The sequence below is a fragment of the Musca autumnalis genome, unplaced genomic scaffold, assembly GCF_047663935.1.
Source record: "Musca autumnalis isolate F117 unplaced genomic scaffold, ASM4766393v1 scaffold_4, whole genome shotgun sequence".
Taxonomy (NCBI): Eukaryota; Metazoa; Arthropoda; class Insecta; order Diptera; family Muscidae; genus Musca; species Musca autumnalis.
Window position 1 is genome coordinate 21,095,552 of NW_027411977.1, and position 72,089 is coordinate 21,167,640.

Here is a 72,089-nt window from a genome sequence, read left to right on the forward strand (position 1 = left end):
TCCATTCCATTTTTAATTTTATTAAAGCAATTCTTTTTGCAAATTCGCGTATGTATACGTAAACAAAAATCAGCTGACTGGCATCTTATATCAATTTAGACTAGTCTAAACAACTAGGATTTGAAAGTTGGATTTAGAAATCGAGTCGATTTAAAATGACTAGTCTAAACGGGCTATACGTTTACATTTACGAAATCAAACTCAAACGTCAAATGAAATCTCATCTGGATTTCATTTGGCATTTAACCTATGGATTTGACAGTTGAAATCGAGTGGATTTCGTAAATGTAAACCAAGCATAATGTTAGGAATATCGAGGGTTTGCCAGCTCTACTCTCAGCTGTCCATCAGTTTTTCACAGACAGCCGGGTTGACAAATTTTTGGCATTTTTGTGAAAAAGAAGTGAGATGATAATTCAAATGTGCTGAAAACAAAAGAATATGTACAAAACAAAATATGTGAACGGAAAACAAAAAGAAATCGGTGATTTTCATTCATAATTTTACAACTGTTTTTGCAGTTTTCTGGACGCCTACGTCACACAGGCAAGCTGTCCTGTCATGTGTATACACAGGGTAAGACCAATACTCGTCGTACGTTGCGACTTGAAATTGCACGCATTTTCGATAAGTTATCGAAGCTATAATCGAATATGTGAACACTTTTTCCGTGTTTTCCGTTTTCAATCTATAGAACACTAAGTGGTATAATCCCAAATCGTCGGTTATTGTGTGTATTTTGGACGAGAATTACCATCATTTTATTCTTCTTATTTTGTTTATAACATTAAAAATGTTTTATTGCAAATAGTTAGGCTAGTTTATTTCCCACATACATTTTTAGTGTATACAATTGAATTGATAATGCCTAGAAGGTGAAATCAAGGAATACGAGAAAATAAAAATAAAGTACATACTATGTACAAAGCGTTTACGTCCCTCATTATTGCAGAATACATACGCGAAACAACAACATAAAACAAAAACTAATGTTAAGAGCAAAAAAATCGTATCAGAAAATCTTAAAATCTTCCAATAACTGTAAGTAGAGGAGTTGCAAATATTCTAATGAGATGAGTTAAATACTCTACAATTTTTACTTTTTCTCCCTCACTGATTCATTATTATTACGGTTATTAAGATTTTGCACAAAACAAATTGTTTATATTAGTTTCTTGATTAAACTGTTATCGGAAATGATTTGATGGTGATGATGATGTGAATGATATTTGCTTGTATTAGTGTGTTTTGTTCTTTTTATAATTGTGCTTGAAATAAAATGTGTTTTTTCTTGTTTTTAATACGACGTTTGCAGAGAAAAGTAAACTCATACCGTACCGTTTGCATTAAATGTTGCATTTTTAATTGTCAAACAACAACAACGTAATGTCTGCACGTTCTGCCAATAACACAGCAACAGACAATGCTCCCCGGCCTCCACCGCGTCGTCGGGCTGCCTCTGTTGCGGGTCAACAAAGACGCTTTTCATCACAATCAAGTCAAGAGTTCAGTGGCAGTGGACACACGCCAAGACGATCGTTAGCTACAGTGGTAAGTAAAAAACAAAGTGTTTTAAATTATGTACTTGTACATCCCTTCCAATAATCATAAACAACCTAGTTAACATTGTTAAGGCTTTTATTTATTGTTATATACGAAAACACCAAGTAACAAAAGAAGAATAAGAAGAATAAACAATATGTTAAGATGTCAAATGTACTAGTTGGGTTTTTCTGTTTTCCTTTTTGTTATTGCACAAGTGAATTTGTAGATGAGTCTGTGTGTACATGTTTGTGTGGCAAAACAGCTGTTCGCTTCAAATATTAGTACCCACCAAATAACAATGAACAACGTACAAGGGGCATTATTTAATTTTGGGTGGTAACCGCAGCAAAAAGTAGAGTGAAATTGCTCTCTTTCCCAGGGATGGAAAGTCAGTTGTATTTTTCTAGTTCAACGTTATTTATTTTGGTATTTTCAAAACTTGTTACCAGGCTTATGTGCCCATTAATTTAGGTTACAAGCAAACTGCATTGTTTTTAAAGACATGCAAACACAATAGAATTTAAATCACTTGAAAACATAAAACTAAAAATATAATTAAAAAAATATGGTAATTAGGGTGGGGCGATTTGTGTGGAAGGAAAAAAACCTTAATGAGCCCTTCGCGATTTTGATTCCTGGTATTGAACTGAGCAAAAAAGTCCTCTGGACCATATATCTACCGTGAAAATCGAGCCTCCCCATTTTAACTTTAAGTTTTTTATTGACGTTTTTTGGATATTTTGGCCTATAACAGCCAAACCATTGAGATTTTCGATTCAACACAAAGACAAAAATTGCAGCCAAGACAGTAGTTGAAAACTCTCTTATACATCGCAAAAGCATTGGAACGCTCCTTCAGGCAGTTTTGGGCTTAAGAATGTGCAAACTTTTCGGAAAATGTCGATAAATGACATTGTGCTACAAAATTTTACCAGAAAATTATTCAAGCATTCTGATGCAAAATTCCATCGTGTTGGGATCCATGGACAACGACAATGCCTTTAGATCGTTTGGATCACTTCGTTTTATTTTTGTATAACAGTAAAAGTAGTGCAAATCTGAGTTTCTTATATTTTCAAATTTAAACGGGATTATCTTATTTTTTCCACAACGGATTTCTTTTAATCCTTCTTCCTTTTAAAGGGGTGAATAATGTCTTTTGAATAAGCTATTATTGTTTTAAATCGGTTAACAAATGGCTAAGTTATAGTGGTTTATGTCTGAAAACCCCCACAAAAAAACTATAACTGAATTTCTCATAATTTTCAAAAATATAATGTTTTTTTGTTTTGTTCAATATTTATTTTGAAAATTGTGAGAAATTCAGTTATATTTTTTTTTGGGGTTTTCAGACATAAACCACTATAACTTAGCCATTTGTTAACCGATTTAAAACAATAATAGCTTATTCAAAAGACATTATTCACCCCTTTAAAAGGAAGAAGGATCAAAAGAAATCCGTTGTGGAAAAAATAAGATATGCCCGTTTAAATTTGAAAATATAAGAAACTCAGATTTTCACTACTTTTACTGTTATACAAAAATAAAACGAAGTGACCCAAACGATCTAAAGGCATTGTCGTTGTCCATGGATCCCAACACGATATAATTTTGCATCAGAACACTTAAATATTTTTCTGGTCAAATTTTGTAGCACAATGTCATTTATCGACATTTTCCGAAAAGTTTGCACATTCTTAAGGCCAAAACTGCCTGAAAGAGCGTTCCAATGCTTTTGCGATGTATAAGAGAGTTTTCAACTACTGTCTTGGCTAAAATTTTTGTCTTTGTGTAGGATAGAAAATCTCAATGGTTTGGCTGTTATATGCAAAATATCAAAAAAAGTCAATAAAAAACTTAAAGTTAAAATCGGGAGGCTCGATTTTCACGGTAGATATATGGTCCAGAGGACTTTTTTGCTCAGTTCAATCCCAGGAATCAGAAACGCGAAGGGCTCATTAAGGTTTTCAATTCGCCCCGGCCTAATGGTAATGCTTGCTACCCGTTTACTAAAGTCCTTTGGGGGGAAACTCCATATTTCACGAAATATTTCATTTGAAATTCGAATTTTTCATTTGTAATTTGAATTTTTATATTTGTAAATCGAAGTTTTTCATTTGGAATTTCAAAAGAAAAAAATTGAAATTACAACTAGAAAAATTCGAATTACAAATAAAAAAATCGAATTACAAACATTTATGGACGCAATTCTCTAACACATTTTTTAAGTTACCGACAAAAATCGGTAAAATTTAAACGCAAAATTGTGAATGAAAATTTCAATAAAAGTTGACAACACTCTTACTATCGGTAGAACTTTACGACTCCTTTTTATTCGTCGCTAACTTACCGAAAAATATCGGTAATTAGCGAAATTATGAGCATTTTAATTTTACCGACAATTGTCGGTAACTCAAAAATTGAGTTAGAAAATCGCACTACAGGTTGCAGAATTCTTGAGTCTGGATACAGAGGAACTTGATAACTGAAATAATACACGAACGAACATATATGCGTTGCTACAACAACAACAACTAAAAAATGTACAAAAACAGCATTTTTGTTATTGATAATTGTCAAATAAAATATTGAATAATAGGGTCATTCCAACATTTTTTTAGGGCAATTTTTTAGGAAATACATAAATACATTTTGAAAATCCCTAAAAATAGAACAAATTTGAACCAAAATATAAATGTAAGTCATTCAGAAGTCTCGTAGGTAATTTTTATTACACGTCTAGGATGAAAAGCAGTATTTTATGGTAGCAAATTCCGAAGTTTCAAATTTCATGAGTACATCCTATTACATTTTGAAAACTAAAGGTCTGTTCCAGAACTAAAAAGTTTTTACAATTTTTACCACTTTTACACATTTTGCGTTCGCGTACACAAAATTTATGACTTTTACAACTTTTAGGTCTTTTACCACTTTATAAAGTACGGGAACAGGCCATACATTTACATAAAAAGTAAGAATACAGCTGATTGTCACTTCTACCTTGTATAAATGTTCCTTGGCTCAAACAATACACTTTTGTTTAAATTGTATATTTTATTAAGCCAAGCCTATAACTCTGCGCGTTGCGTTCATAAATACAAAAAAAAAAAAATACACAAAATGAAATACATGTATTTTGTTTTTGTATTTTTGAACGCAACACGAAGAGTTATATGGTTGGCCTTTAAAGAAAGTTGACAAAGTCACCATAATAGTCGACACTTGACCGCAGGCTTCCTACAGGGTCTCGAAGGGAGTATCCGAATTGGTCATAAGTTTGCAAATGGTAATATTACTTCCAGGCATATATCAGGTTTAAATATGGACTCAATCGGTACACTCCTTCCCACATACAATTTTAACGGCTCTTCCCGGATCGCTTTGAAATTTTTTGAAACAAGTTCTTCATGTAGATCCTGTTATGACGGCATAATTTTTTCCGGGGGCAAGTCCATACTTCCTGAGGTAATGACCTAAAATCTCCAAAAACGGCTGCCGGTACCAACTAAAGTGTTAAATTTAAAGTAACCCTAGACGGGAGAAACCGATTTGGTCCAAACGTTCTACATTGTATTATATCTTACAGCCTCGAATTATGACTGAATATTGACTACATCGGACTACACTTTCGATTACCTCCCACACGATGTTTGGAAAGAGTGCAGTTTAAGGACTCGTCTGGAATCATTTTTAATTTTTTGGAAACATGTTGTGTATGCGGCTCTAGTTCACACAAGCCCCCAATAGACGTCAGAAGCAATGTGTTTACTTCTGAGGGTATATCTCTGCCGGTACAGCAGACTTATACTTTCTTAATGGTTTCACTTAAGCGAGCTAAATTCTCATTATTAATTATATCCCTTAAATTTCATCATCATCAAAAATTTACCATTGGGTAAAGTCCCTTTGTTAAAAGAGGAAAAAATATTAACGATAACACTTTTATTACTTTCTCAAAGTAAAAGTGAGCTGGATTAAACAAACACACCTATTACAAATTTTTTATTGATATCTGAAAAAGATTATTTCATGGATTAACAATCAGTAAATGATATAAAATGTAAACTAAAATTCCCCAACTCTGGCGGCTCTCCCCCATTTCTTTCACTCATTAACCAAGAGCAGCAAACGTGCAGTGCTAGCCCCCCAATTGTAGGCTCCCTCATATACAGCAATGAGAGCAACAGCTCACATGACAGATGACATTTGGCGAGGCGATGTTGTGTAGTATTTTTTCTGGTCTCCTCGTTTAGTTTAGTTAAGTTCACGAGAGAGTAATAACGTTTTTCTGAACAATTAGTGTATTGTTCCCAAGACTGCGCGTGTATTTGTGTGAGGTTTTGTCGTCGGGCGGTCGGTAGTAAAAGAAGAAAAGAAATAATTGTTACAAAAATGTTAATAATTTAATGAAGAAATTGTTGTGATTTTTAATTTCCCTTTTTGCGTTAATCCATGAAAGTTATTTCACAATATTTGCAAAGTAGGGTTTTGCCAAAGAAAAAAAATAAGTGGAATTATTTTGGTATGATTAGATGAGTGTGTGTTCGTTCGTGTGTGTTTTGTCAAAAGCAGGCAGAACTGACTGCTCTTCAAGATTAAACCAAAAAACACGAAATAATATAAAAAAGGGAAAACGAAATAAATTGTTTTTATTAAATTTAATTTAAAAAAAAGTCCCTATTAATTAAATTGTCTACGTGTTGTGAGTGCGGTGTTTAGCTGCTGCCGTCCAAAATATCTGCAGAACTTATGGGAATTTGAAAACGAAAAATTAGTCATCCAACTGGTATCTAATGAGGGGATTTGTAAAAGAAGTAATGCCATCATCGTGTCATTGTCATTGTAATGGCAGTTTTTCGCTCGCATTGAAATATTAATTAAATTATGAAATTAATTTTGGATAATAAAATCCAAAGTTCATAGCTGCCAGAGTGACAGCAGAGCTAGAAACGTAACTCTGTGTGACATTTTTAGTGCAAAAAATCTCAAAGAAGTGTTCTGTGTGTTTTTTTTTCTATTAAAATTGATCGATTGATTGATTGTTTGGGTGGTGGTTCGTCGTCGACCAACAAAACAAAAAGTCATCCCCAAAGTGTGTGTCTGATTAGAACCTACTATTTTACATTAACAAAAATACAACAAACAAGCCGAATCGCGAACGAAACCCCGAAAGAATTGACAAAAGTCATTAGCAAAGACGACTGAAAAATAACACATTCCAATGAAAAGAGAGGGAGATTTTAAAATAATTTGTAGTTCCCCCCTTTGTCCTACATTGCTTATTATTGTTGATCGTCGACAACATTGCCGCCAACGTCAGTGACAGCGCCACTGTTTTGAACAGCAACAGCAGCATTCATAGCCGCCATTCGTGCCATATAAACCAGTTTTATTATTTTCCCCCACAACCACCATCACCTCACCAGACCCAGGCGTATTTACCAGGCAAGGTAGTAGTAGGCAGCCAGTCAACCATCCAGCCAGCGAGCCAGCTTTTTGAAGTACCTACTACTACTTACACTTCTTACTACGTTCGTTGTTGCCGTTTATATTACGACGTTTTATGAATGCGTTTTTAATTCTTAATTCCGATAATAAGAGAGCAACGAACGCGACACACCGCGTACAATCATCATAACGTGAAGGTGGTTTCCCCTCCCATGAAAGAGAACTAACAAACAAAAAATTATAATAAAAAAAACAGCAGCAACAGAGAGCAACAAGAAGAAGATCAAGAAGCAAAAATTCACAACAAATACAAAATTTAAATTTTATTTTATCCAAGTTTCAAGGAAACTTATTTGCAAATTGACTGAATATGGCTGAAGCTTTAGCCGAAGGACAAGTTCATGGTTACAGTGATGTAAGTAAAATAAAACAACAACAATATCCACATAGATATCCTTGACCAACTTCATATAATATATACATAAATATCTGCCATGTAAAAAACTATTGTTTCTTTCGCATAGCTAGCTTAGCTGCTGGTGGGGAAATGTGACAGAATTTTTTTTTGTGACTGGTGGTTTATTAAAAATTTAAAACTAATTGTCAACAACACCCGTGCATTCGCACTATGTCCACTGCTATAGCCATCATCATGAATACCAACAGCAACAACGTCAATATTACATTACATTATTGAGTCAATAGCTAGATATTGGCATTTAATTACCCTGTTTGGTTGAAAATTATTTTCTTTTACCCTCTTTCATGCTATAAACAATGAAATTGCAAATGACCTTATAGGATGAATGATGGGTGGTTGGAGACATGCATTTTTCTAAGGAATTTTTTGCACGCACTGCTGTATAATATAAAATTTCACATTTCTACTTGTCGTTCGTGAATCCAACAAATGTTGGGGGATTAATAAATTATTCAATTAATACTAAGGAGAGTTTTCTACATACAGTGTGGGCCCTTCCGAAACGATATGAACTATAGTATATACTTAAAATAGATAATCTCTCCTGTACTGATCACGATCCTAATGAGGTATGGACCTCAAAAATTTCGAAAATGTTTTAAACTGGGCTTACGCCTTCAGAACTTCCATCTACCTGTGATAAAAATTTTACAGCTATTCAAATCGAATCATTAAACTTAAGCCTTTATTCCAAATTAGGGCTCGGATAATGTTAATTGTATGTACCACATATCGACACCTCCAAATAATAGTATGCTAAGTCTAAAAAGTGAGTTTTGCAGGAGAAGCTCTCAAAGTGTGGACATTTTTTTGAAGTTCAGTACTATGCTAAGTCAATATTTGTTTGAGCGATCATTAAAAAAATTTGACAGAATTTAAGTTAAAGGACGTTCAACACCTCCAAATAATAGTTTGCTAATTCTGAACAGTGAGTTTTGGAGAACAAGCTCTAAAAGTTTGGAAATTTCTTTGACCTTCAGTACTATGCTAAGTAAATATTTGTTTATAACTTCTGTTCGGATTGTCCGATTATTACCAAAATTTGACAGAATTTAAGTTAAAGGACGTTAAATATAAAAATGTAAAGAACTTGAATACATGCTAAGTCGACTTAGCATACTATTGTTTGGAGGCGTCGATATAGTCCTTGGAGTCCTGAGTATAAGGACACAAATTTTGTCTCGCACAAGTTCGTACTTCCCGAGCTATGGGCCCTCAAAATTCCGTAAATACCAATGACATTTCTTATATTTTTCAGTCGACCAAGGCAATATTGGTATCATTATAAAGCAGGGATAGGCGATGTGCGCTTACTGAGAGCAAGTGAGGATACATTTCAATGCATTTTACATTGAAGTAAGCGCACATCGCCTATCCCTGTTGTAAAACTCTGGAGGTCTTTACAAATAGCGGGAAGATATAACCGCGTAGCCGGTGTTGAAGCCTGTCCATAGGTGAAACCATTAAATTTCCGGTCACCGTCAAAAACTTTTAAACACTTTTAGTTCTTAATGGGAGTTTTAGCCGCGTTCTTCCGCTTTTGGACCTTGTACAGGTTTTAAAGGAATTTTAACGGATCTTTACAATTTTCCTTCTTCGGCTGTTAAAATATAGAGACAAATATGAGTATTTACGAAACTATGAATGCCCATATCTCGGGAGCAAGACAACAATTATATTGGCATACTCAGGACCGCAAGGGCTACCTGTGGTATATATATATCAACATGATTCGGGACCGAGTCCTAAACACGACTTGTTCCAAATTCAATAAATAAAAAGACCGATGATTTTGACTACCCTTGTCTTTAACCCTTAGCCTTTAGGATAACTACGGTATAGGTCAGGCCTGCTCAGACACATACAAACACATTTTGTAATTGTGTTGGTTTTGAAATACACAAATTTCAATTTTCCTTTGTCTCTCTGTATACTGTGAGAAATATCGTAACAGTTTTTTTTTTTTATTTTATATTTCAAAATATAGAGTAAAATAATTATTTTATTTTGACCATATGTGACTGTTGATGTTATAATTTGTTGCAAATCAAGTTCGTGACAAACCAAAGTGCGTTGACAAACCAAACACTCTAATTTGCCGTAAAAATTTTAGGCAAATAAAAATTCGTATTCAGTATCTTCATTCATTTTTTCAGTGTACGCATATAAATTCATAGACAAATTCGAAAACAGAACCTTCCTCATTGAATGTTCAATAGAGACTGATTTTTAATTTTGAAAATATTCAAAACAAAAACAAAAGCTCTCTTTTTAAATTGTGTGTGTGAGAAAATTGACACACACCGACAGCTCAGGTGCGCACCTTGAGCAGGCCTGGTATAGGTACAAGGTAATATTCAAACAAGTTTTACAATCGACGAATCCCAGTTTTACCCTTCATTTCATAGGACTATGCCCAAAAAAGAATCAAAGCATATTCCATGGGCAACATTATATTGATACATAATATATCACTGGATCTACCTAAAATTGATACTGACATTTGGAAGCCCGAATTGCGATTTTTTTTTTAATTTTTTCTAAACCGAAGGCTCGCTTGGGATAATATTTAAAACTGACTATAGGATTACAGAACTGTGATTTTACGTCGTTTGATGGATATCTCATGAGTGTACGGAGCACAGCATCCTAATAATTGGAGTCCAGAGTCAAAAATGTTGATCCGTGAATTTTGTTAAGGGGTGACCCATCACTTGTAAATTTCAGAAAATCGAATAATTTTTTGTTGGCTTATTTTAAAGTAAAAGTAGCATAAAATATGTGGTGAAATTTCAAGTCGATCTGAACAATATTGACTGAGATATGAGTTTTGGAAGAGAACAATTTATTGTGTTTTGTATGTAACATGGAAACTAAAAACGTGTTTTTCTAGAAATCGGTGCGAAAAAATTTAGTCCTTCCTTCATCGATCGATTTTGTATTTAATTTTTTTTAGCCAAAATTTGGAATTTTCACTTTTTGGTCCACCATTCCTGTAAAATCTAATATTTTTCAAAAAGGACGAACTAGATCTTTATGTTCTAAATAAGCCCACAACAATATATGAAAATCGGTTAATTAGTTTTCGAAAACAAAACACAAAACGCTTTTTCCCAAAAATGGTTTCGTGGACGACCATTTGCTACAAAACCACATAATATTTTTCAATAAAAAATAATTCAGAAGCTAGATTAAGATCTGCACTTTCAGATGAAAAAATTGACCAAAAAGATTTGGTAGTTTTTATGGAAAAAATCATGAAAAATTACATTTTTTTGGCCTTTACAAGTGGGGCCACCACTTCAAAACCTTTTTTTTACCCTCATCCTTTAGGCTAACGAGCGTATATAGATTTTCACACGGCCAAAATGTGTCTAATCGAAATAATTTGGAGTCGAAGTAGCCATGTCCGTGCGTCTGTCTGGATGGAGCGCACGATAACTCTCGAACGGATCAACCCATTCGGTCCAAAAGTTGGCACTCCTAATATAAAAGTTAGTTTAAGTTCGAAGATGGACAATATAGGTCCATTCCCTGCCCCACAAAAGTTCAATAATCCCACGGCGGGTCCAGCGGGTCATTTCGTACCGGACTGACCTGAAACCATAGTGTTTAGGTCGTCGACTTCCAACTCAACATCAAACCTATGCTATTACGTATGTTTTTATGCTGCTACAACAACAACAACAAATGTTAATTCTTTGTCCTAAAATGGTGCGCCGGATTACTCTTGAGGGAGTAACCGATATGGTCCATATTTTGCATATATAGGTTCACTGCTTCGGATACCTCCCTCTCGAATCATTTTAATTTTCGTTGAGAAACTTGTACTCGGGACCCCTATTACGACGGTACAATTTTTTATGGACAAGGCCATATTCCTGTAGAAAATATCCCCCAAACTTTAAAAAATCCCTAGGGGTGTGTAGCGTAGTGGCTGATGCGTATCCCAATATTTCTGCGAATTTTAGATAATGTTAAAAGATTTTAATTATCGATCCACTATTTCTGGTACCTCCCCACAAAATTTCATAAATATTAGTGATATCTCTTATGCGGAGCAATTGATTTGGTTCAAATAGTTTGTCCAAACTTCGTTTAAGTTCGAAAATGGGTCATATCGGTCCACTACTTACGGTACCTCCCACACAAAATGTCGCTTTGATTTTTTTGCAACCACTTGTATTTGCGGTCCCCATTACGAAGGCACAAGTTTTTTTCAGGGCAAGTCCATACTTCCTGAGAAAATGGACCGAAAGGTGTAAAATACGCCTACGTCCACCATGTACAGTGAACAATTACTCTCGAACGGATAAGACGACTTGATCTAAAATTTGAGCTTCAACATGTTTTGTCCAAATTTAGTTTATGTTCGTAGATGAGCAATACAGGTCCACACCTTCCAATACCTCTACCAAAAGTTACAAAAATGTCAATAAAATGGTATGCGCTATATCTGTTGAACGGGGCAACCGATTTGGTACAACAAACTTTTCCTAAAATTTTGTCCAACTTTAGTTCAACTTCGAAAATAGTCCACATCGGTCTTCTCCTTAGGGGGTACCTCTTCCACAAACGCTCAGTTCAGGATCAGTTCGAAAATTCTTTGAGAAATTATACCGATGCACTCCTTGTGGTTCTGTTTACAGCGATATAATGTTTTTCGTGGACAAGGGTATGTACCTCCTCCGAAACACTTGAGTTTTAATCCAAATATATGTATATTTTTGTCGTTAAGTTTATATTCCCAAAAATGGGCACAAATCTGAAAACCTCTTAAATACATAACTATTGGGGATAAGGATTTTGGTTGTATAGCCAGTATTCAATTCTATGTTTATATCTGAAATTTTCAATTCAGAAAGGCTGAGGGGTATATATCTGTCGGCAAAGCAGAATGATATTTTTTACTTGTCAGTCACCATTTATACCCGAATAGATATAAAATACTTAAAACTTCCTGTACAGGAGTAACATATGGCCAACCCAGCCCGACAGACGGACTTGACAATATGCCTAGGTTAGGTGGAGAAAAGGGGCAATACGCCACATGTCGTACATTTAAGTCAGAGTCAGAGTGCGAAGAATGTGTGCTCCGCGTCATCTACGGTATCTTCTTCTTCTTCTTCTCCGTAGAGACAGAAGGGGGAGTTGCATTTTCCTTGTCTAAACAAGTACTTCCGGAAATACCCATGTCCGGTGAGCATCTGCGTCAAATAGTAGTTGACATCCCCATGTTTTCTATCCACCCAGGTTTTGATATTTGGGATAAGCTTCGCCGTCCATCTGCTGCAAGTCTCTCTGTTCCACATTGTTTGCCGTTTTATAAACGTTTCATATTTTATTTGGGAAATTTCTGCTCCTGTTGCGTGTTGGGAACGCTTCATTTCATATAATTTCATCCGTTCTTCCGCCATTAAATCTATAGGTATCATACCTGCTATGATTTGTACAGCTGGTCCCGAAACTGTGCGGTATGCAGATGCAACTCGCATTGCCGCCATTCTTTGTACTGCTAACAATTTTTCGCTCTGCATTTAGTAGAAATGCTCGGAGACAAGACTTCACACCCATAAAGCAAAATGCTATTGCAGGTTTCCATTAATGGATGTTGGCCATCAATGTTGTTGTTGTTGTTGTAGCAGCACGAAACCTACGTTGAAGCATAGGTTTGATGCTGGGTTGGCTGCCGCTGGCCGAAACACTATGGTTTCGGGTCAATCCGGTACGTTGGCCATCAATCTACTCAGTTGCCTTGTGATTGCAGAAGCTTTTTCGCATGCCCGGTTTATCTGCGGCGTGAACGTCAGTTTTGTATCGCGTTGTATCCCAAGATAGGTAACAAATTTCTGCGTGCGGATAATGAAATTGTTTACCAGCATATCGATTTCTGCTGGGATTTGCTTTCTGGACAAGCATCTGAGCATCTTCCGTATTTCTGGTCTGAATTACAGCTGCTACGTCATCTGCGTACCCCACTAAGAACGTGTTATCGGGAACATCTATTTCCAGAATTTCATTGTAGCTAATGTTCCAGAGGTCAGGACCTAGGATGGAATTCTGTGCGGCACCTGATGTGATATGTTTCTGCTTTGTACCTTGGCTTGTATTATACATCAGTACCCTTTCGCTTACATAACTACTGACTATCTTCTTCATGGCTATGACTATGGTCTTCATGGCATGTAGCACGTCTGTCCACCTTAGGCTGTTGAATGCATGCTTTACGTCGAGCGTGGCAAGTAGAATTACCGGTCTGCTAAAGTTGTTTCTCTGTTGAGCGGCGGAGAACACATCGACAACCTCTCCTATAGCCCCAACTGTCGATTTTCCAGGTCTAAAACCATATTGCCTTTTCGATAGGCCACATTTCGAGCGTATGACATGTTCTATTCTTGGCTTTAGAAGTCTCTCGTAAAGTTTTCCGGCTGTGTTGAGCATACACAATGGTCTGTATTAGAGTTGTGCCAAAGGAACTATATGGAACTATCTAGTTCACTTCGCAGTTCCAATGGCCCACATTTTTTCTTTGAACACACTGCGTATACTTACTATCACACGTTATATTTTATGATGTTACTCATACGTTTTGGAACTAGTACAAGGAACTAGGAACTAGATTACCCAACTCTAGTCTGTATGATGAGGGAGCAGTTGGATCTCCCTTACCTTTGCTAATAAGAACCAGTTGTTGCTCTTTCCACGATGATTGACTGTATTGGCTTTTATTACTATTTTACTATCCGTTAGGACTTCTGGTCCCTAGTCGATATAAAACCAGTACATACACTCTGTAGTCGCTCGGAACTCCGTTTAAATGACTGTTTTATGATCCCTCAAACGAAGACGTGGCATTCGGTTCATCAATAAGGGGTAGTTTACACTATATGTAAATGTCATATGACATGAGATTTTCCATCGTTATATATTCGATAATATGTGTAATATTGGAGATTTTCCTTACGCCATTTACCCTGTGCGTCCACACCAGCAAAAATGTAAAAAAAACTACGTCCCCACATTGCCTCCGTGGATAAATATGGAATGTTTTTATTTCGTGTCATATGACATTGATAGATAGTGTAAACTACCTCTAAGGAGTGCCCATCCAACTTCTCGACCAATATGTACACACAGCTGTTACCAGCAGGTATTTGTGCTAGGCATCCATAAATCCACATGTCTCCGGTGTGAAACAAAATATAGACCGTAATACATTTCCATCCAAACAACCATTGTTTTGATTCTTATGGCTGATTATACAACCCCAGCAAACCAATCGTAACGAAATCGGTACGAAATTCGCTACGCCCGATGCGAAATCGTAACGATATTTGTATGAAGTGGTTGAAATAATTTCGGAACGAAATGTCGGAGGGAAATCGGATAGATTTCAGTACTAATTTGGAACAAAATCCTTGGGAAATTTGGAAGGCGAATTTTTATTATGAAAAAACATCAATAACATATATTTTGTGACCGCAGATAACGAAAAAGTGAATAAAAGCGGTAGAATATGGTCCTAAATCATAAAGTGTGTTTTTTAAGCCCGATAGAACTTGAAACTGTAAAAAATAACACAAAAAATTAAATTGTAATCAAAAAATTTTTTTTATTCGAAAGATCAATACGTGACATTAACATTTGAAAATGATTTCGGGCATATGGGCTCCGCGGCTGTTCTTGACGAAGTGCATTCTGGACGTCCAATTTTTGGCCACTTTTTCGAGCACTGCTGGCCGTATGTCACGAATAACACGAACAATGCTGGCCTCCAAGGCATCAATTGTTGCTGGTTTATCAGCATAAACCAGTGACTTCACGTAACACCACAGGAAATAATCGAGAGGTGTCAATCGCACGACCTTGGAGGCCAATTGACAGGTCCACTTCTCGAAATCAACTTATCGCCAAATTTTGATTTCAATAAGTCGATTGTTGCGTTCGCCGTATGGCACGTAGCGCCATCCTGTTGAAACCACATCTCCTCCGGATCAATGTCATCCATATTTTCAAATAAAAAATCATTGATCATGGTGCGGTAACGATCTCCATTGACCGTAACGCGAGCTCCGGCCTCATTTTTGAAGAAATAAGGTCCGATGATGCCACCAGCGTGAAAACCGCACCATACGGTGCATTTTTCTGGATGTAATGGAGTCTGTAGGGTCTCTTGTGGATTGGTCTCACTCCATATGCGGCAATTTTGCTTATTAACAAACCCGTTAAGCCAAAAATGCGCCTCATCGCTGAACACAATTTTGCGATAAAACAACGGGTCGAATCGACGACTGATTTTCAAAGTAAATTTGGATAATTTCGTAGCGTTGTTCAAGCGTGAGTCTATTCATGATGATTTGTCAGAGTATACTGAAACAAATAAAAAAAGTTTCATCAAAATTTAATTTTTTGTGTTACTTTTTACAATTTAAAGTTCTATCTAGCTTAAAAAAACACCCTTTATATAAAAAGCGAAAGGATCTGGAGATGTTAAATATTATAGCAACAAATTTCTTTTGTTCAGAGACTCATAATGAAATTTGATTTGGAACATTTATTCTTTTGACACAACCCCCAAAAAGTGAGTTATTTTAGGAGATTTTGGCTCAGTATGGAATAAATTTTAATTAAGAGTCATACCCCCATTATTATAAGTCTTCTTTTGTAATAGTTTGGATTTACCGAACAGATAGATTTATAGCGTTCCGGTTAACTTAAAGTTAAAAGTGATGATTGAATTTCAAGGAGGAGCTTCTTCGCATTAACTTTCAATGTAAAAAACATATTTTTAATGCCTCCAAATTGGTTTATTTTGCGTTTTCAAATCCATCAGATAGTAAAAGAACACATATAATAATGGCCCTAAAAGTTTAACAAATAATTTCTACCTATAATATCTAATTTTTTAACGTCAATTTCTTAACAAAGTATTTTACTCAGACACTTTGTTAGATCTAGGACTTACAATAAAATTTTTAGGAGAATATTTCTTCTTTTAACATCTTTCGTCTAGAGCTAAATTTCATGTTACTTTCATGGATCAACTCGAAAAAAGAACAAAACAAATTTATTCAAAAAATATTTGGGTGCTTTGTTGGCAAAATTGATGTATATATTTTCTTGATATATATTGTAAATACATGTTTCATTTATTCGGCGACTTATATTGAAATTTGATGGAGAATATTTTTGTCTTTGACGTCTTCTATCTAGAATGAAGTTTTGTGGGACAAAACTTAATAAACTCAGATACAGATTCAAAGGAAGATTCCTGACGTTAAGGTACGATTTAGAGTTTTGGTGTATTCGGGGACCTGTAGCAAAATTTTATGACACATAATTTTGTGGGATATTTTGAAAAAAGGGACCAAAAAGACCCCTTTAGTGACTCGCATGAGGGTTAATTTTTTCATAAAAAGATACCCCGCATTGTTGTCAGCAATATTGCCAAAGACACTTTATACCTAAAATGCAAGGATTCCAAGGTATCTGATGTCGAATATTTCAAAACCTGTAGAAATGGGCGGAACTTGCCACGCCTATTTAGGTTACTTCCCGACGTAAACTTTCAAAACGCCGATACACGTGTCCTCTTTAATAATCTGGTTGAATTATCTTGTAATTATTTTTTGTGTTGTACAGTGTTATTGTGCGGAGTCAAATTTGTTTCCGAAATTTCGCTCCGAAATCGGAAGAAAAACATTGGTATATTCGAAGGGAAATTTACTTCCGACATACGCACCGAATTCGGAACGAATTCCCCTACGAAAAATCGTATAGAAATCGAAACGAAATCTGAACGATTTGCTTTCGAAATTGTTCAGATGTGTCGGACATCCAACATTTGGATGACCTTTTATTTTAATAAGCCTGGCTTATATGTGTGGATATGGAGTCGAATTATTTTGTGGTACTGTTGAAAAAGACCGTGACAAAGGTCAAAAGTTAAACAAAAATAATTATGTGCAGTTTAATTCAATTTTTAGTATGCCTGAGATAATGACCGAAAAAACTCTAGAAAACGGCTGATGTGGACGATAAGCCATGGATTTAGCGTCCAATTTAGTTCAAACTTTGCAAATCGTAATATTTCATTTAAATTTTCAGCAAAGAACTATATCGGTCCACTTTTAAAGTTTTGGAATGAGCACAGTTTAAGGCCTGTTCGGGAATAGCTATGAAATTTTTACTGGTCCAGATTATAACGACATGATTTTGTTCGTGTACAACTTTGTACAAGTTCGATCAGACCACTCCATTCCCAAAAAATATCTTCTTCAAATCAGGCAGGGAATGCCATACTTCTTGAGATGTAGGCCATAAACTGTATGAGATTTAATTCAAGTTGTCGAATATTTAAAGCCGCTCCCTCTGAAACATTACGCACAAAGTTCAAAATTGTTGTACTTATGTGATGTTTAAAAACAAATCTCGCATAGTTTTAAAATGTTTGCAGATTTTTGTAATTTTCAAACTAGAATTGGGTATCCCATTTAAATGCTAGCAAGTTTCATGAAAGCATACGCAAACGATTGTTTCTCAGTTTGTTTAGAAATTGTTTTTTTTTTTTCTTTTTTGTGTTTACATTAGAAAATCAATATAAACCCAGGTCAGGCAATGTGCGCTTGCTGAGAGCAAGTGAGCATACATTTCGATGCATTTTACACTGAAGTTTTCGCTCACTTGCTCTCAGCAAGCGCACATTGCCTGACCTGGATATAAACTCCTCCACCACGTGAAAACCGACACCTCATATTCACCACCTAATAATAAATTATGTTAATTATATTAGGAAATAATCTAAACAAATAAACACACGATACTGTGGGTATTATGTTTGGCCTCCCTCGCATCATTTCGCACATTCCTAAATTTGTTGAGAAATTTGAGAAAAATTATTGACCCGCCACCTATCAATTAACTAAAACTTTAGAGGTGATTACAAATTGTTTCTACATTTTTAAACAAGAGCATGTTTTTTATTGTGGATATGACATTGGTTGCTTCCAGTGGAAAGCTAAATGTTTTCGTACTTTGAAATTGTAAAAGAATTTATTAGATTTTTAAATAATTATATCATTTTGTATTGTTTACAATTAAGTTAGTTTAATGTGTTTGACCTTAAAAATCATAAAAATATTTATTTTTTGTGTTATAACTTATGTAAAAAAACTGTTTCCCAAGAACATCCCTTAAAGGACAAGTCACTGACTATTACATTTATCCTGAAAGTATATAAGAAAATGGATTAGAAAGATAGATTGTTGGGGAAGTGTGTGAAAAATAGTGTCGATTAATAGGGAAAGAAAACGAACTTTCATATTTTTTTGGTACTGACCTCTTATATGGCGGCATATCAATTATTAAACTTGGCCAACTCTCATGGCAGTGCGTTTTTCGACACCGGATTGACGCGGAACTACACACAAACATATGTTTGTATTTATATCGTTTTTCTGTTTTGAGAGCAGCACAGAATGCCTGCTCTGGATTCTTTTGGTCCGTGCAGGGACGAAGAAAAGCCCGGCACCAATATGGATGTGTTCTGTTTGTCACATCCGCATACACCTCACTTCAGTGAGATTCAAAGATGTAGAGAGCGGGGGTATCTCAAGGGTTTCTGTGTACTCGACTTTGCAAGGCACTACGATAGGGACTATGTTGCGGTATTTCTCTCAGGTCAGTACATTGCCCCATAATTGTCTTCATCATCTAATCTAATCTAATTAGCCTAGTTTCAGAGAGTTCAATAATCACCGCTTCTGATGTTCGGGTATCGCTATACACCCATAAGTGACAGGGCGAAGAGAAGACAACTACGTCGCATTAAATCTTTTCCTATTGAGGTGGAACCATAACGTTTTATTGTGGATGATGTTGCGAATACCATCAGGAACACTAAATAATCCAATGCGTTGGGCCCTGATGGAATCTCCATGGAAATGCTGAAACATTTGGATCTGCCGGGAGTTGAGTATCTCACCAAAGTTCCCAACCTGTTGCTAGCCGCTAGTACGCTAGTGTGGTCTGCAAAGGTGCAATATTTACCGAAGGTAGTCCTTGCTATGTTTATTCTTAGAGATAATGGCCTTAAAGCTGTAAAAACCATACCTACCCAAATTAAAATGGCTTAGGCGCAAGATAACTTCGGAACGGAGTAACGAACATTGTCCAAACCTCCCATATTTTGATCATAACCGATGATGGTCCATACTGAGGAGCAAGTCCATTTTAACGCCCCCTTTCCGATCTCTTTCTCATGTCTACCTTTGGCATCAATGATATATATTTCTGTCCACACTACCCGAGACATGGGCTTGAACAAATTTGTGATCACCCTTGATTTTATCTCAGCCTTTTGGAAGACAATCAAATGACACGTTAACTGTCGAGAGGAATAAGCTAGGTGCTTAAAATTTTGCATGTAGTAATATGTCTTCGGAACCTAGAAGGTGGACTATATCGGTTCACTCCTTGATCACAAAATTTTTGAGCTTTAATTCAGTTAATGATCAATTCTGGGATCGTGTTGTTTTGACAGCATATGATACGATTGTACATTCGTTTCCCTGCTTAATCGTGTTCTGGCTCTATCTCTAGGTCTAGGAATGTTGTTGCTTCTATTGGCTGTAACCACAAAGCTACTGGAGTTAGTCTAGTATGTTTGGCATAGCAGTTAAATCGCATCGTGTTTTGTTTACAGCAGGAAGCATTTGTCTTTCTTATTACTTACTTACTTAGCTGGCATCTCAATACGTTTAACTATATTGATGTCGTTGTATAGCAGATACAGCTTGTGGTTCATACGACGTCGATATTCACCGTCAACGCAGATTGGGCCGTAGATCTTTCGAAGAATTTTTCTCTCAAACACGCCAAGCACTGCCTTATCTGCTTGCCCAAGTACCCAGGCTTCGGAACCATACATCAGCACGGGCAGTATCAGTGTTTTGTAAAGCGATATTTTTGTTTGACGAGTTGTGGCTTTGTTTGAAAGTGCTTACTTAAGCCAAAGTAGCATCTGTTGGCCAATACAATTCTGCTTTTTATTTCACAACTCATGTCGTTTGTTGTGTTTACGGCGGTGCCGAGGTATACGAAGTATTTTACTATCTCTCCGATCTCAGGACGCATTGCGCGTCGACACCATCAGCTTGTCCCTTTCTTAAAGAAAGGGTGCTTCTATAGTCCCTTTCTTAAAGAAAGGGTGCTTCTACAGTCCCCTCCTGAAAGAAAGGGTGCTTCAATGTCCCTTTCTGAAAGAAAGGGTGCTTCTATAGTCCCTTTCTGAAAGAAAGAGTGCATCTGTAGTCCCTTTCTGGAAGAAAGGGTGCTTCTATAGTCCCATTCTGAAAGAAAGTGTCTTTCTTTAGACCCTTCCTTAAAGAAAGGTCTTCTCGCCGTTTTCAGACCCACTTTAGCAGATTCTCCTTCGACCTTCATAAAGGTATCCGTTACTTCTTTTACTGATCGTCCCATGGTGTCTATATCATCAGCATGAGCAAGTAACATGTGGCTATTGGTGTAGATTGTGCCACTTATTTTGACGTTTGCCTCTCGTATAACCTTTTCTAGCAGGATGTTGAAAAGATCACACGAAAGGCTGTCTCCTTGTCTGAAACCTCTTTTGGTACAAAACTCTTCGGAGAGGTTGTTTCCTACTTTCACTGAAGATCTTGTGTCAGTTAGAGTCATTTCACAAAGCCGAATGAGCTTTGCGGGGATACTAAATTCAGACAATGCTTGGAATACCTTTGAACGTAGCAGGCTGTCGAAGGCTGCTTTATAATCGACAAAAAGGTGGTAGGTGTCGATCTGCATCTCTTGGGTCTACTCCAGGATTTGCCGCAGGGTAAATATCTGGTCAATGGTGGACTTGCCAGGTCTAAAGCCGCATTGGTATGGTCCAATTATATCGTTGACCATAGACTTTAATCGTTCGCACAATATCCCTGACACTATCTTGTAGGCAATAGGGAGAAGACTTATGTCCCTATAGTTGGAGCAAGTCTTATCTCCTTTCTTATGGACGGGACACAGGATGCTCAGGTTCCAATCGTCGGGTACGCGGTCCTCCTGCCAGATGGAGCTAACTAGCTGATGCATACACCTTATCAGCGTGTCGCCATCGGTTTTAAACATTTCGGCTGGTAGGCCATCAGCTCCTGCTGCCTTATTATTCTTCAGCCGGTTTATTGCTGTCTTTACCTCATCTTGGCCGGGTGGTATACATTCAATCCATCAACCATCGTCATCTTCGCTGCTATTGGATACCAACAATTTTGAAAAATGTTCTTTCCATATCCTGAGCACACTATCTGTATCAGTTACAAAATTACTTTACTGGTCTCTACAGGAGGATGTGCATGTACCAAAGCCATCAGTTTGATGCTTGACTCTTTTGTAGAATTTTCGGACTTCATTCTGGTTCCTGTACATCTCGATTTTTTCACACTCCCGCTTTTCCATTTCCCTCTTTTTCCTGCGGAAAAGACGTTTCTCCTCTCTCCTTTTCTCCCGATATCTTTCTCGTGCGCTACGCGTTGCTACGGATTGTAAAGTAGCCCTATATGCCGCATTTTTCTCTTCTGTAGCAACACGACACTCCTGGTCATACCATGGATTTCTTGGTGGAGGTCTCTGTATCCAAGTACTGATTTTGCGGCTGTTTGCATGGAGTGGGCAATGTTTTGCCATTGTCCTGATATGTTATCGGGACGAGGAGTGCTTTGATTAAGCAGTTGGGCCAGTTGAGTGTAATATGCTGTGGCTATCTGTTGTGATTGCAGCTTACCGATGTCCAACTTCCGTGTTGTGTCTGTTCGCACTTTGTTCGCTACGTTTAATCTTGTATGTACCTTTGCTGCAACAAGGTAGTGGTCCGAGTCATGTTTGCACCTCGGAACGATCGTACATCCAACACGCTTGATGCATGTCTTCCATCTGTCACAACGTGATGAATTTGATTTCTTGTTCTTTGATCTGGCGACAGCCATGTGCCCTTATCAATATCAAGATGCTTAAATCTGGTGTTAGCAGTACCAGATTTAAGCATATCGATATTGATAAGGGCACCTGGCTGTCGTCAGATCAAAGAACAAGAAATCAAGAAACCATGTTTCTTGCAGCTGCAAAGTCTATCAGCCTCATAACATTGTCAGATGTTTCACTGTGGAGACTGAATTTCCTTTCCAATTTTGGCATTAAAATCGCCTAGTATAATTTTAATGTCATGGGCAGAGCAACGGTCATAAGTTTCTTCTAAGCGCTCGTAAAATATATCTTTGGTCTGTTCGTCCTTGTCTTCAGTGGGAGCATGAAGAATTTTGCTTTTAATCAAATTGCAGCGAGTCTTTCATTCACTGGGGTGAAGCTGGAGACCAGATGTTTTAACCTCCGACCAACTACAAATCCGCAAGCAAACTCATGCTTTGTGTCATGGCAGCTATAATACAGTGCGTCACCTTTAGGTGTTGTTGTGACGCCTTTCCCGTTCCATCGTATTTCCTGTATGGCAGTAATGTCGGTCTTGTACTTTTCAAGTACATCTCCAATGCGTAAACTGCACCTTCTCTATAAAGAGTGCGAACATTCCAGGTGCAGATTCACAGATCATGGTCCTTAAAACGTTTGCGGGTCGTCAACTTTTGAGGGATTCGTTTTTCTTTTCTTTCGTTGTTTCATATCAGGCTGTTTTTTCTTGGGGAGGGTTACTAACCCGTCGCCCAAACCCAAGTTTTTAACGTTATTATGGGTGAACGCGCGGCACATGTTATCTCACTACGTTTAACGGGTGTTAAAGGCAGTTCCCCAGGTGACACCACGGGGAGGTCAGTGTTCACTTGAGATGAAAGAGGGACCAAGATAAATCCTGGGCTTTGCCATGTTAAAGCCGGTCAGGACCTTGGTATCTTCCATCTCCTACGTCACCCAGTCTTTCTTATTACAACGTTATAACTTCTATCCTTGGAAAGTCAAAAAAAAAAAAAAAAAAAAAAAATTAAAATAAAATAAAAACATACAAAACTTCCGTTTATTGGTATAAAAAATAGGGATATAGGTTTTGATTTCCGTATCCACTGTTGAATATTTAAAGCTGCTTCTTCTGAAATCTTCCGCACAAAGTAGCAAACATTTTATGCTTAAGTCTAATTAGAGTCTTTTGGTTACGGGACAGAACTAGTAGGATTTAAACACAAAATTATGTGAATGGAACGTTAAAATAAAAGTTGACAGCACTGTTGCTATTGGAAGGGCTTCACGATTGCTTTATGTTGATCAAATGAAGAATCCACTGCGGATCTCAAATCGTTTTAAACGTTTTACCACCAACTACTTCTTGCAGCCCCTATTACAACGGCATTCATTCATTCTTGTGATTATCCCATGATAATGGTACAAATGGATAAAGGATTTTGTTGATGCATACGATGTTAGATATTGATATAAGTTATTGTAAAAAGCCCCGAAAGAAAATTTTTATTGTCACCAAAGAAAATGCTATACCATAAGTCCACTTCTCTTGATATTTGTTTGTTCTTTCATAGTCGGCAAATCCGACTGATTCATATTTTTTACATTTTCTTCTGCATCATTAAATTGTATTAATTTGCATCACATATATTTTATATTCTTTGCAGAATGACACTACTGATACATGCCACTTACGTATAGTTATAATAAATGGACAGTCACTGGCCAAAAAGGATATATTTGGAGCAAGGTATACAATATAATTGCTTATGAAATATGCAACAAATTAATATTTTAACATGTTCGTTTTGTAATTTTTTAGTGATCCCTATGTCAGAATAGATTTGAACACCATTAATGGTGACATTAACATAGATTCAGTTTTGACCAAAACTAAAAAGAAGGTAAGAAAGGTAAAGAAAGATATTCACACTCGAACATATTTGTAATCTAACATTATTGATATTATTTATATTTATCTATGTATATAGACTCTAAATCCAACATGGAATGAAGAATTTGTATTTCGGGTAAGTTGAGCGAGACTTCTTTAAAAAAATGTTCAACTGTATTTAATATATATTTTCTCTTCTTCTCCTTTCAATATTTCCAGGTAAAACCCACAGAACATAAGTTAGTCTTTCAAGTATTCGATGAAAATCGTCTGACAAGAGACGATTTTCTGGGCATGGTAGAACTTACATTGGTTAATCTGCCAACAGAACAAGAGGGTCGCACGATAGCACCCCAAAGTTATCCTTTGAGGCCTAGAAGGTCAGTAGGGTATGTTTATTTTGGATTTTTTATCATTTAATTTTTGTTTTTCTTTTTTCCTTTGATTTGACTGAGCGTAAAACCAAAAATGAACCCTTGCCAAAAATAAATGGCTCCAAGTCAAGTGCTTGAAATTTTTAATTTACAAATAATTATTTAAAAAACCGATAGTATTTAGTTAATTAAGTACGTTTTGTTTGTCTCAAATTCATTTATTAACTATTTTCCATTCATTGGTATTTTTATATATACATTAATTATTATTTTTAAGTATGTTTTCATTTGTTTCTTTGTTTGATTGATGTACATATTTAGTTAAGTAATGTCATAGTTTTGGTGTCCCTGGTTTCAAGAAATTCACAAGATTTCCTACATTGGATTTGTGGGTTTGAAAACACAATATTGAAAGTGAATTTCGGGCTAACCCAGGACAAATAATAGTCGTTCGAAATAGTTTTGTCTCATTAAAAAACTAATTGATTTTTATGTAATTATTTACAAACACGAAAACAATAGCGCCAAATCACGTATCAAAGGAACATTGGAAATCTATCATGCATTTATAAATGAACAAAGGGAACCGGTTGAACCGGATACCAGTACAGGTGATTGGGAACATGTGGAAAATGTTTCTGTGACAGGAGCAGCACCGGCGGTAAGTATTAGGTTGTTGCTTAATTAATTAATGTTGATTAATTTTTTGTATTTTGTTTTGCAGAATGCTTTTGTTGCCAATGGCGGTCATCATGATCCGTTGCCACCCGGTTGGGAAGAAAGACAAGATGCCAATGGTCGAACGTATTATGTAAATCACACTGCTCGTACAACACAATGGGAGAGGCCAACAACGTATGTAAAATCTTCAATTTTTTAATTATTTCTTAATTTTTCAAACTCTATAAGGAACGAATTTAGGGAAAATTTAAACTACAACTTTAGGTGTACAGGATTTTAGGAAGATATTTAGGAAACTATAAACATATTTAAGAGTTTTGGCGTCTGAATCTTACAACGATGAGTGTAAAACAAATTTATATCACACCCGTCCAGTCCATTCTAAAATTAAACCGACTATTCTCCAAAATTTTAAAGTAATCCGCATTTATAGTGTTTTATTATCCCTCTTAAAAATTGAGTTTTTTATTTCTCTCCAAAACAACTTAACAATTTAACCACAACCCCCTTAGGTTAGGTTTAAGGATGTGCAGCCATCTAGTTGTTGTTGTTGTAACAGTGTTTTTATTATGTTTATATGTTCGTTCCTCTGTTCAATCTGGCTCTGGGTCTATCTCCAGTTCCAGAAAAATGGCTGATTCGATAGGATGTAGCCACAGATCCACTGGAGTTAGATAAGTAGGTTTGGCGGGGCAGTTAAAAAGGTGTTGTGTGTCGTGCGGGCCCATGCCGCATACTAGGCATATGTCTTGCACGGCGCGATCGATTTCCGCCCAATAAAAATTTAGGCGACTGCAATTTCCCGAGCGTAGTTGAGCCAAAACTACTCTGGTTTGTCATGGCAACTGACGCTCCTCAGCTGCGATAGATGGGGGATGTACTCCGAGTACTTTATTCACACTACAATTGCTTAAGGCCTTGGCAACTGCGTCCGTGTGAATGCTATTCAATCCTGCTTGATATGCTTGTTGATCTAGGGGTTCTCTCCTGTATCGTTGGACCTCTACCTCTTGAGCATGGATATCCTTCCTGATCTCCCTGAATGGGCCGGGCCTACCCACAAGATGGTGATTGGGATGGCCCACACGATAACATCTAAGCAGGTACTGCAACGAAAGCATTTCATTGTGTTGCTGTACTGGATGGATTCTCATGTAGATGGACCACTGAAGATTTGAGGAGGCACCCTGTCGCTGTTCTCAGGGCGGCATTCTGGCAAGTTTGAATCTTTTTTTAGTTCGTATCACACAATCTCGGGGACCAGACTGGAGCCGCATAGCTTACCACAGACCGACCTATCGCGTTATACGTGGCCAACAAGGTTTCTTTATCTGCACCCCAAGGGCTGCCGGCCAGGGACTTGAGGACCTTGTTCCTACTTTTCAACTTGTCGCATATAGCTGTGGCGTGTGCGTACGACGTGAATGTAGTGTCGAATGTGGCTGTAGATTCTATGGCGGAAATCTGCATATTCCTCGAATGGAAAAAGGTGGTAAGATCGGTTAAATAGTTGTTCAGTCTCTCACAGATGTCAACAGGATAGGTACCCAACGCCAGGATCGTGCACTCATCCGCATACGTCACGATCTCAATGCCGTCTGGAGGGGGTGGAATACAGGAGAGGTAGAGGTTAAACAGTTCCGGAGATATCACCCCACCTTGGGGAAGTCCCTGTTTAACTCTACGGGGTTTGGACTTCTTATTCCTGAATTCCACGTACGACTGGCGTCCACACATATAGTTGACTATCCAACGTTTCAAGCTTGGTCTGCTCAATGTCCTCAAACAGCGTGAAGGATCGGAAGCGGAAGGATCGGTCTCTGAAGCGGTGGTTGGTGAACTCTCTGAAACTCGGCCAATCAGCTTTTTTATGATTGACGAACGTGCGGCGTTCAGAGGTGATGAAGTCGGGTGGTCTGCTAATGGAGACAATTATGGGGAGGATGTGGGTGAAGATGCGGATGTGACAAACTGAACACAGATATATTGGTCCTGGGTTTTCCTCCGTCCCGGCTCGGACCAATAGAATTCGGAGCAGGCATTCCGGGATATGCTGCTCCCAATACAGAAAAACGAAACAAATACAAACATGTACACACTGAGGTGGCAGCCGCTGGCCGGAACATTGGTTTTGTGTTGTTCCGGGTCAATCCGGTACGAAAGAAGCCGCTGCAGTGGGATTGAACCATCTAGTAGAATAGGTGACTGCTTCACTCGGAGACCGTTGTGTTCATCCTGTGTAGGCTGTTGTTGAAGATTTAAAGATGATAGAGATCTGAGGATGTTTTTGCAGATGAGGATGATAGGGTAGAGATGATAAGATGATGGTGAAATGTAGGAGATGATGAGTTGATGGTGCAGCGCAGATAGGATGGAGATGTAAAGTTTAATGCCAAGGTATGGATGAGAATGTGCTGGAAAAGTAGAAAAAGTCTGATTAGTATTAGTTGCTAAAGACCTTTGCCAAGCCATGATAGATGTTTGGCAAAGTTGAGTAGGACGGTGGGATCTATGTTAGACACGAAGGTCAGAGTGCCAATCTCATATCTATCTAGTGTTCGATATCTCCTTGTTTGCAACAAGGGGCACCTACAAAGTAGATGTTCGACAGTCTCTATATCCTCCGCATCTTCACATAGTCTGCAGTAGTCAATGTCACTGTCGTCCCATTATGAAGTTAGAGATCTCACTCTGCAGTGACCTGTTTCATCCCTAACTTATCAAGTGAGAGGAGGGAAGCCGTTCTTCGACGAGAAACCACAGGCCAGATCGCCTTGGAAACTCTACAACCAGGTTCCAATAGCGATCTTTGATGTGCTCTCTCATTGAAGATCTCCCGAAGTTTGCCGATGTAGTGGCACATCGGTGGCCGAACGGTTTCATCAACTGATAAGTTGATAGACTTAGAGACACCTCGAGTTTCTCATAATGTTGCTGTGACCCGGAACCCACCATAGCTTTACGATATCGTGTATATCCTGCAGAGCTCTCCTACAATCAAGAATAGCTCTTGAATTGATGGTCTATGACTTGAGAGCCTTGAGGGCCGCTGGACTATCGACATATATAGTCACCGGTCCTGTAAGGCTGCCTTCAAGCCCTTGCACCAGTTCAGCTGCTTTGCTGATAACAAGAACCTCCGCCTGAAAAGCACAACAATTATCGTAGAGCTTGTATGAGTTTTTAATTAGTGGATTCTCGCAGTAGACGCCAGCGCCAGTACCTTCTTCCAACGGATAGAACGCCTGTGACAACGTAGACTTCTTCGCAGAAGGAGGTTGTTTCTCAGACGACCTCATCCTCTTCACAACCACTGGTTGTGATTTTGGATCGGTCGACCGAGGTCCGTTATCCTTTGAGGAAGTAAATGCCGTCACCGACCCATCAATGTTCCGCCCGCTCGTGTTCCCACTTGTGTCGGATGGTATCTTCTTTTTCATTAGCTGACTCACCTCTATCACCCTTTGTTGGGGTTTAGAAGTTGGGCCAGCTGCAGAATCAGTCGAAACCTTCTGAGAGGATTTGGATAGCTTCTTTTTATACCCTCAGCATTTATGCTAACGAGGGTATATACACTTTCATACGGGCAAAATGTGCCTCATCGAAATAATGGTTTTAGATAACTTTTGAACGGAGTAACCGATTTGGTCCATACTTTGCCCATCGTATAATGTGTACCAGACATAGATAATGTTTCAATATAGACTCAATCGGCCCACTCCTTCGGGTACCTCCCACACAAAATTTCGGAAAACTTCATATTAGGGCCATCTTAGGCCATCGCTCTGATTTTTTAGCAACTTGTATTCACTGCCCTCTATACGACGGTACAATTTTCATTAGGGCAAGTCCATACTTCCTGAGAAAATAGCCTGAAAGTTGCAAAAAACCCCTATGACACCGTGTTAGGTGGTTGGAGCGCAAGATAACTTTAGAACAGATCTGCCGATTCGGTCCAAAATTTGGCCTTAGTAATATTTTGTCCAAACATAGTTTAAGTTTAAAGATAAGCCATATCGGTCCACTCCATCAGGTACCTCCCCCACAAAAGTTCAAAAATGTTCGGCAAATTCGGCAATTTGTTCATACGGTAACTCTTGAAGGGAGTGGCCGAATTGGTCCATACTTTACACATGCTAATATATCTACTAGATATAGATCAGGTTCAAATATGGAATATATTTGTCCACTCCATCCGGTACCTCTCACACAAAATTTCGGATAAGTTCACTTGAAGACCTGCTATAGGATCACTTTTATTTTTGTTGAAGCAACTTGCGTTCGCTGCCTCAATGACGATGGTAAACATTTTTCAGGGGCAAGTCCATACTTCTTTAGCAAACATCCCGAAGGGTGTAAAAACCCCCTGTGGCTCCATATGTAGTGGCTGGAGATCCACTTCCTCCGCAAAACTTTTGATCTCTAATCCTAATGAACATTTTTGTCGGTTCAAATTCCCAAAATTTTTAAAAACCCCTAAATACATAAGTTTTTTGGGAAAAAATTGTTTCAATATATACAGACTGAGGGTATATCTCTGTCGGCAAAGCCGACTGATACTTTTTTACTTGTTCCTTTTTGGCTTCGTCTCAGCCTTCATTGAGGGCAGCGACGTTGCCGCATTCGATAAAGGGGTGTCCTTATCAGAGCTGAAGTCTCCTCCCTTCATCACCTTCTCTTGACGTAGGGATTTCACTGACACGTACTTCCCTCTTTGTTACTTGAGGATATTCTCTTTCGAATCTCCTCACAAGGTATCATTTGAAACTCCCTTACGCTGATGGTGTTTGGGTCTTTAATAGCATACCGATTGCAATAGTTAGTTCGGTATAATTTTGTGCTCTTGCTTCGCTGGCTTTGGCATAATTGAAGGTCTGTGGATTCAGCGAATCATCCATCTTATCGATAGGTCCTTCGCTCGTGCCACTCCCCTCCTCTACTGCTTTTTGCCTTAGAAGTAGAGGTTTGTCGGGATTGTCCGACACCAAAACATCACCGGATGGGGGATAATTAACGAGACAAGAGGTAGGGACATGGATCACTGTCGCGTTCGTATCTTCCTCCTCCTCAGTCAGCGATAATGTATCCCAAATTTCATCAGGGATGCTTTCCTCCTTGAGTGTCAAAGGGACACTTTCCTCAATTATATGGTCCAGTTGCGGAGGGTCGTCCCCGCCCATTTTTTTAGTCCGCTCATTTGCAGCAGAGTTAGAGCTGCTGGCAGCGTTGTCAATGTCCATATTTGTGATTGTCAGGGATAATGAAGAGGTTGCACTTGTGAGTGTAAAGACTGAGAGTGCCAAGGCATCCACACCTACATCAGTCGAAGATTCATTTTGAGGGTTTTGTGTTTTTGTTTTTTTGTTAAAAGTTCGAATGTCCATGGGATATTGAGCTATGGAGGAGCTGAGGTCTACCGTGGTATAGCCTCCTTACCACGGCAAGGGCATGACAATTACTACAACCCCCTTAAAACCTCTTTCAAATTATAAAACAACAAGAAGCAAGTGAGCAAAAGTTATATTGGCACGAGGCCGACTATGTGATACCCTACACCACTAACCCTTTTGATAGAAATACTGAAGTTATCTGCCACCCTGACCTTTTCTTACCGGATGACTTAGGACTAACTGAACCAAAATAGTTACAGTACTCTCGAAATCAAGGTATTTTCACATGGTAGAACAATATAAGGTAACAGCTGACTGAACTGGGCTGTAATGTTATTATCAAATTCCATACGACATTTTATATTTTTATACCCTATACCACAATGTGGAAAAGGGTATAATAAGTTTGTTTTCCCAAAAATTCATGTAACGCCGCGAAATATTCGTCGTAGACCCCTCATGTGGTATACCAAACTTCATATCTCGACGAGATAAAGCGATTTAGCTATGTGTGTCCGTCCGTCCGTCTGTCCGTCCATTAAAAATTGTAATCAAGCTACAGGCCGCAATTATGGACCGATTGTCACGAAATTTAGTATGAAGGTCGGGGTTGTACCAGAATAGAACTGATTAGTTTTTGGCGATGATCGTGAAATATTAAAGGGATGAAATGGACCAAAAACAAAATTTTTGGTCGATTTTGTAGCCGCTCTGTAGGTCGCAATAATAGTTCGATCGCCGCGAAATTTTACACAAAAGTTAAGTTTATGATGGAGAAGGCGTGTGAAAAGCAACATGAATATCGGATAATATTTAGCGGGTTAAATGGACCAAAACTTTTGTGTGAAAATTGGTAAAATTTGTAATGTACAGGTTATATTTATCCATGGAGGAAAGATATTGCAAATCTATAGTGGTATAGGGTATCACATGGTCGGCCCTGTCCGACTAAAGCCTGCTCTTACTTGTTACTATTATAATTTTGTTTTCCTTTTTTCAGAATGAATACCAATCATGCTAATATAAATATGGAAGCAGCCGCTTCAGATTTCCAAAGACGATTTCACATTAGTGTGGATGATTCAGAGACAAATCGGACAAACGTAAGTATAAAATATGAAATTGTATTTTTTAGTACTAAGAGAGATAATTGAATATAAAATGAGTTTTACATAGTGTAAGGAACCTCTGAACTTTGATTTTTTAAATGCTTATTTCTGTATTACTGGTGTTTAATTGGGTTAAGATCAAGTATAGGGAAAGCATTTATTCGAGAACAATTTTATTGTGATAGGCCGTAATGTTAAAGGCAATCAAATACATTCACTTTGGAAATGAGAAATGATGTTATTATGGGCAACACAATATTCAGAAGGAGACTTTGAATGCCAGGGAAACGTTCAGGCATTTATATGTAAATCTTAATAAAATGTTAGCAATTCTTATTAATTCTTCAGATTGATTATAAGTCGCCATTGGGTAAATAAGTCTGTAAATGCCAATATAACGCATGTATGTATGTAAATACCAATAAGTCATTTGATGTATTAATGTGTATTATATAAACTCGGTTTATCTTAGCTTCCTTTGTTCGTAGTTTCAAGTTATAATATTGAATTGTAGAACTTGTCTTCTATGGTAAAAACTGTTTACATTATAAATATACAGCCTGATTATGAATGTAAACTCCGCGTGAGTTTTGTCTCTCTGCTGCTTCAACTTAAACCAGCAAATGAGAAAACTCTCGGGGAGTTAATATTCGTGATCGGGCTGATAATTTTGATGTGAAAATTGACAAATAGAAAGTATTAATTATTTAAAATGAGAATTTTTAATTTTTGTTTTAAAATCGCCTTTTATATTTCATCACATCAGTTCAGCACCGATGTTAGTATTGGTAACCTCAGTCATGGCAGTATTTCCAATACAAATGTACGACGTTTTAGTACATTTTTATGTAGTTCTTTAAGCACCGACAGCAGTACCACGAGTAATGAAAGTGGAGAAAGTGATGCTGCCGCAGCTAGTGGCAAAGATCATAATGATGATGATGATGACGAAATCTGTTGTGAATGTGGTACTGTACATTATAGTTCCGACGATGATGGTCTAGATTCGGATAATAATAACGATAAACGAAGAAATTCAATGATTCAATGCCCACACAATCACAATCTGCAACAGCAGCAACAACGACATAGTCGCATTCGTAGGGCATCAACAACTGATATTCTTGATAAAAATTTACATCTGGATCGTATCTTTGTATGTTGTGATGAATTCTATTGTTAAGATTATATTCTCCCTGCATCTTTGGAAGATAGTTTTTAAGATATTGTGTGTGTGTATTGCTATTTTATTCACGAATACAAATTGTTGTTGTTGTTTTATAGGATACTTTAAGTCAAAATAGTAGTACAAATACAACAACATCAACTAGTAGTACACCATTAAGTTTGCCCAGCACCAATGAATCCATCACCTCTCCCAACACCACCACCACCAATAGTCAGAGCAACAATAACAATGATGATGCAAATGGGAATGAAACTCTCGATGATTCAGCGACGGAAGATCATCATATCAGGTTGTTGAACACCCATATTTACACTATTCACATATAAACTATTCACAACGCTAATGGTGTTTATGTTATAAAAGAACACATTACCCAAAGACGTAACCCTTAACGTAACCTTTTTAGGGTTAAATCTTTGGGCTTTTCCGATGACGATATGTATGTATATAATTTTTTCCCAAGAACATCCCAAAGCGATTAAAGCACAATTTTTTCCCGTTAGACCAACGCGTTGTGAATGGTGGATTTAAAAAAAATATTTAATTTTTTAATTAACGGAAAATATAAAAAATTTCAATTTCGTAGATTTATATACAATTCTCTGCGACATCCAACGAGTCGGCTCGAAATTTCTGCTACATCTTTACTCAATGATTTAAGGCCTGTACGCCAAACAAGTGATGTTAACAATACCATGGATCGTATCAGGTTCGACGTTTTAGCCCAAAAGCTTTCTTCTAACATATAATTGTTAACAACTAATTCGTTACAAATCGGATGGAAAAGGCTATTTGCACTATCAGGACAATCATGAACTTTTCGGCAAAAAAAAAAAAAAAAAATGAAAAATTTTCTTCCCGATTAATTTACTTAAAAGGAATAATAAATTGAAATAAATTGTGGTGAAAATAGTGGGACGAAATTCCAAATTCAACACTGATTTCTTAACCCTGATTGGCCTGAATGAATTCGAAAATCTTCAAATCAAATTTTCTTCTTTTTTTTCAAAAAAATCTAAATCAAAGTCCTTTCCAATTTATCCGTTACAAATCTAATATTAACAATTTAGTTTTTTGAATAGGTTTTGTGTGAATGGTGTAAATATCTCCATTGTTTTTTTTTTCAAGTTTCATAGTTTCGATTTTTGTTTTTAATTAGATTATGTCTAAGTTCATCTCAACCTCCACCTCCTCCACCCAATGGTCAAAATGGAAATTCTTTATCTCGAGTGGCATTGGAAAATTTACGCAATCGTAATAACTCAGGACAAACATTTAGGCAGTTATCGGTGCGTAATAAACACTTAGAAACTTATCCCATCCCATCCATTTACATGTTAATAGTCATCTTGTATGAAATAATACATCCATTGAACACGCTTCCAAAAAAAGACATATGGTCTCTAATGAAATGTTGATGTTGTTTTTGTCATTTTTTAAAAGTCATCGTTTCACTTTTAGTCTATTTTGAAAATGTTTCCAATTGTTGAGTATGTTGGGATATAAATTGTGAAAATGACGCCTGCACAGTGATTCAGTATTCGGTTTTATTGGCCTATCCTTGTAAAACTTGTTAAATTTATAAAAAAAAGTATAGTAAAAATTTTAAAAATATTAGATTCTTGCAGGTTCTGGAACAGATCAATATTTAGAATAAGGTAGGCAAAAAAACACATTAGTTTAAAATATTTGAAGCTTGGTGAGCTGCTCCTGAAGACATTTTTTTTATTTTAGAAAACGTTTTTTGATAAATCTATGCATATATAATAGTACAGCTGTACTGTTGGGCGTTATTTTTCCTCAGGTCAAATTCAAACTTCAGTGGAGTAGATCTTCCAAAGGCCATAAAGGTTTAACAAAGGCTAACATTTGTTTTCGAAAAAATAAAGGTTGACCCATCAGAGATTGTCACTTTCTTTAAAGAAACAAAAAACAGAAAAATCAAATTGAAAGGGGAATGTTATTATCATTTGAAAGAACATTCGATGAATTTTTTTTCCAGATTATGTCTAACGAATATTGGACGAGGCTACGTCTCAGATGGTCCATCCGTTGAGTCCAATTTTCAATGACTCGTTTTAGCTTTTCAACTGGTAACTGGGAAATGGCACGTCTGATGTTTTTCCCCAAGACCGGAATCGAAGCTGTTTTTGTTGAAATAACGGTCGCCATTGATGATGAAGTCCTAACCGGCATCATTTTGAAGAAATAGGGTCCGACGATTCCACCGACCCACAAACCGTTATTTTTTCTGGATGAATCTTAAATCTCTTTAAGTTGCTCTTCTTCCCAAATGTGGCAATTTTGCTTCTTTACATACCTATAAAGTACGTTGTGATGGTTACAACGTAATAAGGAAGGACCGCACCTGAATTGGAGGTGGGGAATTGGCTTTCCTTTCGCACCAGCCTGTTCAATGCAGACCTATCTCGCTTGAGCCTGACTCTAATGACCCGTACATGAAATGTATCTGTTATACCCAGTCAGGTGTGGAACTGCCGAGAGATAGAGTTGCTGAACGTATACATCCCGCCGAGAAATAGCTGTATCTCAGATTATAAGCCTGACATTAGCCCGCTTTTGGAAGGTCATAATCGTCTGGTCCTGCGGGACTTTAATGCGCATCATGAGATGTGGCATTCGGCCCTCGGAAACGACCAGAGAGGTATAGCGCTGGCTGAGCATATTGATAGCTCTACGTTTTGCTCGGTCAATGAGGACGCCCCTACCAGAATTAGAGGAGCGTGTCACAGTTCGCCAGACATAACCATCGTGTCACCTGGTCTCACAAATGACGTCACCTGGCAACCCGTCATTTCCCTTGGATCAGACCATCTCCCCATAATTGTCTCCATTAGCAGACCACCCGATTTCATCACCTCTGAACGCCGCACATTCGTCAATCATGGGAAATCTGATTGGCCGAGTTTCAGAGAGTTCACCAATCACCGCTTCAGAGGATTACCCAATCCTTCTGATGTTCGGGTAGCGGAAAGGACGTTCCGAGACATCATCAATGCTGCAGCCGCTCGCCATATACCTGCTGGTCGAATACCCGAAGTAAGAACAAATTTCCCAGCAGAGGTGACGGGATTAGCAAATGAGCGTGATGAGCTTCGTCGAACCAATCCCAATGACCCCAGAGTCAGGGAGCTGACACTGGAAGTTAACAGGCTGGTCAGCGAGCATAAGCGGAACAAGTGGTTAAATCATCTGAAGAGTTGCGACATTGGAGCCGGTAAAGGAGAATTGTGGGCAACGGTTAAGTCACCCTCGAACCCTGGAAGAAGGGAAGAGAGGACCTCAGTCACGTTTGGCGACGTTACGTTGACTGACCCGAAGAGGTGTGCAAGTTATTTCAATCGACTGTCTGTCGAGCACCCCGAGAGTGACAGGGCGAAGAGAATAGTATTACGTCGCATCCGATCTCTTCCTTCCGAGGAGGAACCACCACAGTTTACAATGGATGATGTTACCAATGCCATCAGGAACGCTAAATCATCCACAGCGTTGGACCCTGATGGAATCTCCATGGTAATGCTGAAGCAGCTGGATAAGCCGGGAGTGGAGTATCTCATTAAAGTTCTCAACTTATCGCTATCCACCCTCATTGTTCCCGAAGTCTGGAAAATGGGAAGGGTGGTTCCACTACGGAAGCCCGGCAAGGATGCCAGCAAAAGTGAATCGTACAGACCGATTTCGCTTTTGTCGCCCGTAGCAAAGACCCTTGAGGCCTTAGTCCTCCCCAGTATCAGAAATAGCTATCAAGTTGCCGATCATCAGCATGGATTCCGTAAGCAGCACAGCTGTACAACTGCGCTGCACGCCATTACCACACATATTTGTCAAGGACTCAACCAGAGACGGCCGTGCGATAGAACAGTGATGGTGGCGCTTGACTTATCAAAAGTCTTTGATACAGTCAGGAACTCCACGCTGTTTGAGGACATTGAGCAGACTACCCTCCGGCCAAGCTTGAAACGTTGGATAGTCAATTATATGTGTGGACGCCAGTCGTACATGGAATTCAGGAACAAGAAGTCCAAACCCCGTGGAGTGAAACAGGGAGTTGTCCAAGGTGGGGTGATATCTCCGGAACTGTTTAACCTCTACCTTTTCTGTATTCCGCCCCCTTCAGACGGCATTGAGATCGTAACGTATGCGGATGATTGCACGATCCTGGCGTCAGGTACCTGCCCTGATGACATCTGTGAGAGACTGAACTCCTATTTAACCGATCTTACCACCTTTTTTCACGGGAGGAATATGCAGATATCCGCCACTAAATCGACGGCCACTCTGTTCACCACATGGCGCAGTATAGAAGAGAGTTGAATATCAGGGTCGATGGTAACAGAATTCCGACCACAAACTGCCCCAAAATTCTAGGGGACACATTCGACACCACTTTCACGTCGTCCGCGCATGCCACAGCTATCTGCGATAAACTGAAATGTAGGAACAAGGTCCTCAAGTCCCTAGCCAGCAGCACTTGGGGTGCAGATAAAGAAACCTTGTTGAGCGATAGGTCGGTCTGTGGTAAGCTATGCGGCGCCAGTTTGGTCCCCGAATTTATGTGACACGCAGTGGGATAAGATTCAAATTTGTCAGAACGCCGCCCCTGAGAACAGCAACAGTGTGCCTCCTCAAATATACAGTGGACCATCTACATGAGGAGGCAAAGATTCTTCCAGTACGACAACATAATGAGATGCTATCGTTGCAGTACTTGCTCGGGTGCTACCGTGATAGCCATCCCAATCACCATCTGCTGGCCACCGATACACCCAGGCATATCAAGAAGGATATTCATGCTCTAGAGACGACGGTCCAACAATATCGGAGAGAACCTCTAGATCAACAGGCATATCAGGCAGGTTTGAACAGCTTTCACACGCACACAGTTGCTACTAGTAAGACCATAAGCAATTATTGTGTGAATGCAGTCATCGGAGCACATCCCCCATATATCGTAGCTGAAGAGCGTCAGCTACCACGACAAACCAGAGTAGTTTTGGCTCAATTACGCTCAGGATATTGCAGTCACCTAAATTCCTATTGGGCGGGAATCGATCGCACCGTGCAAGACATCTGACCGGTATGCGGCATGGGTCCGTACGATACTAAGCACCTATACAACTACCCCGCCAAGCCTACTCATCTGACTCCGGTGGATCTGTGGTTACATCCCATCGAAGTAGCTAACTTCCCGGAACTGGAGATAGACCCAGAGCCAGATTGAACAGGAAAACGAACATACAAACATAATAATAAAACACTGTTACAACAACATATCAGTCGTAGACTGAACCAGAAAAGACCGTGCGAACGAACTGTTATGGTGAGTCTTGACCTATTCGAGGACATAGAGAAGACTTTCCTCCAGCCGTGTTTGAAATTTTGAATAATCAATTATATGTGTTGTGTGGACGCCGAATAAAAAGTCCAAGATCCGTGGTGTGAAACAGGGAGGGGTGTTATCTCCAGAACTATTTACCCTTCACTTTTCGGAATTTCCACAACTTCTAGACGGCACAGAGATCCAATGTATTCAGATGATTGTACGATCTTGGCGTCCGGTCCTATTTACATAGCTGACTTAGTGCAGTTCTTCCATGAGAGGAATATGAAAATATTCACAGATAAATCCACTGTCACGCTGTTCACAACCTGGAAGACAGGCTCCACCTGAACATATTGGACGATTGTATTCGGTTTCACAGTGGTTCAGTGGGATGCCATCGTTGTGCAATGGTATGCACACCCGCCTTGCACGTAGAAGGTCGTGGGTTCGATTCCCCGTCAGTAATGTAGGCGACATTTTCTGAGTATTTTATTTATTTATTTATTTCAGCCATGTAAAACTTCTCTACAAGTGGTGTCTTAAGACACGCCGTTCGGACTCGACGATAAACATTAGGTTCCATATCATTGAGCTAATGTGAATCGCGGTGCACTCATTGCTATGAGAGAAGTCTCCCTTCTTCCGCCTGGGACGTTTGTGGAACAATAATTATTATTACCTTAAGCATTTATGCTAACGAGGGTATATACACTTTCATACGTGCAAAATGTGCCTTATCGAAATAATGGTTTTAGACCCCAAGGACGAAATGTGTTTCAGACAATTTGGAGTTGATTAAGCCATGTCCGTCCGTCTGTGTGGCTGGAGCGCACGATAACTCTCGAAAGGATCAACCGATTAGGTCCAAAATTTGGCTTTCGTAATATATTGTCCAAACTTAGTATAAGTTCGAAGATGGGTTATATCGGTCCACTCCTTCCGGAACCTCCCCCACCAAAGTTCGGGAAATTTGTGCGCACGATAACTTATAAAGGAAGTAACAGATTTGGTCCATACTTTGAACATCGTACAATTTCTAGCTGACTTAGATAAGGTTACAATATGGACTCAATCAGTCCACTCCTTCGGGTACCTCACACACAAAATTTCGGATAAGTTCAGTTTAGGACCTTCTCTCGAATCGCTTTGCTTTTTGTTTAAGCAACTTGTATTCTCTGCCCCCCATACGACGGTACAAGTTTCATCAAGGGCAAGTCCATACTTCCTGAGAAAATAGCTTGAAAGTTGCGAAAAACCCCTATGACACCGTGTGAGGTGGTAGGAGCGCAAGATAACTCTAGAACGGATCTGCCAATTCGATACAAAATTTGGCCTTAGTAATATATTGTGCAAACATAGTTTAAGTCCGAAGATAAGACATATTGGTCCACTCCTTCAAGTACCTCCCCCACAAAAATTCAAAAATGTTCGGAAAAATTGTGCGCACGATAACTCTTGGTGGGTGAGACCGATTTGGTCCATACTTTACACATCCTAATATACCAGATATAGGTCAGGTTCGAACATGGACTATATTTGTCCACTCCTTCGGGTACCTCCCACACAATTTTCTTGATAAATTCACTTTAAGGCCTGCTCGCGTATCACTATGATTTTTGTTAAAGCAACTTGCATTCGCTGCCTCAATTACGACAGTAAAATTTTTTTCGGGGCAAGTCCATACTTCTTTAGAAAACAGCCCGAATGTTGTAAAAACCCCTATGGCACCATATGTATTGACTGGACAGCTCGAACCGAATACTACGTTCGTTCACACTTTGGATATTGTGGTACTTATAGGTCCACTGCTTCCGGTACCTCCCCAACAAAAGTTCGTTAATATTCGCTAAAATGATACGCGCGATATCTCATAGAAGTAGCAAACGATTTGGTCCAAACTTTAAATCTTCAAAATTAAAATTTTTTTGTGTGTTTAATTCGAGGATCCTTCCTGTTTACAGAGATATTATGTTTTTCGTAGGCTAGTATGGTAAAAAAGCACTATATATCGATATTCGCGCAAATTTTTGCGCTTTAATCCTATCCATATTTTTGTCGGTTCATATGCCCATTTTTTTTTGGAAAAAAAGTATTTCAATCCACATAGGCTGAGGGTATATCTCTGTCGGCAAAGCCGACTGATACTTTTTTACTTGTTGTACTGTCATATGCTCAGGGTATTTAGCCGGCTGATTATTTTTACAAATTTCGAAATGAGAATCTTTAGCAATAAATGAAAATATTCAAATTAAAAAGATTCGCATAATAAAGCAATTTGGTCCTGAATTGCTCAGCAACCACCACTGGACCTTCTTTAATACAAATTATTTATTCTGCATAAAATAAAAAAAACCTTTTAAAATACGACACAGTTCATTCGATGTTCATAAAAGTGTAATTAAAAGAAGCTGTATGCCTCTTCCACAACCTACAAGAATCTAAAATTTTTTACTACGATAGCAATTTTTCCATTATGATATCGGAAAAAAATAGTAAAAATTAGTAGATTCTTGCAGTTCTGTAATAGACCAAATTATTCCATTTCAAACATTTCAAATGGTAGATTTCGAAACATTTTTGTAAAATTAACAATTCACTCTCTTTGGGATTTATGGCGCTGGGAGTAAGTCGTTAAAATTTCTCATAACATTTTGCACTTTTTAACAAATTTCTTGAACCACATTGCACACTTCGCATTGTATCCATACAGTCAGTAAGTCCTGTTTCTTGTAGTAGACTGTTTCGTCCTTTAATTTTTCAAAGAGAAGCATTGAGTTGAAATTGTTGTTACATATTCGATTTCCATACATAACTCGCAATGTAATACTGTGTGTAATATTTACTTATTTAAGATTTGCTCCGAAGAAGAGTTCGAAATCTAAAGTGTGTTTAAAATTTGTACCCAGGTGAAACAGAAGACGATTTCAACGCTTACTATCTATCAATTCTTTTATTGATAGGATATTTCACTATTTTTAAATTATTTTCAATAATTGTAATTATTTATTTATTATTCATTTGCCATTAAAACAGTAAGTTTTGACAGCAAAAGAAAACATGATCTGGTCTTACTGTGTCACCTTGTTATTGTGCCATGGTTGGTAGTTTTGAATCTAAACATTTGTGTAGGATTCCTCATAAGTAATATTGTTTTGTCCAACTGATGGTAGTTGCTAAAGTGTATTGCTATCCAGTATTTGCTTTATTAACATACCCACCCACATCTTTGCCACAATAATCGCAATTAATGAACATTTTCTTTTCTTAACATTCCCCAGCAGAATGAAGATGGTGATCAAACAGATAGCGGAAATCGTTCACAAACGTCTGCATCGTCAACAAGACGAAATTCGGTTGAAGATAATAATGCAGCCACAACAGAACCGGTAAGGATTTTAAAAAATACTTCAAAAACTTTACATATTCTCAAAAAATTTTAACTTTAATTTTTAAGGCTGCTTCCACTACAGATGAGGAGCCCCTACCGCCACGATGGTCCATGCAAGTGGCGCCCAATGGTCGTACCTTCTTTATAGATCATGCCTCAAGGCGTACAACATGGATAGATCCACGTAATGGTCGTGCCAGTCCAATGCCAAATCAAACACGACGTGTTGAAGATGATTTGGGACCATTACCCGAGGGTTGGGAAGAGCGTGTACATACCGATGGCCGAGTATTTTACATTGATCATAGTACGTTGTTTTGAAGATTCACTCAGAATTGGGGTTTCTATTGAAATTTATTTTCATTTCTTCTCTTCTAGATACAAGAACAACACAATGGGAAGATCCACGATTATCGAATCCCAATATTGCTGGGCAAGCTGTACCCTATTCAAGGGATTACAAACAAAAATATGAATACTTTAAAAATCATCTTAGGAAACCTGTAAGTATGATACATAAGTTGTTTTTCTAAGACAATTCGAAAAAAAAAAAACAAATTGGTCAAATTACTGTCAAGAAAGTCGGTTAAAAAATATTTCCCATGAACTTCCCAGAAGATCTAATAGAAAATTTTTCTCATATCGAAGAGTTCAACCCGGTTCTATATTTCTAATCGATGGGTCTGTTTTATATCGCCGGTTTGGAACGGTGTACCGAAAAGTACGACAGAGGGAATGCTATAGCCGAAAATCAGCCTTATTCTGAATGTAAGCTCGCCGTGAGTTTTGTCTCTCTGCCGTTTCAGCCTAAAAGAGCATTTATGTTCACGGTTAATTTACGTTCAGAATAAGGCTGAATGTTAATTTATCTCAGTGTCATGGTTCAAAGGCATGTTTCAATCATGGAGCATTTTCAATTGGTCTTGAATTACACTATGCAACACTGAAAATGCAAACAACTTCTAGTATACATTTTTTGAAAGTACATATTTGGCTACAAAACCCCTAGTAGGGTTTTGTCCTGTCAGATCCAGTTCGGATTTTATCGCCTCATCTAAACCGGGCTAAATCTACACTTTTTTGCATTTATCAGGCCTTTATCTCAAAAACGAATAGGAATTTGGCCTTGCTGTCTTTAGCATTATTGTAGCCCTAAACTAGTAGAACTTATATTTTGAAAAAACCCGCATAAGAAAAACCTCATCTAGGGCATCAAAATCTTTAAAATATAGAAAATTTTAAATAATTGCTGAAATTCTGGTCAGTATCGGCTAAACTATTGGGAGTTGAAACAAGTAACCTTTTGCAAAAATCTTCCAAATAAAGTTCTCAACAATTCTTTAGAACATTCAGAAACTCTAAAACGCTTACTTCACTTTGTTTCAGCGGTATTTTGCATCGTATCTTTTACAACACGTATTTCAAACACTGTTCACACCAACAGTTTATTCTCGCATTTCGGATTTCACTACATTATTGACATTTTTATTAAATCGTCGTTGAAAAATGTACTGAAAACAACGGCATAGAGGCATTTTACAACAATGACATTATCTGAAGGGTTGTGTATTACATTCCAGGGAATATTTTTCCAAAAGAAAATATTCAGAAAAAATTAACGGTTTTGGAGATACGGTGCGAAATGAAATTTAAGGTAATAAATTTAATTTTTCGAGTTCATTATTTCTCCAAATATTTTATTCTTGTCCTTATCTACAAATTTGCTTCAGAGGTCAGAAGAAGATTCGCTTTAGTTTCAGAGATATAGCCCCGAATTTCTTTAAAAACTCAATATTTAACCATGTTTAGATGGGGCCATAAAATGCGAGCTGGATCTGACACAACAAAACTCAACTAGGGTTTCTTGTCGTTTGGGTCTGTACTTTCAAAAAATCCTCAGTTCGAATTGTTTGCACAAGATCACCTTAAAAATGTTGCACAGTGTTATCATTTCAGCTTACAACCACCCAGGTTGTTTTTGAACATTTTTTGAAACTGTATTTTACATAACTTTTTATTTTCTTTTCCAGACTAACGTACCCAATAAATTTGAAATTCGTGTTCGCCGTACATCAATATTAGAAGATTCTTATAGAATTATCAGCCAAGTAACCAAAACGGATTTATTAAAAACCAAATTATGGGTAGAATTTGAAGGAGAAACGGGTTTGGGTAAGTGAAAAAATAAAACCTAGTGTTTGGTTAGGGAAAATACGTCTTTGTCATTATAATTGTAGACATTACTTTAACTCCCCTGATATGTATGGGAGACTTTAATTCTAAAGTAGGAAAAGACAATACAACCTATGGGTAAGCACGGAATAGGAGTACGAAACGAGAACGGAGAACTTCTATTAGAAACGTGTAGCAGACATGGTCTCATAGTAGGTGGTACTTGTTGGCTTGGCTCTGACCACCACCTACTTCTCGCGATAGTGCAAATGAAAGTAAGCGCCATCAAAAATATACATCAAAAATTTACGTCATCGTTATCAGGAAGCCGTAGAAAACGATTTAAATATGATGTTAGAACAGGAGAATGTCCCAAACGAAGGCATAGAAGAACGCTGGGAACACATTAAAAATAATAAAACCCGGAAAAAAGGAATGGATGAGCCCATCAACTGGGAGCTTTATAGAAGAAAGAAGAAATCTGAAAATATCAAAGAACAATGAAAAATCGTCACATAAAAAAATTGAATTGGAAAAGTTATACACAACAAAAAACAAGGAAGAACTGCTTGTAGAAGAGACAAAAGAGCATACACTGATGAACTTGCGATGCAAGCAAACGAAGCCGCAAATAGGAACGACAATAAAGCGGTCTATGATATAACAAAACGGCTAGCAGGGAGACATGAACCACATGACCGCCCCATCAAATCAAAGGATGGGACTGTTCTAACAAACATTGATGAACAAATTTCTCGCTGGCGCACGCACTTTATGGAAACATTAGATAATACTCCGAACTCTCCTTCAAACTTTAATACCATGTCCGACGTACCCATACCTACGTCTAATCAACTCAGCACCGAACCACCATCCCTCATTGAAATAGAGAATGCTATTAAAAGGCTCAAAAACAACAAAGCTCCAGGATACGACCGTATTCCGCCAGAAATAATAAAATGCTGTCCTACAAAAATATCACAACTTTTTTTTTACCCACTATTTCAAGATATTTGGAGAGAAGAAAAACTACCCAACGACTGGTTACAAGGCATTCTACTAAAACTGCCGAAAAAGGGAGACCTTTCCCAATGTAAAAACTATAGAGGGATTTCTCCTCTTTCCATACCTTCCAAAATACTCATAATATATAATATTCTTCTTAATAGAATTAACTACACGGTAGAAACAAATCTTCGGAAAGAACAAGCTGGGTTCCGCGCAAATATGTCATGTGTAGACCATATAAATACGCTCCGAATAATCGCTGAGCGAACAATAGAAATGCAAAGTAATATATATATGACGTTCGTGGACTACACAACTGCTTTTGACAGCGTATTCCGGTCCAAAATATGGGAGCTACTACAAACAACAGGTATTCCATCGAAGCTCATAAACCTTATTAAAGCTCAGTATGACGGATTCCATTGCCGGGTCCTACACAATGGCCGTTTATCGGAACCATTTCGTCCAAAATCCGGTGTGAGGCAGGACTGCCTACTGTCGCCACTACTATTTCTTCTGGTAATTGATAATGTGATGAAGGAAACAATCGCAGGTAGCCGTCGTGGTATCCAATGGACTATAAGCAGCCATCTTGAGGATCTAGACTACGCAAACGACATTTGCCTACTATCCACCAAGCACTCAGATATGCAGTCTAAACTCGACGACTTAGTTGCCCACTCAGCGAAAGTCGGATTAAGAATTAACACCGCAAAGACAAAGGCATTAGCAATAAAAGCATCAAACAACAATCATTTTGTCATTGGACAGGAACAAATAGAGTTCGTAAACAAATTCTGCTATCTGGGAAGCATGATCTCAACCGAAAGCAGTGCACAGGCTGACATTGAATTCAGAATTGGTAAAGCCAACAGCGCCTTCTTTCAATTAAGAAGCATCTGGAACTCAAGGGTTATACTAACGAAGTCAAAAATCAACATATTCAAATCAAACGTTCTGTCAGTACTATTGTATAGTTGCGAATCATGGTTAACAACAACAACCCTTAACAACAAATTGCAAAGCTTCACAAACAGATGCTTGCGGTCTATTTTAAAAATCTGGTGGCCAAATGTAATAAGCAATGAAAATCTGTACAAAAAATGTGATATAGAACCTATTCCCGTTATAATAAAAAGAAGGAAGTGGCAATGGATTGGTCACACATTGCGAAAAGAACAAGATGAGATATGTCGCCAAGCCCTAGACTGGAACCCGCAAGGACACAGAAGGAAGGGTCGGCCAAAGACCACTTGGAGAAGAAGCCTGATGAAGGAAGTGGGGAGCAGCGGCAGAAGCTGGAATGAAATTAAACGTATTGCGAATGATAGAATAGTTTGGAAAAACCTTGTAAAGGCCCTATGCTCCCCAAGGAGTTAAGAGGAAATAAAGAAAGAAGAAGAAGAAGACTTTAACTCCCCAATAGATTTTGGGGTGACCGTCAAAACAATCTTCTGTTTTTGTCCTTTAAAAATGCACGGCGTGTGTTGAGTATCACCAATACGAATTGAGGCTGTTGCATCGCGAGGGCCAACAGCACTTCAGTTTGCCTTGGCAGTTGGCGTTCGTCTGGTGCTAGTACGGCATTCACCCTATACCTTTGAACTACCTGTGCACAACTGCATCACTGTGAATGCTATCCAAGCCAGCCTGATAGACTCGTTGGTCTAGATATTCGGAAAATCATTTTACAATGATCAAGGTAGATGCATATGCGCAGCTGATCGAACATGAATTTTCAAAACAAGTTGTAAATTGAATTAATCATCGAAAATATACGACAATATAGAACTTTACAACTTTATTTGGAAAATTATCGTAAAATTATCTATATATCCTATTAATTGTGTATAGTACTAGCAAATGAAAAAATAATGATTTTATCGTTGAGACGTCATAATAATAAATTTTGATAGATAGAAGTTGTGCTCAGAACCTGCACAACATTAGTACTTGCAGTAGTTTTCCCGTTTAGTGTTAAAAATGCGTTCCCGTACTCCGAAATCTAGCAAGACTTGCACTTCTCTGTAAACAAAAATAGCGCCGAATAACACCATCTTCTCCTGTTTTCTGCCATACAATTTTGTCTTAGTAGAAACTAGCAGCAAGCATGTTCATTGGCATCTAATACGATAGCTGATACGTTGATTTTGAAATTTATGCTGGAGTTTTTGCAATTTCATTTTTCCGTTCCCGTATTTTTTAAGAAATTTGTATGGGAAGCAATTTTTGACAATTCGCTCTTTTTTCTAACATTACCATTAAAAAAGTACGGGAACACAATGAAAAATAGCATTGTAACAAAGTAATTTAATATTTTTTTCACATTGTTTACAAATTGTTATACTGAAATTTTTTGTTGCAGCAATTGACCATATACCTTGTTTATTGTGATACGTGAAAAGTGTTGCAACTTTTGGTACTTTTTTAGGCACAAACAGGGTTGTATATCATGTGTACTGTGATTTCGATGTTGATTTCTCTGAAATCACGAAATGAAATGATTTCATTTTTGTATGCGAAATCATGATAAATTTTGCTTGATTCCGCGCGAAATTACGAAACGCCTTCGAAATCACGAAACGACGCCGAATGTAAACTAAGCATTAATCTAATAATGAATGAAGTTACTGGAAACGTAAACGTAAAGTGATAATAAAAGGAAATATGTACACATGAGAAATGCATTTATGATAAACAAAAGAAAACGTAAAATAAAATAATTCAAAATAATGTTGATCCGTTTCAAACTTGTATTCACTGTACTCCATACGACGGTACAAGTTTCATTAGGGGCAAGTCCATACTTCCTGAGAAAATAGACTAAAAGTCGCAAAAAACCCCTATGACACCGTGTGAGAGATAACTCTAGAACGGATCTGCCGATTCGGTTCAAAATTTGGCCTTAGTAATATTTTGTCCAAACATTGTTTAAGTTTGAAGATAAGCCATATCGGTCCACTCCTTTAGGTACCTCCCCCACAAAAGTTAAAAAGTTGTTGGAAATTTTGTTCATACGGTAAGTCTTGAAGGGAGTGGCCGAATCGGTCCATACTTTACACATCCTAATCTACTAGATATAGATCAGGTTCAAATATGGACTATATTTGTCCAATCCATCCGGTACCTGCCACACAAAATTTCGTATAAGTTCACTTTAAGACCTGCTATCGTATCACTTTGATTTTTGTTGAAGAACTTGCATTCGCTGCCTCAATTATGATGGTAAACCTTTTTTCAGGGGCAAATCCATACTTCTTGAGCAAACAGACCGAAGAGTGTAAAAACCCCCTATGTCTCTATATGTTGCGGCTGGAGATCCACTTCCATAACGGTCAATGTCGATCCATTCCTTTTAGTATCTCCTCCGCAAAACTTTTGATCTTTAATCCTAATCATCACTTTTGTCGGCAAGTTTAAATGTCCAAAAAGGGCCACAAAATTCTGAAAACACACTTGAGGGTATATCTCTACTTTTTACTTGTTTTAGGATAATTTGTATTGAGTTTACTTTTTTTCGTGTTTTCTTGCAGATTATGGTGGTTTGGCCAGAGAATGGTTCTACTTGTTATCCAAAGAAATGTTCAATCCGTACTATGGCCTTTTTGAGTATTCAGCCATGGATAATTATACTCTACAAATTAACAATGGCAGTGGACTGTGTAATGAGGATCATTTACATTACTTCAAGTGGGTATATCAAACAGATGATGCTGAGATCAAAAATTTAACATTGAATTTGTTCCCTTCTTTTCCCATAATAGATTCATTGGTCGCATTGCCGGCATGGCCGTTTATCATGGTAAACTATTGGATGCCTTCTTTATACGTCCCTTCTACAAAATGATGTTAGAAAAGCCAATCGATCTCAAGGACATGGAATCTGTAGATACCGAATATTACAATTCCTTAATGTGGATTAAAGAAAACGATCCCCGCCAACTGGAACTGACCTTCTGTGTAGATGAGGATACATTCGGTCAAAAGAGTCAGCATGAATTGAAGCCAGGCGGTGCCAACATTGAGGTGACCGATGAGAACAAAGATGAATACATTAAATTGGTGATTGAATGGCGTTTTGTGGCCCGTGTCAAAGAACAAATGACTGCCTTTTTACAAGGTTTTGGTTCAATAATTCCCTTGACTTTAATTAAAATATTCGATGAACATGAATTGGAATTGCTGATGTGTGGCATACAGAATATCGATGTCAAGGATTGGAGAGAAAACACCCTTTACAAGGGGGACTATCATCAGAATCACATTATCATACAATGGTTTTGGCGTGCCGTGCTCTCATTTCCCAATGAGATGCGTTCACGTTTGCTGCAATTTGTTACTGGCACATCACGGGTACCTATGAATGGTTTCAAGGAATTGTATGGTTCAAATGGTCCACAAATGTTTACCATTGAAAAATGGGGTACACCAAATAACTATCCCAGAGCACATACATGGTAAGGAAATTAAACAAATGACAAATAAATAAATAAAAATATTTTTAAATATTCCAATTCTATTTTTTTTTAATTGCAGCTTTAACCGCCTAGATTTACCACCCTATGAGGGTTATTTACAACTAAAGGATAAACTAATCAAAGCCATCGAAGGAAGCCAAGGTTTTGCTGGAGTTGATTAAAAAAACCCCCAACCAAACAAAATGTTTCTAGGTGTTCAATAATAATAAAAAAAAAACATAAAAGTGATGCTGTCGCTCTATGGTGGACCACATGGCGACAATCATTATTCCTATATATATTTATATAAATATAAAAAAAATACATAAACAAAAACATCAAGGCAATTCTTGCAAAACAAAATAAGAACAACGTCATTGCCCATAAACGTTGCAGTCTACGAAGAATGTTTCTTTGGCAAGCAAAGAACACAAAGAAACAGACAAACCATCATCATACAACGAAGACTAAATGTAAAACACAATAGACGCGTAATTAAGTCGTGGCCTTTTTCCAAAAAAGAAAAACAACAACAAACAAAACAACAAAATTGTACTTATTTATTTGCCTGTTTCCCATTTCTTGTTTTTCCTTTTGTATAATCATTATTTTTAATAATAATATGTTTATAATTACTACAAACAAACAAAAACAAAATGCAGACGCAATAACTATAGAGAAATAAATTATTTGACTATTTCAAATTATAACTAAAAAACTGACCACATGAGTTTTCATTTCAGTTGGGACACAATGATGAGCCGGAGTGGGGAATGCATTTTTAAGACTGGGACAAAATCCAAACCTTTGGGTTTTTCTTTCATAAATTCTCCTTGAAACGTCAACTGACGTCAATGCTGCAAAAAACATAATCAAAGCTATATCTAAAATATTGGCTATTTACGCCAAGACCAACAATATCTAGGTACTTGTTTTTCTTAGGCAATAATTGATGGCGTCTAGAATATTGCAGAAATATTATCAAATTCCGATTAAAAGATTATCTTTGCTTTAATTAAAAAATACTATACCTATAAACATGTTTTGTTTACAATTATTATTAATTTTAAAAATTGTTCAGAGATAGTTTAAAGATTGTTTCTGTTCCCTCAGCCTTTAGGCTGACGAAACAATGGTCAGGTTCTAATATGGAATAGATAGGTACACATTTCAAGAATAAGCACCCTTTACTTTAAAATGGTCTTAGATGCACCCTTTAGTTTGGAAAGGGTCTTAAGAAGCCCCCTTTACTTTGGAAAGGGTCTTAAGAAGTCCCCTTTCCTTTGAAAAGGGTCTTAAGCAGCACCTTTTCCATTGAAAAGGGTCTTAAGAAGGGTATAAGAAGCACCCATTCCATAGGAAAGGGTCTTAAGAAGGGTATAAGAAGCACACATTCCATAGGAAAGGGTTTTAAGAAGCACCCATTCCATTGGAAAGGGTCTTAAGAAGGACCCTTTCCAGTGGAAAGTATCTTAAGAAACACCCTTTCCTTTGAAAAGTATCTTGAAACACCCTTTACATTGAAAAGGGTCTTAAGAAGCACCCTTTATTTTGGAAAGGGTCTTAAGAAGCACCCTTTCCTTTGGAAATGGTCTTTCCCTCATCGATTCCTTTGGAAATGTTCTTATGAGCCGGAAAGGTTCTTATGAAGCACCTTTTCCCTTGGAAAGGTTCTTATGAAGCACCTTTTCCCTTGGAAAGGTTCTTATGAAACCCCTATTCCTTTGAAAAGTCTTACAAAGCACCCTTTCCTTTGAAAAGAGTCTTACAAAGCACCCTTTCCTTTGAAAAGTATCTTGAAACACCCTTTACTTTGAAAAGGGTCTTAAGAAGCACCCTTTCCTTTGGAAAGGGTCTTAAGAAGCACCCTTTACTTTGGAAAGGGTCTTAAGAAGCACCCTTTACTTTGGAAAGGGTCTTAAGAAGCACCCTTTACTTTGGAAAGGGTCTTAAGAAGCACCCTTTACTTTGGAAAGGGTCTTAAGAAGCACCCTTTCCTTTGGAAAGGGTCTTAAGAAGCACCCTTTCCTTTGGAAAGGGTCTTAAGAAGCACCCTTTACTTTGGAAAGGGTCTTAAGAAGCACCCTTTACTTTGGAAAGGGTCTTAAGAAGCACCCTTTACTTTGGAAAGGGTCTTAAGAAGCACCCTTTACTTTGGAAAGGGTCTTAAGAAGCACCCTTTACTTTGGAAAGAGTCTTAAGAAGCACCCTTTCCTTTGGAAAAGGTCTTAAGAAGCACCCTTTCCTTTGGAAAAGGTCTTGAGAAGCACCCTTTCCTTTGGAAAAGGTCTTAAGAAGCACCTTTCCTTTGGAAAAGGTCTTAAGAAGCACCCTTTCCTTTGGAAAAGGTCTTAAGAAGCACCCTTTCCTTTGGAAAAGGTCTTAAGAAGCACCCTTTCCTTTGGAAAAGGTCTTAAGAAGCACCCTTTCCTTTGGAAAAGGTCTTAAGAAGCACCCTTTCCTTTGGAAAAGGTCTTAAGAAGCACCCTTTCCTTTGGAAAAGGTCTTAAGAAGCACCCTTTCCTTTGGAAAAGGTCTTAAGAAGCACCCTTTCCTTTGGAAAAGGTCTTAAGAAGCACCCTTTCCTTTGGAAAAGGTCTTAAGAAGCACCCTTTCCTTTGGAAAAGGTCTTAAGAAGCACCCTTTCCTTTGGAAAAGGTCTTAAGAAGCACCCTTTCCTTTGGAAAAGGTCTTAAGAAGCACCCTTTCCTTTGGAAAAGGTCTTAAGAAGCACCCTTTCCTTTGGAAAAGGTCTTAAGAAGCACCCTTTCCTTTGGAAAAGGTCTTAAGAAGCACCCTTTCCTTTGGAAAAGGTCTTAAGAAGCACCCTTTCCTTTGGAAAAGGTCTTAAGAAGCACCCTTTCCTTTGGAAAAGGTCTTAAGAAGCACCCTTTCCTTTGGAAAAGGTCTTAAGAAGCACCCTTTCCTTTGGAAAAGGTCTTAAGAAGCACCCTTTCCTTTGGAAAAGGTCTTAAGAAGCACCCTTTCCTTTGGAAAAGGTCTTAAGAAGCACCCTTTCCTTTGGAAAAGGTCTTAAGAAGCACCCTTTCCTTTGGAAAAGGTCTTAAGAAGCACCCTTTCCTTTGGAAAAGGTCTTAAGAAGCACCCTTTCCTTTGGAAAAGGTCTTAAGAAGCACCCTTTCCTTTGGAAAAGGTCTTAAGAAGCACCCTTTCCTTTGGAAAAGGTCTTAAGAAGCACCCTTTCCTTTGGAAAAGGTCTTAAGAAGCACCCTTTCCTTTGGAAAAGGTCTTAAGAAGCACCCTTTCCTTTGGAAAAGGTCTTAAGAAGCACCCTTTCCTTTGGAAAAGGTCTTAAGAAGCACCCTTTCCTTTGGAAAAGGTCTTAAGAAGCACCCTTTCCTTTGGAAAAGGTCTTAAGAAGCACCCTTTCCTTTGGAAAAGGTCTTAAGAAGCACCCTTTCCTTTGGAAAAGGTCTTAAGAAGCACCCTTTCCTTTGGAAAAGGTCTTAAGAAGCACCCTTTCCTTTGGAAAAGGTCTTAAGAAGCACCCTTTCCTTTGGAAAAGGTCTTAAGAAGCACCCTTTCCTTTGGAAAAGGTCTTAAGAAGCACCCTTTCCTTTGGAAAAGGTCTTAAGAAGCACCCTTTCCTTTGGAAAAGGTCTTAAGAAGCACCCTTTCCTTTGGAAAAGGTCTTAAGAAGCACCCTTTCCTTTGGAAAAGGTCTTAAGAAGCACCCTTTCCTTTGGAAAAGGTCTTAAGAAGCACCCTTTCCTTTGGAAAAGGTCTTAAGAAGCACCCTTTCCTTTGGAAAAGGTCTTAAGAAGCACCCTTTCCTTTGGAAAAGGTCTTAAGAAGCACCCTTTCCTTTGGAAAAGGTCTTAAGAAGCACCCTTTCCTTTGGAAAAGGTCTTAAGAAGCACCCTTTCCTTTGGAAAAGGTCTTAAGAAGCACCCTTTCCTTTGGAAAAGGTCTTAAGAAGCACCCTTTCCTTTGGAAAAGGTCTTAAGAAGCACCCTTTCCTTTGGAAAAGGTCTTAAGAAGCACCCTTTTCTTTGGAAAGGGTCTTAAGAAGCACCATTTCCTTTGGAAAGGGTCTTATTAAGCACCATTTCCTATGGGAAGGGTCTTAAAAAGCACCATTTCCTTTGGAAATGGTCTTAAGAAGCACCCTTTACTTTGGAAAGGGTCTTCAGAAGTATAGATTCCTTTGGAAAGAGTCTTCAGAAATATCGATTCCTTTGAAAAGGGTGTTAAGAAACACCATTTCCTTTGGAAAGGGTCTTAAGAAGCACCCTTTCCTTTGGAAAGGGTCTTAAGAAGCACCATTTCCTTTGGAAAGGGTTTTAAGAAGCACCCTTTCCTTTATAAAGGGTCTTAAGAAGCACCCTTTTCTTTATAAAGGGTCTTAAGAAGCACCCTTTCCTTTGGAGAGGGTCTTAAGAAGCACCCTTTCCTTTGGAAAGGGTCTTAAGAAGCACCCTTTCCTTTGGAGAGGGTCTTAAGAAGCACCCTTTCCTTTGGAAAGGGTCTTAAGAAGCACCCTTTCCTTTGTAAGGGTTTTAAGAAGCACCCTTTCCGTTGGAAAAGGGTTTAAGAAGCACCCTTTCCGTTGGAAAGGGGTTTAAGAAGCACCCTTTCCGTTGGAAAGGGGTTTAAGAAGCAATCTTTCCTTTGTAAAGGGTTTTAAGAAGCACCCTTTCCTTTGGAAAGAGTCTTAAGAAGCACCCTTTCCTTTGGAAAGGGTCTTAAGAAGCACCCTTTCTTTGGAAAGGGGTTTAAGAAGCACCCCTTCTTTGGAAAGGGTCTTAAGAAGCACCCTTTCCTTTGTAAGGGTTTTAAGAAGCACCCTTTTCTTTGGAAAGAGTCTTAAGAAGCACCCTTTCCTTTGGAAAGAGTCTTAAGAAGCACCCTTTCCTTTGGAAAGAGTCTTAAGAAGCACCCTTTCCTTTGGAAAGAGTCTTAAGAAGCACCCTTTCTTTGGAAAGGGGTTTAAGAAGCACCCTTTCCTTTGGAAAGAGTCTTAAGAAGCACCCTTTCTTTGGAAAGAGTCTTAAGAAGCACCCTTTCTTTGGAAAGGGTCTTAAGAAGCACCCTTTCTTTGGAAAGGGGTTTAAGAAGCTCCCTTTCCTTTGTAAAGGGGTTTAAGAAGCTCCCTTTCCTTTGTAAAGGGGTTTAAGAAGCACCCTTTCTTTAGAAAGGGGTTTAAGAAGCACCCTTTCCTTTGTAAAGGGTTTTAAGAAGCACCCTTTCTTTAGAAAGGGGTTTAAGAAGCACCCTTTCTTTAGAAAGGGGTTTAAGAAGCACCCTTTCCTTTGGAAAGGGGTTTAAGAAGCACCCTTTCTTTAGAAAGGGGTTTAAGAAGCACCCTTTCCTTTGTAAAGGGGTTTAAGAAGCACTCTTTCCTTTGTAAAGGGTTTTAAGAAGCACCCTTTCTTTAGAAAGGGGTTTAAGAAGCACCCTTTCTTTAGAAAGGGGTTTAAGAAGCACCCTTTCTTTAGAAAGGGGTTTAAGAAGCACCCTTTCCTTTGGAAAGGGGTTTAAGAAGCACCCTTTCTTTAGAAAGGGGTTTAAGAAGCACCCTTTCCTTTGTAAAGGGTTTTAAGAAGCACCCTTTCTTTAGAAAGGGGTTTAAGAAGCACCCTTTCTTTAGAAAGGGGTTTAAGAAGCACCCTTTCCTTTGTAAGGGTTTTAAGAAGCACCCTTTCCGTTGGAAAGGGGTTTAAGAAGCAATCTTTCCTTTGTAAAGGGTTTTAAGAAGCACCCTTTCCTTTGGAAAGAGTCTTAAGAAGCACCCTTTCCTTTGGAAAGGGTATTAAGAAGCAACCTTTCCTTTGGAAAGGGTCTTAAGAAGCACCCTTTCCTTTATAAAGGGTTTTAAGAAGCACCCTTTCCTTTGGAAAGGGTCCAAAGGAAAGGGTCTTAAGAAGCAACCTTTCCTTTGGAAAGGGTCTTAAGAAGCAACCTTTCCTTTGGAAAGGGTCTTAAGAAGCAACCTTTCCTTTGGAAAGGGTCTTAAGAAGCAACCTTTCCTTTGGAAAGGGTCTTAAGAAGCAACCTTTCCTTTGGAAAGGGTCTTAAGAAGCAACCTTTCCTTTGGAAAGGGGTTTAAGAAGCACCCTTTCCTTTGTAAGGGTTTTAAGAAGCAACCTTTCCTTTGGAAAGGGGTTTAAGAAGCACCCTTTCCTTTGTAAGGGTTTTAAGAAGCACCCTTTCCTTTGAAAGAGTCTTAAGAAGCACCCTTTCCTTTGGAAAGGGTCTTAAGAAGCACCCTTTCTTTGGAAAGGGGTTTAAGAAGCACCCCTTCTTTGGAAAGGGTCTTAAGAAGCACCCTTTCCTTTGTAAGGATTTTAAGAAGCACCCTTTCCTTTGTAAGGATTTTAAGAAGCACCCTTTCCTTTGGAAAGGCTCTTAAGAAGCACCCTTTCCTTTGGAAAGGCTCTTAAGAAGCACCCTTTCCTTTGGAAAGAGTCTTAAGAAGCACAATTTCTTTGGAAAGGGGTTTAAGAAGCACCCTTTCCTTTGGAAAGAGTCTTAAGAAGCACCCTTTCCTTTGGAAAGAGTCTTAAGAAGCACCCTTTCCTTTGGAAAGAGTCTTAAGAAGCACCCTTTCTTTGGAAAGGGGTTTAAGAAGCACCCTTTCCTTTGGAAAGAATCTTAAGAAGCACCCTTTCTTTGGAAAGAGTCTTAAGAAGCACCCTTTCTTTGGAAAGGGTCTTAAGAAGCACCCTTTCTTTGGAAAGGGGTTTAAGAAGCTCCCTTTCCTTTGTAAAGGGGTTTAAGAAGCACTCTTTCCTTTGTAAGGGGTTTTAAGAAGCACCCTTTCTTTAGAAAGGGGTTTAAGAAGCACCCTTTCTTTAGAAAGGGGTTTAAGAAGCACCCTTTCTTTAGAAAGGGGTTTAAGAAGCACCCTTTCCTTTGGAAAGAGTCTTAAGAAGCACCCTTTCCTTTGGAAAGAGTCTTAAGAAGCACCCTTTCCTTTGGAAAGAGTCTTAAGAAGCACCCTTTCCTTTGGAAAGAGTCTTAAGAAGCACCCTTTCCTTTGGAAAGAGTCTTAAGAAGCACCCTTTCCTTTGGAAAGAGTCTTAAGAAGCACCCTTTCCTTTGGAAAGAGTCTTAAGAAGCACCCTTTCCTTTGGAAAGAGTCTTAAGAAGCACCCTTTCCTTTGGAAAGAGTCTTAAGAAGCACCCTTTCCTTTGGAAAGAGTCTTAAGAAGCACCCTTTCCTTTGGAAAGAGTCTTAAGAAGCACCCTTTCCTTTGGAAAGAGTCTTAAGAAGCACCCTTTCCTTTGGAAAGAGTCTTAAGAAGCACCCTTTCCTTTGGAAAGAGTCTTAAGAAGCACCCTTTCCTTTGGAAAGAGTCTTAAGAAGCACCCTTTCCTTTGGAAAGAGTCTTAAGAAGCACCCTTTCCTTTGGAAAGAGTCTTAAGAAGCACCCTTTCCTTTGGAAAGAGTCTTAAGAAGCACCCTTTCCTTTGGAAAGAGTCTTAAGAAGCACCCTTTCCTTTGGAAAGAGTCTTAAGAAGCACCCTTTCCTTTGGAAAGAGTCTTAAGAAGCACCCTTTCCTTTGGAAAGAGTCTTAAGAAGCACCCTTTCCTTTGGAAAGAGTCTTAAGAAGCACCCTTTCCTTTGGAAAGAGTCTTAAGAAGCACCCTTTCCTTTGGAAAGAGTCTTAAGAAGCACCCTTTCCTTTGGAAAGAGTCTTAAGAAGCACCCTTTCCTTTGGAAAGAGTCTTAAGAAGCACCCTTTCCTTTGGAAAGAGTCTTAAGAAGCACCCTTTCCTTTGGAAAGAGTCTTAAGAAGCACCCTTTCCTTTGGAAAGAGTCTTAAGAAGCACCCTTTCTTTTGGAAAGAGTCTTAAGAAGCACCCTTTCCTTTGGAAAGAGTCTTAAGAAGCACCCTTTCCTTTGGAAAGAGTCTTAAGAAGCACCCTTTCCTTTGGAAAGAGTCTTAAAAAGCACCCTTTCCTTTGGAAAGAGTCTTAAGAAGCACCCTTTCCTTTGGAAAGGGTCTTAAGAAGCACCCTTTCCTTTGGAAAGAGTCTTAAGAAGCACCCTTTCCTTTGGAAAGAGTCTTAAGAAGCACCCTTTCCTTTGGAAAGAGTCTTAAGAAGCACCCTTTCCTTTGGAAAGAGTCTTAAGAAGCACCCTTTCCTTTGGAAAGAGTCTTAAGAAGCACCCTTTCCTTTGGAAAAAGTCTTAAGAAGCACCCTTTCCTTTGGAAAGAGTCTTAAGAAGCACCCTTTCCTTTGGAAAGAGTCTTAAGAAGCACCCTTTCCTTTGGAAAGAGTCTTAAGAAGCACACTTACCTTTGGAAAGAGTCTTAAGAAGCACCCTTTCCTTTGGAAAGAGTCTTAAGAAGCACCCTTTCCTTTGGAAAGAGTCTTAAGAAGCACCCTTTCCTTTGGAAAGAGTCTTAAGAAGCACCCTTTCCTTTGGAAAGAGTCTTAAGAAGCACCCTTTCCTTTGGAAAGAGTCTTAAGAAGCACCCTTTCCTTTGGAAAGAGTCTTAAGAAGCACCTTTTCCTTTGGAAAGAGTCTTAAGAAGCACCCTTTCCTTTGGAAAGAGTCTTAAGAAGCACCCCTTCCTTTGGAAAGAGTCTTAAGAAGCACCCTTTCCTTTGGAAAGAGTCTTAAGAAGCACCCTTTCCTTTGGAAAGAGTCTTAAGAAGCACCCTTTCCTTTGGAAAGAGTCTTAAGAAGCACCCTTTCCTTTGGAAAGAGTCTTAAGAAGCACCCTTTCCTTTGGAAAGAGTCTTAAGAAGCACCCTTTCCTTTGGAAAGAGTCTTAAGAAGCACCCTTTCCTTTGGAAAGAGTCTTAAGAAGCACCCTTTCCTTTGGAAAGAGTCTTAAGAAGCACCCTTTCCTTTGGAAAGAGTCTTAAGAAGCACCCTTTCCTTTGGAAAGAGTCTTAAGAAGCACCCTTTCCTTTGGAAAGAGTCTTAAGAAGCACCCTTTCCTTTGGAAAGAGTCTTAAGAAGCACCCTTTCCTTTGGAAAGAGTCTTAAGAAGCACCCTTTCTTTGGAAAGGGGTTTAAGAAGCACCCTTTCTTTGGAAAGGGGTTTAAGAAGCACCCCTTCTTTGGAAAGGGTCTTAAGAAGCACCCTTTCCTTTGTAAGGGTTTTAAGAAGCACCCTTTCCGTTGGAAAGGGGTTTAAGAAGCAATCTTTCCTTTGTAAAGGGTTTTAAGAAGCACCCCTTCTTTGGAAAGGGTCTTAAGAAGCACCCTTTCTTTGGAAAGGGGTTTAAGAAGCACCCCTTCTTTGGAAAGGGTCTTAAGAAGCACCCTTTCTTTGGAAAGGGGTTTAAGAAGCACCCTTTCCTTTGTAAGGGTTTTAAGAAGCACCCTTTCCTTTGAAAGAGTCTTAAGAAGCACCCTTTCCTTTGGAAAGGGTCTTAAGAAGCACCCTTTCTTTGGAAAGGGGTTTAAGAAGCACCCCTTCTTTGGAAAGGGTCTTAAGAAGCACCCTTTCCTTTGTAAGGATTTTAAGAAGCACCCTTTCCTTTGTAAGGATTTTAAGAAGCACCCTTTCCTTTGGAAAGGCTCTTAAGAAGCACCCTTTCCTTTGGAAAGGCTCTTAAGAAGCACCCTTTCCTTTGGAAAGAGTCTTAAGAAGCACAATTTCTTTGGAAAGGGGTTTAAGAAGCACCCTTTCCTTTGGAAAGAGTCTTAAGAAGCACCCTTTCCTTTGGAAAGAGTCTTAAGAAGCACCCTTTCCTTTGGAAAGAGTCTTAAGAAGCACCCTTTCTTTGGAAAGGGGTTTAAGAAGCACCCTTTCCTTTGGAAAGAATCTTAAGAAGCACCCTTTCTTTGGAAAGAGTCTTAAGAAGCACCCTTTCTTTGGAAAGGGTCTTAAGAAGCACCCTTTCTTTGGAAAGGGGTTTAAGAAGCTCCCTTTCCTTTGTAAAGGGGTTTAAGAAGCACTCTTTCCTTTGTAAGGGGTTTTAAGAAGCACCCTTTCTTTAGAAAGGGGTTTAAGAAGCACCCTTTCCTTTGGAAAGAGTCTTAAGAAGCACCCTTTCCTTTGGAAAGAGTCTTAAGAAGCACCCTTTCCTTTGGAAAGAGTCTTAAGAAGCACCCTTTCCTTTGGAAAGAGTCTTAAGAAGCACCCTTTCCTTTGGAAAGAGTCTTAAGAAGCACCCTTTCCTTTGGAAAGAGTCTTAAGAAGCACCCTTTCCTTTGGAAAGAGTCTTAAGAAGCACCCTTTCCTTTGGAAAGAGTCTTAAGAAGCACCCTTTCCTTTGGAAAGAGTCTTAAGAAGCACCCTTTCCTTTGGAAAGAGTCTTAAGAAGCACCCTTTCCTTTGGAAAGAGTCTTAAGAAGCACCCTTTCCTTTGGAAAGAGTCTTAAGAAGCACCCTTTCCTTTGGAAAGAGTCTTAAGAAGCACCCTTTCCTTTGGAAAGAGTCTTAAGAAGCACCCTTTCCTTTGGAAAGAGTCTTAAGAAGCACCCTTTCCTTTGGAAAGAGTCTTAAGAAGCACCCTTTCCTTTGGAAAGAGTCTTAAGAAGCACCCTTTCCTTTGGAAAGAGTCTTAAGAAGCACCCTTTCCTTTGGAAAGAGTCTTAAGAAGCACCCTTTCTTTTGGAAAGAGTCTTAAGAAGCACCCTTTCCTTTGGAAAGAGTCTTAAGAAGCACCCTTTCCTTTGGAAAGAGTCTTAAGAAGCACCCTTTCCTTTGGAAAGAGTCTTAAAAAGCACCCTTTCCTTTGGAAAGAGTCTTAAGAAGCACCCTTTCCTTTGGAAAGGGTCTTAAGAAGCACCCTTTCCTTTGGAAAGAGTCTTAAGAAGCACCCTTTCCTTTGGAAAGAGTCTTAAGAAGCACCCTTTCCTTTGGAAAGAGTCTTAAGAAGCACCCTTTCCTTTGGAAAGAGTCTTAAGAAGCACCCTTTCCTTTGGAAAGAGTCTTAAGAAGCACCCTTTCCTTTGGAAAAAGTCTTAAGAAGCACCCTTTCCTTTGGAAAGAGTCTTAAGAAGCACCCTTTCCTTTGGAAAGAGTCTTAAGAAGCACCCTTTCCTTTGGAAAGAGTCTTAAGAAGCACACTTACCTTTGGAAAGAGTCTTAAGAAGCACCCTTTCCTTTGGAAAGAGTCTTAAGAAGCACCCTTTCCTTTGGAAAGAGTCTTAAGAAGCACCCTTTCCTTTGGAAAGAGTCTTAAGAAGCACCCTTTCCTTTGGAAAGAGTCTTAAGAAGCACCCTTTCCTTTGGAAAGAGTCTTAAGAAGCACCCTTTCCTTTGGAAAGAGTCTTAAGAAGCACCTTTTCCTTTGGAAAGAGTCTTAAGAAGCACCCTTTCCTTTGGAAAGAGTCTTAAGAATCACCCTTTCCTTTGGAAAGAGTCTTAAGAAGCACCCTTTCCTTTGGAAAGAGTCTTAAGAAGCACCCTTTCCTTTGGAAAGAGTCTTAAGAAGCACCCTTTCCTTTGGAAAGAGTCTTAAGAAGCACCCTTTCCTTTGGAAAGAGTCTTAAGAAGCACCCTTTCCTTTGGAAAGAGTCTTAAGAAGCACCCTTTCCTTTGGAAAGAGTCTTAAGAAGCACCCTTTCCTTTGGAAAGAGTCTTAAGAAGCACCCTTTCCTTTGGAAAGAGTCTTAAGAAGCACCCTTTCCTTTGGAAAGAGTCTTAAGAAGCACCCTTTCCTTTGGAAAGAGTCTTAAGAAGCACCCTTTCCTTTGGAAAGAGTCTTAAGAAGCACCCTTTCCTTTGGAAAGAGTCTTAAGAAGCACCCTTTCTTTGGAAAGGGGTTTAAGAAGCACCCTTTCTTTGGAAAGGGGTTTAAGAAGCACCCCTTCTTTGGAAAGGGTCTTAAGAAGCACCCTTTCCTTTGTAAGGGTTTTAAGAAGCACCCTTTCCGTTGGAAAGGGGTTTAAGAAGCAATCTTTCCTTTGTAAAGGGTTTTAAGAAGCACCCCTTCTTTGGAAAGGGTCTTAAGAAGCACCCTTTCTTTGGAAAGGGGTTTAAGAAGCACCCCTTCTTTGGAAAGGGTCTTAAGAAGCACCCTTTCTTTGGAAAGGGGTTTAAGAAGCACCCTTTCTTTGGAAAGGGGTTTAAGAAGCACCCCTTCTTTGGAAAGGGTCTTAAGAAGCACCCTTTCCTTTGTAAGGGTCTTAAGAAGCACCCTTTCCTTTGTAAGGGTTTTAAGAAGCACCCTTTCCTTTGGAAAGGCTCTTAAGAAGCACCCTTTCCTTTGGAAAGGCTCGTAAGAAGCACCCTTTCCTTTGGAAAGGCTCTTAAGAAGCACCCTTTCCTTTGGAAAGGCTCTTAAGAAGCACCCTTTCCTTTGGAAAGAGTCTTTAGAAGCACCCTTTCCTTTGGAAAGAGTCTTAAGAAGCACCCTTTCCTTTGGAAAGGGGTTTAAGAAGAACCCTTTCCTTTGGAAAGGGTCTTAAGAAGCACCCTTTCTTTGGAAAGGGTCTTAAGAAGCACCCTTTCTTTGGAAAGGGTCTTAAGAAGCACCCTTTCTTTGGAAAGGGTCTTAAGAAGCACCCTTTCTTTGGAAAGGGTCTTAAGAAGCACCCTTTCTTTGGAAAGGGGTTTAAGAAGCACCCCTTCTTTGGAAAGGGTCTTAAGAAGCACCCTTTCCTTTGTAAGGGTTTTAAGAAGCACCCTTTCCGTTGGAAAGGCGTTTAAGAAGCAATCTTTCCTTTGTAAAGGGTTTTAAGAAGCACCCTTTCCTTTGGAAAGGGTCTTAAGAAGCACCCTTATCTTTGGAAAGGGACTTAAGAAGTACCCTTTCCTTTGGAAAGGTTTTTAAGTAGCAACCCTTCCCTTAGGTGGCAGTCTTTCATTTGAAAAGGGTTTTAAGGAGCACCCCTTCCCTTAGGTGGCACTCTTTCATTTGGAAAGGTTCTTAGGTAGCACACTTTTCTTTTCTTAGGTACTACCTACTTTGGAAAGACACTTAAGAAGCACCATTTCGTTAAGAAAGGGTTTTAGGAAGAACCTTTTCTTTTGGAAAGGGTCTTGGGAAGCTCTTTGAAAATGAGAAAAATTATTTATTCAGGATATACAATTTTTAATTAAGATCACCCAATTCCTGTAGTGGAAAGTGGTTATGAATGGCGTCAAGATAACCGACATTTCTTTTTCTTTTCATATTTGTTCCAATATGAAAATAATCAAAGTGTGATTATCGCCATGTTCTAATAACAATAACAGCAATAATATGTTTCTATTGGTTGTTAAAAAGACGAACATGTGTACATACACGAATATATTAGCCCTTATCGTTTTGAGATTTTAATCGTCCGAAAGAGGAATATCCCCACCATTCAATTTCATCAAGGGGAGTATGGAACTACGCCAATCCGACAAGACGACTATCTATCTCGAGAGGTGTCTTTTTTAATTAAAACGACACACAAATTGTTGTCTGTATGTTTTACGTACATATAAAATGACAGGTATATGTCAGGGCCATGTTTAGTATCTCGGTTTTATTCAAACCATCTACAAATCGTAGACAAATTAACGCTGGTAGTTAGTTGGGTCTAAGAACATTTCAAAATAAGAAGACGATCATGTTTAAATTACGCATCTTGCTGATAATTGGATTATATTATTTCTCCACCACCCATGGATATCCACTTGAGGTGTTAGACGACACTTCTGAAGGGGAAGGGCTACAAATTACCGGTCGCATTGCTGGTGGTCATTTAGCCGAAGAAAATCAATTCCCTTATCAGGCTGGATTAAACATCGAAACTTCACCGGGAAAATTTACTTGGTGTGGTGGTAGTTTGATCTCTAATCAATGGATATTAACCGCTGCTCATTGTGTCGAAAGGTATGTTGGATCTATTCTAGAGGTGTGTTCAATATCTCGGAAGGTTGATAGAAACGTTCAATTTGGTTGTTGTTAGCAAAACGATATTCTTAGCTCATGAAATATTAATAAAAACAAACATTGAAAGACCCGGCGGCCTGATATTGCCTCGATGTGCAAATTACAGCTAATTCGGTTGGAAATTTGAGTAAAATCTTTTTATAACTAAAACCGCTAGATACTATTTTATAGGCGGTTATACTACAATATGGACCAATAAGAACCAGGGATGCCAACTGTTCCGAGGTAAAAATCGCTACAGCCACATACGCACCAAAGGTCTGTAGCGATTTTTACCTTAAAACAGATGACATTCCTGCTTAAACAGCGGTTTTTGTACGTCAAAAATCACCACAAGTAGCGGGAAAACCACCAAGTTGGCACCCCTGATAAGAACAATATTTTAAAAATGAGATTTCCAGTCCACAGGTAACTCTAAAAGCTGAATTAGAAAACCCTCGTAAAAATAGCTTCTCTGTCAAAAACTTTTGGTGCAGATTTCGAACAGTTGTTTGAACTTTTGTGAAGGAAGTACTGGAAGGACTGAACCGATAATTGAGCATCGGATTTATATGTATATATGTATGTACGTTTCAAAGAGCTATTACCAAATCGGAGTAATCGTGCGCACTAGCATTTTAGCTTTTTACCAGCTTTATAATAGTATGGATTTGTAAAAAAATAGGCCGTAATAATAGCGGCCGCGATGACCTGCTCTGCAAACTTCAAAACGATCCGAAGACATGTCCATAAACTGAACTTTTGTGAGATTTTTTTTTTAAATTTTTTGTGGGAGGTATCCGAAGAAGTGGCTCGAAATATTATATTAAGTTTGTACCAAATCATTTTTATCTTCGATATTTAAAGTACGTACCATTTTATAAAACCAGTTTTAACTCCTTTCAGAAAAGGTCTACAGAAGGACCCTTTATTTGAGAAGGGGTCTATAGAAGCACCGTTTCTTCCAGAAAGGATCTATAGAGCACCTCTGAATAAGGGGTCTATAGAAGCATCTTTTGTTTCAGAAGGCGTCTATAGAAGCACCTTTTCTTTAAGAAGGGGTCTGTAGAAACATCGTTTCTTTTAGAAGGGGTCTATAGAAGCATCTTTTGTTTCAGAAGGGGTCTATACAAACGTCCTTTCTTTTAGAAGGGGTCTTTAGAAGTATCGTTTCTTTCTTTCAGAAGGGGTCTATAGAAGCACCTTTTGTTTCAGAAGGGGTCTATAGAAACGTCCTTTCTTTCAGAAGGGGTCTACAGATGCATCATTTCTTTCAGAAAGGGTCTGTAGAAGCATATTTTCTTTAAGAAGGGGTCGATAGAAGCATCCTTTCTTTCAGAACGGGTCTATAGAAGCATCCTTTCTTTCAGGAGGGGTCTATAGAAGGGGTCTGTAGAAGCATCCTTTCTATCAGAAGAGGGCTGTAGAAGCAGGGGTCTATTGAAAGGGTCTGTAGAAGCATACTTTCTTTCAGAAGAGGCCTATAGAAGCATCCTTTCTTTCAGGAGGGGTCTATAGAACCAACCTTTCTTTCAGAAGAGGTCTATAGAAGCATCATTTCTTTTAGAAGAGGTCTACAGAATCATCCTTTCTTTTCGAAGGGGTCTATAGAAGCATTTTTCCTTTCAGAAGGGGTCTGTAGAAGCATCCTTTCTTTCAGGAGGGGCCCATAGAAGCATCCTTTCTTTCTGTTGGGGTCTATAGAAGCATCTTGTCTTTCAGAAGGGGTCTATAGTAGCATCGTTTCTTTCTGAAGGGGTTTATAGAAGCATCCTTTCTTTCAGGAAGGGCCTATAGAAGCAACCTTTCTTTCAGAAGGGGTCTATAGAAGCATCCTTTCTTTCAGAAAGGTTCTATAGAAGCATCTTTTGTTTCAGAAGGGGTCTATAGAAGCATCTTTTCTTTCAGGAGGGGCCTATAGAAGCATCCTTTCTTTCAGAAGGGGTCTATAGAAGCATCCTTTCTATCAGAAGGGGTCTATAGAAGCATCGTTTCTTTCAGAAGGGGTCTGTAGAAGCATCGTTTCTTTCAGAAGGGGTCTGTAGAAGCATCACTTCTTTCAGAAGGGGTCTATAGAAGCATCATTTCTTTCAGAAGGGGTCGATAGATGCATCCTTTCTTTCTGAAGGGTCTGTAGAAGCATCGTGTCTTTAAGAGGGGTCTGTAGAAGCATCGTTTCTTTCAGAAGGGGTCGATAGAAGCATCCTCTCTTTCTGTAGGGGTCTATAGAAGCATATTTTCTTTCTGAAGGGGTCTGTAGAAGCATCCTTTCTTTCAGAAGAGGTCTATAGAAGCATCCTTTCTTTCAGAAGAGTCTGTAGAAGCATCATTTCTTCCAGAAGGGGTCTATAGAAGCATACATTCTTTCAGAAAGGGTCTGTAGAAGCATCCTTTCTTTCAGAAGAGGTTTATAGAAGCATCCTTTCTTTCTGAAGGGGTGTATAGAAGCATCTTATGTTTCAGAAGGGGTCTACAGAAGCATCCTTTCTTTCAGAAGGGGTCTATAGAAGCATCCTTTCTTTCAGAAGGGGTTTATAGAAGCATCGTTTCTTTCAGAAGGGGTCTAAAGAAGATTCTTTTCTTTCAGAAGAGGTCAATAGAAGAATCCTTTCTCTAAGAAAGGGGCTATAGAAGCATATTTTACTTCAGAAGGGGTCTTTAGAAGCATCCTTTCTTTCAGAAGAGGTCTATAGAAGCATCCTTTCTTTCAGGAGGGGCCTATAGAAACATCCTTTCTTTCAGAAGGTGTCTATAGAAACATCCTTTCTTTTAGAATGGGTCTATAGAAGCACCCTTTCTTTTAGAATGGGTCTATAGAAGCACCCTTTCTTTCAGAATGGGTCTATAGAAGCATCGTTTCTTTAAGAAGAGTCTGTAGAAGCATTGTTTCTTTTAGAAGGGGTCTATAGAAGCATCCCTTCTTTCAGGAGGGGCCTATAGAAGCATCCTTTCTTTCAGAAGGGGTCTATAGTAGCATAGTTTCTTTCAGAAGGGGTCTATAGAAGAATCGTTTCTTTAAGAAGGGCCTGAAGAATCATTGTTTCTTTCAGAAAGGGTCTATAGAAGCATCTTTTCTTTCAGAAGGGGTCTATTGAAGCATCCTTTCTTTCAAAAGGGGTCTATAGTAGCATCGTTTCTTCCCGAAGGGGTCTATAGAAGCATCATTACTTTCCGAAGGGGTCTATAGAAGCATCGTTACTTTAATAAGGGGTCTATAGAAGCATCTTTTCTATTTGAAGGAGTCTATAGAAGCATCCATCCTTTCATTACTTTCCGAAGGGGTCTATAGAAGCATCGTTACTTTAATAAGGGGTCTATAGAAGCATCTTTTCTTTTTGAAGGAGTCTATAGAAGCATCCATCCTTTCTGAAGGGGTTTATATAAACATCGTGTCTTTCAGAACGGGTCTATAGAAGCATCGTTTCTTTCAGAAAGGGTCTATAGAAGCATCTTTTGTTTAAGAAGGGGTCTATAGAAGCATCTTTTCTTTCAGAAGGGGTCTATAGAAGCATCATTTCTTTCAGAAGGGGTCTATAAAAGCATTCTTTCTTTTAGAAGGTGTTTTTTGGAGCATAGTTTCTTTCAGAATGGGTCTATAGAAGCATCCTGTCTTTCAGAATAGGTCTATTGAAGCATCATTTTTTCCAGAAAGGGTATATAGAAGCATCTTTTTTCAGAAGGGGTCTATAGAAGCATCTTTTCTTTCAGAAGGGGTCGATAGAAGCAACCATTCTTTCAGAGGCTGTCTATAGAAACATCCTTTCTTTCGGAAGGGGTGTATAGAATCATATTTTCTTTCCGAAGGGGTCCATGCAAGCATCCTTTCTTTCGGAAGGGGTCTATAGAAGCTTTTTTTGTTTCCTAAGAAGCATCGTTTCTTTCAGAAAGGGTCTACAGAAGCACATTGTCTTTCAGGAGGGGTCCTTTCTTTCAGAAGAGGTCTACAGAATCATCCTTTCTTTCCGAAGGGGTCTATAGAAGCATCCCTTCTTTCTGAAAAGGTCTATAGAAACATCCTTTCTTTCGGGAGGGGTTTATAGAAGCATCCTTTCTTTCAGAAGGGGTCTATAGAAGCATCCCTTCTTTCAGAAAAGGTCTATAGAAACATCCTTTCTTTCGGGAGGGGTTTATAGATGCATCGTTTCTTTCAGAAGATGTCTATAGAAGCATATTTTCTTTAAGAAGGGGTCTATAGAAGTATCCTTTCTTTCAGAAAGGGTATATAGAAGCACCAGTCGAAACAGTGCAATGTTTTTTGCGGGCCTTTACTGCAGACTCTACAGATGTTTTGTGCGGTTTCATCAATCCTTGCCCTATATGAAATTTAGACGGCTACACCACCCTGAACGTAAAGTGGCCAAAACTACACTGGTTTGTCGAGGCAGCTGACGTTCTGCAGTAACCATAGATGGAGAACCGCATTCATGAGATAGTTTTTTATGACGTCGCTAACTGCAGAGGGTGCCGCCTCATGCAACTACTGATTTAGGGGTTCTCTCGAAAGTACTGCAACCAGAACAGTCCATTGTGTTGCCGTGCAGGAAGAATCTTGTCTCATCATGTATGTATGTACGATCGATCAAATAGGAGTAAAGACTTTCACAAATTATATTAGGGAAGATACTCGACGCCAAGATCGTATAATCATCCGCATACGCAACGACTTCAATGCCGTCAGATTAGAGGAAAAGTGGAGATTAAACAGTTCCGTCTTGAGGGACTGCCTGTTTCACTCTGGTGCCCACGCATATAGTTCATTATCCAACGTTTCAAATTTGGACGGAGGGTAGTCAGTTCGATGTCCTCAAACAGCGTGAAGTGCATGACAGTATCAAAGACTTTTAATAAGTAGATAACCACCAATACTGTTTTATCGCACAACTTGTTCTGGTTGAGTCCTCGTCTAATATGTATGTGTGGAAATGACGTGCAGCGCCATTTGTTAGAGTAGATGAGTAGATGAACTATGACACTCTCCGCCAATTTCGTGTAGGGATGTCCTTATCAACCGTGCAATACGTAGAACTATCAATAAACTCAATTCCACCCCTCTGGGCATTACCTAAGAACGAATGCCATAAATCATAATGATCACAAAGTGGGGGATAATGTCTCCGCTGATCGTAATGCTGTTGTAGTCTCGTTCCGGATCAATGTGGTGTCAAAGAACACATGATGTGTAACTATTTTGATTGTTTTTGGGCTTTTGTGAAGGAGGTAACCGAAGTATATGTCCGAAAGATTCAGCCAAATGGGATACTCATTTCGTAAGTTATCGCGATAATTAGACATTCAGTTTTTAGAAGGATAACCATCCGTGAAAATATTCAGCAATCCTCGAACAAACCTTAAACTGCATTTAAGCTTAAATATTAAACTTTTGTGAGGAAAGTTCTGATATAAGTTGTTCGATATATACCTTTGTGTACTTCTTGTACTTGGTCGGAAGAAATATTACGGATTGCAATGTTGTGACCAAATCGGATTCTGAGTAATTTATCGTCCTCATCAGTCATTTAGTTGTTGCTGGGAGGGGTTTTAAGAGTTTATGGTCCATTATTTCAGGATGTATTCCTTAACTATGCTCGAACAGCCCTTCTTACTGCACATAATTATTTTGATTTTTGATAGGGGAGTAGGCCCATATTTTAAAGAGTTTTACTTTTGATTAATGAATTTTTCTATTTTTTCAGCACTACGGCTGGTGTTATTGTATACCTTGGTTCTGTACATCGCTTACAGCCCAAGCAAACATATCGTGTGGCCTTAAATGATATTCATATTCATGAAAATTACAAATCGGCATCATTGGAGAATGATATAGCCCTATTACGTTTACCTGCAAGAGTGACCTTGAGTGATGCCATACATCCCATCACCTTACCCAAACTATTTGCATTGCATTCCGAATATGAATATCGGGAGGCCATTGCATCGGGTTGGGGTCGTGAAAATGATGGTAAGATTAAAAAAGCAAAACGAATAAAATGAGTGTTGATGATTGCTTCCTTTTAGTATCCTCCAATATATCCTCCCATTTGAAATATGTCATACGTTACACCCTCACCAATGCCGAGTGTCAATTTGTTTATGGCAATTCGGTGCGTTCGAGTAATATCTGCATAGATACTACCGGAGGTCATTCGACATGCAGTGGTGATTCTGGCGGCCCTTTGGTTATCCACGACGATGGAGTTGGTGGCTTCATGCAAATTGGTCTCACCTCATTTGGAAAATCCTCTGGCTGCACCAAGGAATATCCGGCTGTATTTACGCGTCTAACATCTTATTTGGAATGGATTTACATGACATCGGGTGTGGCAAATTTTTAATTTGAAATTAGAAAAAAAATGATTAAAAATAATGATTTAAGGCATATTGTTTGGAAAATTTCTGGTAAATTTAAAAAAAAAGATTTGATATCTTGTAATGTATATTTTTGTTGATGCCCCGGGTGGGCTTTATATTTAGAAAAAGCTGTCCCCTAAAATAATCTCAATTTTTTGTTATGAAGACTTTGTTTAAGCGAACAGCAAATATCTCAATTTCTTTATTAAATTTCTCTTCAATTTTGTAAATTGTTTTAACAAAAGTGCAGGTCACTTAAACATTTTTTGATAAAATGTAAAATTTATATTTGTTGCAATGATTTCGTTCTAAAAAAATATTAATAATAAAAACTAATTTGGAAATGTAATAAATGTGTTTAATCAGCTATGTTAACAGTTTTCGGGATTTTGCTCCACTTAATCTCTCCATCGACTTGCTTGTCTTCCCCCTCTGCATGTGTCGTCATAGACTTCATATCCAGTCATATTTTGGCTGGAACACATTCATCAATACTTAACACTTGACGTCTATTTTGTATCTACCATCAGCCTTGACGCTATCGAGGGTATGTACCAATTAATGGTTTTGAACGACATGAAAGTTTAGATGAAATCCCTTTCAGATAGTTGGTCCAGTCGGTCTAGTTTTTGCTCACGATAACCCTTGAATGAATCAGCCGAATTGGTCCAATATTTGCAATATTTGGGGCCCGAAATATTTATACCCTCAGCATTTATGCTAACGGGGGTATATACACTTTCATACGGGCAAAACGTGCCTCATCGAAATAATCGTTTTAGACTCCAAGTATGTTTGGACGAAATCCGTTTCAGACAATTTGGAATTGATTTAGCCATGTCCGTCCCTCCGTCTGGCTGGCTGGAGCGCACGAAAACTCACGAACGGATCAACCGATTCGGTCCAAAATTTGGCTTTCGTAATATTTTGTCCAAACTTAGTTTAAGTTCGAAGATGGGTTATATCGGTCCACTCCTTCCGGTACCTCCCCCAGAAAAGTTCGAAAATGTTCGGAAAATGAGTGCGCACGATAACTCTTGAAGGAAGTAACCTATGTGGCCGATACTTAGCTTATCGTGAAATTTCTACCAGTCTTAGGTAAGGTTCCAATATGGACTCAATCGGTCACACAAAGTTTCGGACAAGTTCAGTTTAGGTCCTGCTCTCGAATCGCTTTGATTTTTGTTGTAGCAACTTATATTCACTGCCCCCCATACGATGGTAGAAGTTTAATCTGGGGCAAGTCCATACTTCCTGAGAAAACAGCCTGAAAGGTGCAAAAAAAACCCTATGACACCGTGTGTAGTTGTTGGAGCGCAATATAACTATCGAACGGATCTGCCGATTCGATCCAAAATTTGGCCTTCGTAATATTTTGTCCAAACTTAGTTTAAGTTCTAAGATCCACTCCACTCCTTCTAGTACCTCCCCCACAAAAGTTCAAAAATGTTGGGAAAAAATGTGCACACGATAACTCTTGAAGGGAGTGACCGATTTGGTCCATACTTTACACATCCTAATATATCTACTCCTTCGGGTATCCCCCACACAAAATTTCGGATAAGTTTACTTTAAGACCTGCTTTCGAATCACTTTGATTTCTGTTGTAGCAACTTGCATTTGCTGCTTCAATTGCGACCTTAAAAGCTTTTTCAGGGGCAAGTCCATAGTTCTTGAGAAAAAAAAAACCCAAAAGGTGTAAAAACTTCCTGTGGCACCATATGTAGTTGTTGGAAAGCACGATAACTCTCGAACTGATCAACGGTTTTGGTCCAAAATTTGGCCTTCATACTATTTTGTATAATTTTAGTTTCAGTTTGAAGATGGGTTATACCGGTCCACAACTTCAGGTTCTTCTGCCCAATATTTAAAGAATGTCACTAAAATGGTATGCACGATATCTCTTGAACGGAGCCACCAAATTGGATATCCCAATATTTTGTCTAAATTTTTTTCTCCTTAGGGATATTATGTTTTCCGTGGACAAGTCCATGCTTCCTGGAATACTGGGGCAAAAGTTATACAATGACCAACTGAAATGACTAGTGGGCGCGATATCTAACGAAAATATATGACTCCCAAGATAATATCCACTTCCATTATGGACTATGAACTTTAATTCCAATCCACATTTTTGTGCGTATGAATTATTTTTTGGAATAAAGTGTTTCAAATTAAACTGGCTGAGGGTATATCTCTGTCGGCTAATACTTTTTTACTTGTTTCTTTAAACTTTAATCGCAGATCAAGTTCAAAGATTATCTATATCGGACAACTCCTTCGATTGAACCACCCACAAAAGGTCCGCGGATCCTTTTAAAATAACATTTTTCGGGTGAAAGAGCATACGTACTGAGAAAAGGGTCTAAAAGTTCTAAAAAACGAAAATGACTGATGGCGACTGAAGTATCCAATTTGGCCGAAACTTTGCACATCGTACAATTTTTTCAAGCTCCAAGAAGGTTACTTTCGCTTAAGAACAGTTCAAGGGCTGTTTACAGCGAT

At 38.5% G+C, this 72,089-nt stretch overlaps 2 protein-coding genes across 50 annotated transcripts; both read left to right on the forward strand.

Moving 5' to 3' along the window:
- Positions 1 to 672: 672 nt before the first annotated feature.
- On the forward strand, positions 673 to 50,110 carry Nedd4 (E3 ubiquitin-protein ligase Nedd4). Of its 49 annotated transcripts, none has more exons than XM_073983546.1 (19): positions 673 to 1,041; positions 1,316 to 1,551; positions 24,115 to 24,197; positions 24,270 to 24,351; positions 24,439 to 24,477; positions 24,561 to 24,730; positions 25,238 to 25,376; positions 25,440 to 25,570; positions 31,787 to 31,889; positions 33,180 to 33,373; positions 33,671 to 33,793; positions 34,244 to 34,373; positions 41,707 to 41,814; positions 41,883 to 42,123; positions 42,195 to 42,319; positions 43,847 to 43,988; positions 48,530 to 48,686; positions 48,761 to 49,453; positions 49,533 to 50,110. In XM_073983546.1, exons 2-19 carry the CDS (start codon positions 1,387 to 1,389, stop codon positions 49,633 to 49,635), a joined length of 2,928 nt encoding a protein of 975 aa, XP_073839647.1. In that variant the 5' UTR covers positions 673 to 1,041; positions 1,316 to 1,386; the 3' UTR covers positions 49,636 to 50,110. The 49 variants fall into 49 exon arrangements, with proteins under 49 accessions (XP_073839647.1, XP_073839650.1, XP_073839662.1 ...); XM_073983549.1 differs by having other exon boundaries at positions 41,710 to 41,814; XM_073983544.1 differs by having other exon boundaries at positions 693 to 1,041; positions 24,270 to 24,360.
- A 12,821-nt stretch (positions 50,111 to 62,931) lies between these two features.
- Jon74E (Jonah 74E) lies at positions 62,932 to 69,568 on the forward strand. The gene is made up of 3 exons (XM_073982460.1): positions 62,932 to 63,221; positions 68,930 to 69,195; positions 69,252 to 69,568. Exons 1-3 carry the CDS (start codon positions 62,932 to 62,934, stop codon positions 69,566 to 69,568), a joined length of 873 nt encoding a protein of 290 aa, XP_073838561.1.
- Positions 69,569 to 72,089: the final 2,521 nt, after the last annotated feature.

Excerpts from the sequence above, each read along its gene's own strand:
- Nedd4 (XM_073983544.1), top strand. The coding sequence starts at position 1,387 with ATGTCTGCACGTTCTGCCAATAACACAGCAACAGACAATGCTCCCCGG. Across the intron at positions 33,794-34,243 it reads AATACCATGGATCGTATCAG|ATTATGTCTAAGTTCATCTC; the intron begins GTTCGACGTTTT and ends GTTTTTAATTAG. Across the intron at positions 43,989-48,529 it reads TGAAGGAGAAACGGGTTTGG|ATTATGGTGGTTTGGCCAGA; the intron begins GTAAGTGAAAAA and ends GTTTTCTTGCAG.
- Jon74E (XM_073982460.1), top strand. The coding sequence starts at position 62,932 with ATGTTTAAATTACGCATCTTGCTGATAATTGGATTATATTATTTCTCC. Across the intron at positions 63,222-68,929 it reads GTTGGATCTATTCTAGAGGT|CACTACGGCTGGTGTTATTG; the intron begins GTGTTCAATATC and ends CTATTTTTTCAG. Across the intron at positions 69,196-69,251 it reads TTGGGGTCGTGAAAATGATG|TATCCTCCAATATATCCTCC; the intron begins GTAAGATTAAAA and ends GCTTCCTTTTAG.